The following is a 58,931-nucleotide window of genomic DNA, read 5'->3' as shown; positions in this document are numbered from 1 at the left end:
TCAAATTTTCATTCCCAACAAGCAATAATGCAATAACATGCAAAACATCAAATTGATAAACTCACACACAGAGATAAAGACTAACTTCCCTTACCTATTAAAACTACTCAATAAGCTCTAAGACACCTAAAACATTGTTAACTCTACATGATGCTTTATATATACCTAGGAGCAACACAAAAACGATCCGGACATAGCGTTATAATATCTGGATCAAGACATAACATTATAATCACTAATTAGTAAAGACTTATACGAATGACTAAAAATATGCATGCAAGTGAAAGAAGGCTCATATGCAACAGAAAACAAAAATAGACCAAAAAATGGTTGAAACTCAACGTACACAAATGAAGAGACTGATCATTCCAAATTGAAGAGCTCACAACGAATATTAACATTACGGTCTTATTTCTTCAATCAAATAAGCAACGAGGATGAACTCTTAAAGAGAAGTTCATAAACTCATGAACTATAGAAAAGTAGTTTCTAGAGAGATAATGTGTTTTAAAATAATGAAACTTGTTTATAACAAAACTATTTATACTAAAATCTTTTAATATTAAAATAATTAAGTCTCACTATTTTTAAACTATCATCACTTCTAAAATACAATTTTTCAAGTCTTTACATTTTATACATTTACCCTTTCCACATCTTGATTCATAGGAAAAACTGCACAAGAGAAGGATCACACTCACCACTTTTTAGCACAACTGCTCCAGGAGTTTAGTTGAAGATTGAGTTGAAATGGAGGTTATAATCATGGATAGTAGACCGGTAGGTGTTCTAGGCTCTTTCTTCTTGCACCTCCAAAATTTCTTCTACACCTCCAAAAAACTTTTAAATCCCAAAAATACCCTTTAACCATTTAATTAAAGCCACATGCATCACACCCCCAAAATTACTTTCGGATGTCGACTTCCGGTGAAGAATACTTCCGGAAGTAAAAAAATATCACCGAAAGTCGACTTCTGAAAGTCAAAATATATCACCGGAAGTTGACTTCTGAAAGTTAAAATATATCACCGGAAGTCGACTTCCGAAAGTTAAAATATGTCACCGGAAGTCGACTTCCGAAACTCAAAATATATCATCGGAAGTTGACTTTCGGAAGTCAAAATATATCACCGAAAGTTGACTTTCGGAAGTCAAAATATATAACCGGAAGTCGACTTTCAAAAGTCAAAATATATTACCGGAAGTCGATTTCCGGAAGTCAAAATATATTACCAGAAGTCGACTTTCGGAAGTCAAAATAAAGTCGACTTTCGGAAGTCAAAATAAATTTGACTTCCGGAAGTCAAAATTTATGTTTTTTTCGTTTATATTTTTTTTAATTTAAAGTTTTGTTTTTAAATTTTATTTTTTAGTTTAATTTTTTTAATACATTATATAAAAAATTATATATACATATATATAATTTTATTTTTTAAATATATATATTAAAAATACTTAAGAAATAAATTAAATTAAAAATACTTAAACTTTATATTAAAAAAATATTAATTCTGCTTTAACTATTTTTAATTTTAATTAAAATTTATGTTTTCAAGTTTTAAATGATTTTTAGTTTATTATTTATTATTTTATTTATTTTTTATGTTTTCATATTTCTTAATATAATATTTTCAAATAAATTAAATTAAAAAACATTATTTTTTAATAAAATATTTTAAAAAATTAAAAAAATGGAGTAATATTTTTAAAATATTCTTTAAGAAAATAAAAATTAGAATATTAATATATTATCGGAAGTCAAATTCGAAAGTCAAAATATATTAGCGGAAGTTGACTTCCGGGAGTCAAAATATATTATCAAAAGTTAACTTCCGGAAGTCAAAATATATTATCGGAAATCTAAATATATAATCGGAAGTCGACTTCCGGAAGTCAAAATATGTTATCCAAAATTGATTTCCTGAAGTCCAAATATATTACCGAAAGTTGACTTTCGGAAGTCAAAATATATTATCGAAAATTATTTTTGGGTGTAGATGGTCAAAGTTAAAAGGGTATTTTAGGTAGTTTGGTAAAATTTGAGGATGCTAAAGAAATGGTTGGAGGTGCAGGGAGAAACAACCATGTTCTATAGGCACACATACCCTTTGAGCTTGGGCCTACTATTCAACGCTAGGTAGATAGATTTTTCTTCTTGCACTTCCCTTATTATTAATTGCATTCCATATTAAAATGATTAAAATACCCTCTTAATTGCAGTATGTCATCACTGCTGCCATTGTTGTTTCCGTCGCCACTTCCATCATTGTTGTTGCCGCGCCGTCGTTACTGTACATTTGTTCTGCCGTGCATTCTATTCGAAAGGAAAAAAAAAAAAAAAAATAAGAGTGAGGGTTTGTTTTGAAAAAAAAATCGTTTTGAAAATTTGTTGCAACATGTATGTTTTGAAAAAATTATTTTCGAAAATTTTATTTCAGAAAACTTGAAACACATTTCATTAGTTTTGGAAAGTTGTTTGTTTTCGAAAGTTATTTTTGAAAACATTTCTTATATTTTTAAAAATTTGTTTCGCAAAATTCTGTCTTATAATTTATATTATAGAACTTCTGTCCAAAAATCATATTCTAGATATTTCAAAAAAACGTTTTTAGAAAATTTCCAAAATAATTAATCTATAAATCAGTTACAAAAGTATGAATTTTACGGAGGTGAAGTTGGAAATTATAGAGGTGCAAGGAGAAAAAAGTATAGATGGATTCATTATATTGAATGGGGAGTGAAAAAAACATATTTTGTACGGTTAAACATAATTTTTGACATGTATATAATTTTAAAATTAAATCTTTTTTTTTCTAACTACTGGATTATGATGAAACCTTTTATCTCCATTGGTTTCTAAATTTTGGCAGACAGATAGATTTTTAGAATATCTTCAGTCCAGAAATCATAGGTGAAATATTTAATTTAGGATCTCAATCTTTTAATTTTTTTATTGGATCATGCTAGTATAAAATTGTCAAATTTTAAGAATAAAAAATATTTTTTAATTTAAAATACGAATACAAATTTTAAAAATATATATCTCATATATATTTTGTAAAAAAGTCTTCAAAATAGTATAACGAGACTGAGTTAAAGTAAAATAAGAATTTATTACAGTATTTTATAAAACTCTTATATTAAATATATTTTTAATCCACCATTTAATCATACAAAAGTAAAATGCAATTTGAAAATAGGTATGTTTTATACTTCACATTATTTTAAATCGATCTGATGGATAATATTATTTTATAATTTGTATCTTCATCAGTAATTACGTATTAACAACAATTTTTTTTCATTTAATATATTGTATTATGCTTAAAGTAATACTATATTTATATTAACATATATTATAGTTCTATATTCTAATTCTATATTTAACTATATATAATGCTGAATATTATAATTTTAGTAAAGAACAATAATTTGTTTTCTATTCATAAGTGTCCACTGGTTTTGGATAAATGGGTTCAATCAACATGTTAATGTTGAAATTGTATTCATTGGGTCATCTCTTTTTTAACTTCGAAGTTTTGGGTAATACTTTTTGCACTCCCATGCCTTTCTTTTTCACGGGGTTTGAAAAATGTCTGAAATTAAATTATACAATGTAAAAGTATCTTTTAAATTCATAATATTACAATACAGTTTTAAAATTCTAAATTTTATAAATAAAAAATATATTTCAGATCACATAATTTATATTACACTTTAAATTTCATAATTTAAAAATATATTATGAAGTTTATGATTTAAATTTCATTTTCTTAATTCAGAATACGTTTTTAAATTACATAATATGTAACGTATTTTTAGATTTCAAAAATATATTTCAAAAATTATAATTTTGGACTATATAATTTAAAAGATATTTTAAATTTTAAATTAAACAATATAAAATAAATTTCTAATATTATCCAAAATTTAAACTTCTTAAAAGAAAAAAAAAAGGAAAATATGAAGGGCTAAAAGATGTATCCCAAAGAAACGATAATGTGAAGTGATTAACAAATTTTTGTGTTTGAAATATACAGAAAAACATAAGAGTAGTCAAATCATACAGAAAAATCAATGATTAGTTCTCTGCAAGAAATACCCTATTCACAAAAGTAAAGTATTATAAAAGTCATCATTTTGAAATATATGATTCCAATAAAATTCTACAATAATAGAATATTATATATTATTTAAAAGATGGGAAGTGGAATCTTAAGATATTAATGAAAAAGAAAATGGAAATGTGAATAATAAAATGAGATTTAAGCGTTTGTGAGAGCACAAAAGAAGAAATGAAAGAGAAAACCTTGGGTTTCCATATATACATAGAAACAGTGACAGTGAAAAGTGACGAAACACAAAGCTAAAGAATAGTAATTGAGTTATGAGTGATAGATAGATAGAAGTGCATCTATGTCTAGGCCCCCCTCTCAGGACGATATCATGTGTCATCAAACATTTGTGTTTCCTATTCATTCCTCCACACTGGCTTCATAGGGGTCACAACAAAAATTCATATCCTATCCATCTCCAAAAAATTCTCAGGTAAATTTTGAACGTAAAGTTGAGTTGAAATGGAATGGACAAGTGAATAATGTTCAATAAATAAAATCGAATAAAATAGACAATTTGATCGGATTTGGATAATAGATAAAATTTGTATGAATTTAAATATATTAAATTTTGGTTATATTGGATTGATGAGGTTGGATCAAATTCCATTCAACTTGACCAATGCCAATGCTTTATCCTATTTATAATATCCTCATATAAACTATCAAATTCTATGAACGAGTAGAAAAATATCCTTTTTCTATTTTTTTATATTTTAAATTTAAAGTTAAAGTGAACGTTAAATTTAATTCAATCTTATAAAATTAGTGTTGAGATTTTTAAGACTTTTGAAAATATGAGATATGTAAGATATGTTATATGGAGAAATATATTTTTGTATTTTATTGATATACTCTATATATAGAATAAAATGTAACAGAGTATCATATATTTATAATATCTCACTCTTAATATAAAATAATAAGTAATTTTTAAAACTGAAATATTTTCTAAAAACTAATTTAAATAAAAAAAGATAACATTCCTTCTTGCTTAATATTTGTTTATTTAAATTTTATATCTTCATATATATTTGATTCCCAATCTTTTGATGTTTGATTTTTTCCTTTTTTTTGCTTGTAATTTTTGTTTTTCTCTTTCTTCCATGGCATCACATCTTTCTTCAATTTGATATTTTTCTTTGTATTTCTTCTTTTATCATCATCTTCTTTGTCAATGGTGGATTTCATAGTAGTGGCATTAGACTTTGTAAATATTAGAATGTAGACCTCTATCTACTTTCTTCAATTGGAAGTCTACTTTCTTCCAGAGATATTTATCTTCTTCTGATTTTGATCTTTCTTTCATACTCACTTTATTTGTAGCACATTCCTCCTTCATCACATCCAACGCAAATCTTTTGTCTTTCATGTGAACTTCAAATACTTCTATGTTGTTAGCTTTTTTTTTTATCACAAAAACTTTATTTTCAAAGGAGATCTTATATCCTTTCTCTAACATTTAAGTAACAGCTAACAAATTCTGGGTAATCTCAGGAACATATAAGACATAAAAAATTAATAAATTAATTTGATACCCGAATGAGTTTTAATTGAATAGTTCCACAATCTGAACATCTTCTTAAGAATCTTGGGATTTGCATACCTTTTCCACATGTCCCAATTGACCGCATTTGTGACATTTGACATCTGGCCTCCACCAACACCGGTTGGATTGATGACTTTTTTTCTTGCAATGGGGACAAGATGGAAAAACCTGTGTGTTGTTGTATTTGCTCCTTCTAATTTTTTTGACTACAAGAGCATTTTCTTCTGTGTAATTTAAATCACCTTCAACCACCTCATGATCTTCCCTCATCAATCTTCGACGTTCTTGTGCTTGCAAGGCATGTATAACCTCTGTCAAGGTAATTGTAAATAAATCTTTTGTGTTTTCTAAGGAAGTAATAGATGCCTCATATCTTTTCGGCATTGTCACCAGAATTTTCTCAACGAGTCTAGAATCTGAAAACTCTTTTCCCAACAATTTTATCTTCTTGGCAATATCCAATAATTTGTTTGAGTATTTTTTAATTGTCTCCGACTCTTTCATCCTTTGCATCTCGAATTCCCTTATCAAGTTTAAAACTTTCATGCCTCGAATCTTCTCGTTCCCTTCATATTCTGCTTTCAAGTATTCCCAAATTTCTTTGGGAGACTTTAGAGTCATGATCCTGGTCATAATCATTTGTGAAACACCTTCGAACAAGCATGATTTTGCCTTTGCCTTTCTTGTCTTTTTGTCTTTATGCGCTTTGATTTGAGCCATAGTGGGATTTTCAGGCAAGGGAACATCATCTTCCTCTATGACTTTCCATAGATCTAGCCCCTCTAGATATGTTTGCATCCTTACCACCCATAGATCATAACTTTCACCATCAAAGAGTGGAATAGCGACATGTGACATATTTCCTTCCATTCTACTAACAGTAAAACCAATGGTTCTGTTGGAATTTTTAGGGCTTTTGGAAATATGAGAGATATATGAGATATGTTTTACGGAGGAACATGTTTTTATATTTTATTAATATACCCTATATATAAAGTAAAATGTAATAGAATATCAGTTATAAAATATTTACAATATCTCACTTTTAATATAAAATAATAACTAATTTCAAAAACTGAAACATATCTCTAAAACTGAAATATTTTCTAAAAACTAATTTAAATAAAGAATATTAAGTAATATTCTCAACAATTAGTTCATAAGGTGAGATTTGTATTATTTATAGAGTGTAATTTAATATTTTTTTAGTTGATATCAAATTCCCAACTCATTCTCTTCATGTCAAAGCATATATTTCTTGAGTATGAAATTAGACATTAATAGGTGATATGATATATTATATATTTATTTATATACTATTTACTTATATACTGTAAATTTACTTATTTCTATTTGATGTCAAATCTCTAACACACCCTTCACATGTCAAAAATACACATCCTAAGTGTGAAACTAGATCCCGTAGCGGGTGATACGATGAACCAACAAAGAATTTTTTTTGATAAGATGGACTTTGAATGACTTATCTTAAGAAATATATTTTAAGTCTAACTCAACCTTACAAAATCAACTTGTAAAGTGAGATATGTATATACTTTATATATTGTAAATTCATTTTATTTTCAAGGGTTAAATATTTTTTTAATCCCTAAACTTGAATACAAAATTAGAATTTGTCTACATCACAAACCTTGGTACATTTTGGTTCCAAACTTTACAAATGAATGAATATAATCCTTTTAATTCAATTGTGTTAAAATTTATTAATGTATTAAACACGTTTCAAATTAACATTTGAACTGTTCATCTATTTGATACATTCCAACTCAAATGATTAACAAATCCAAAAAAAATTAATGTCATTGGATTAAAAAGATTATATTCATTCATTTTTAAAGTTTAAAAGTCAAAATATATTAAAATTTAAAATAAAGATAAATTTTAATTTTACGTCCAAATTTAAAAACTAAAAATGTAATTTTAATTGATGTAAAATTTTCAATAAGGTTCTTACCGACCGATAAAAGTGAATTTTATAAAAATCACGGTTTCCAATTATAAAATTCAATTTTTTAACATAAAGTCTTCGCCTAATTTCTCAATAGGATATTATGTATCAAAAAATTAATCTTAAAAAATGTGTCTAACCTTTTGTTTTCTTTTTCTCTTTCTGAAATAAGTGTGCACTTGTCGTGATGTGGCAAGGAACTACGCTATAATAAGATGGAGTCAACATTGTAATGATGTGTAAGATTGATGTGATGCAGAAGAGAAGGGTTAAAAGTACTTTTGATTTCATAGTTTGTGAGTAGTTTATATATATATATTTTTGCTTATAGTGTATTGCATGTAGAGGGCCAGCATCTTGAAGGAAGGAAAAGTTGAATGAAGAGCAATATACGAATATCTCTGAAGATTTCATGATGTACCACATGACCAAAAAGTTGTGAGACAAACAACGACGACGACAACAAAATTTAAGGGGATCAGATATCGAAGCCACCATGTTCTTTTGTCTTCGTTCTCTTGCTTCTGCTAATCAACTTCAGTTGTTCTTTTGTTTGGTTTTGTGTACATCTTTTTACGGGAGATATTTTCAGATAAAGAGTTAATGTTTTTTTTTTTGTTAGGCTTTTGTATTTGTTAACAGATGAGTTAAATTCACAACCTTTTTCATGTTTTATTTTAAATTCACAAGTCTTCTTAGGTTTACAGAGGAAGTTCCATTGAAAAGATACGATGTTAATGAGATCTGAGTCTAATTACATAAGATATTAATACCACTCTCAACTCAAAATCTTAAGACAATGAATTTATGGGGTCTTTATTCTTATATAGTACTATATTTTCTCATTTCTAATTAATGTAAAATTTAAACTCACACTTAGATTCCTAATAAGTCTAACTTTACAAGTTAGCAATATACTATTTATTTTGGAGTGTGAAATTTCATTACAATTTTATCTTTAAAAAATATCTAAGATGAAAGATGAAGATAATAAAAAATATTTAAACTCAGTTTGATATCAACTTTTATAAGCTCTCTACTAAGAAGTGAAGAGAAGAAAAAGGTGAGGCATGCATGTGGGGAAGACAGAAAAAGACAGAGAATAAGAAAAGAGTAACAGTGGTGTGTTGTAGGGCCAATGTTTTGGTCTTTTAGGGTTATAGCTTTTCACTATTTTGGGACATGGGTAAGCATGCATCCTTTTCTCACACTTTTTATTACTTGAAATCTGCAAACCAAGTACACATACACACCTGCTTTCTTTTCATCTTTTTCTTTATTTATTTAATTTCATTTGCAAGGACTATTTAAGTCTATAATCATTTTTATTCACCATACATTAGTTTTGCTAACTCATATTCGATCTTAGAAAAAAAATATTTATAACTTCAAACTTTCTGCATAGAAAAAAAGATGGTTAAGATAACATTTTTCATTCAAAATGGTAAGTTAGGTTCACGATATTCAACATGATTTTTCACTGCATGAATATTTTTTATAAGTGCGTAAAGCTTAGGTTATTATTAATCACATTGATAACTATATCTTAGATTAGGTAATAATTTGACTTAAATATGTTTTTAATTAGATTGGTAAAATGAGTGAGTTAAACAATATTCATACTTTTTTTAGTCCTTTAAATTTGAAAATCACTATTTTTCTTCATCTCTAATATTGTTATATTATTTTCATCATGCATAGTTTTTTTTTTTTTTGTTACATCTGTTTGACTTCTTTGCAAGTACTCTAACTTTCTCTTTTCTGTTGTTTACCAATCATGAATCAACTATGTGGATGGCATGTTGGCAAAAGTCACCTACAAAAAGGAAACAACATGGTAAAGAAAGAATGGATAAGTGCCCAATTTTAATTTATTTTTAAAAAGGAGGTCATGACTCATTACTTCTTTTTTTTTCTAACTTTTCTTCTTTTCCATGGATCAATTTAATAATATTAGGAAAAAGAAAAAAATGATAGGGGAAACTAGGAGTTCCTTCAACATTTTTTAACCTAAATAAAGCTAAAAACAAACACATAAAGTTAAAAACAAACACACAAAACTAAAAATTTATTGTTTGGACTAAAAGTTAGAGAGTGAAATAGATCAAGAAGAAAAAGAGAGAGAAAAAAAGTGAAAAAAAGTAATTATTTGGATTAAGAAAAAACTAAAAGAAACTAAAGTTTATTAGTAATTTAACTAATGTAATAAAATATTTTTTAGGTTAGTCAATTTATAAAATGACAAAAATATCTATTAGTTTCTTTTATTTAAATTGTAACGATGTGATTAAAATTATATATATATATATATATATATATATATATATATATATATATATATATATATATATATATATATATATATATACGAAAATTTGAATAGAGATGTATATAATTGATTATGTCTCTATTTTTTTTATTAATATTTAAGTTTTTATTTATGATTAAATATGTTTGTAATTATTAAACTTGGAAGTAAAATTGGAATTAGTTCATGTTTTAAAAAATTTTGACATTTTAGTCTTCAAACTTTAAAAATAAATATAGTCTTTTTAACTCAATGACATTCAAATTTTTACGTGTTATAAACTATATTCCAAACTAAAATTGAGCTAGAATATCAAGATACAATTTCTAATATAGTGTTAAATAGAATGTGTGAAATAATGTAAACAACTCATTTATTTTTATATTAATATCAATATACAATTTTAATTCATTTATTAAAACATATATTAGAAATTAAGTGGGTAACTAACTTATACGTTTTTTACATTACATATTTTGGACACTTGACTCTATTTCTAGAAGGCTCATAAGTTGAATTAGATTCAAAGATCTCCTCCTGTCAAACTACATTTACTATAAGTTGTCACCAGAACAAAATTACATAATAGAAACTTAGTGTAAGAATATATCTTTGAACAATTTTCTTTGATTTTTTTCCCCTAAATCCCGTAGAAGATAAAATTGGATTTGGGCTGAGGGTTTCCTAAAAAGGCAAGTTGGAATAGTGATTAAACATTCAAATCAAAGTAGTGTAGTAGTCTAATAGAAACATGAGTGATTTTTGAAACTAACAAGGAGGAACATGAGAGTGAACATTGAAGATGTTTAATTGAAATGTTAAGTTTCTAGGCAACACGAGCTTACTAGTTTATTCTTTTCTATCATTCACTTATGGGTGATTGTGTTCATGTACCGTGATGGATGAAAATGCATGTTAGAAATTAGGCTTTGTCCATGGCTTACCTGTTGGAGCAAATTATGTGTATGTAAGGAAAACTAACAAGTCTTGTCATTTGTTTGGATATGATTTTGGTTCATGTTATTATTATGTGGTATAGGGTTGAGTTTGTAATAAAGGAAGGATTTTATGATTTATAACTATGTTAATTTCATGAATGGATGTTAAATATTTTTAGGTGTTGAAGTGAGCTAACAAATATTTATTAGTGATAGGAATGAATTATATTCTCCTTTTTTTAATAGGCAAATAATTATATTAAATGGAGCAAAGATCTCAACAAAGAGAATTACAATTGTTTTGATCTTTAGCTAAAACAATCCATTTCTCTCCACTTTCTTCATCCTTGTATAATTTGGATCCCTTGCATATTCCATCATTTACTCATAATAGCGTGTTACCATTGAGAAAAACACAACTTCATGTCTAGTTCTCAATTTATAAGTTTATTTTCTCTATTGTTGTTCTCGGCATATCAACCTCTGTCTAATATATCTGCACAAGTTTCTAATAAAACATGAACAACATCTCTTTCCTATGGATTTTTATCCATCAAATTATATTTGCAAAAAAGATAGATCTGGACTAAGATGTCTGAGATTAGAAAACATCATTTGAATAAATAAATAAAAAACCATAAAAGTCCCATGCAACCTTGAAAGAACTAACCAAATGACACTCCAAATGCTTTTACATAGATTTGTCTTATTGCTCTCTCATTGATGGTTTAATGCAAACAAAGTTACAACACTCACTTTCTCTCCCCTCTGTCACATAGCTAGGTAGATATAGACTTTAAGCACATAGATGGACAAAAAAACCAATTCGAATAAGAGAATTTAGCTTTTAGGTTTTTTTTTGGTAATCCAAGCCCATGCCTTGATTTGTGCTAAGGTAAATAATCTCCTCAGGATCCAACTTTCCTTTCCCTAACAATATATTATTTCTATGGGTCCATATGTTTCATATGATTGCAAACCACATACATTTCCACGCACAATTTCCTTTATAACTTAAACCAAGAAGAGTAAATAGAAAGAAGTTAGCTTGTGCACTATTTTGGTAAGTTGCACATATACTTGCCCAATTATCACACTAGTTCCAAGTATTTGCAACAATTGTACACGTGAAAAATAAATGACTTAGTACCACACAACATACATGTTTTGTTTTCCACATTAATCAGTCTATTAAGTAAATTGTCTTTTGTAGCGACCTTGTTGAGCAATACTTTTCAAACAAAATGTTGAGTTGATGGTAAAGCTTTTACTTTCTAAAACTGTTTGTACAGATCTTCATCCTCCCTTACTACATTATCTTGTATTCTTGTTTTAATATAATGTATATGTTGCCTGGTTTGCATGTGTTATAAACAATTATTGTTAAACATTTGTTTTATGTGTATGTGAGGTATGGTTGTATGAATGATATGTGTTGCGTGTCTCAGCAAAAAGGTGGGCTTTGTGTGAGTAGCCTTGTATGGGTAATGGTATCTTATAAACTTTGTAAGTCTTTGTGTGAGTATGATTGACTTTGTAAGTCTCTATGTGAGCACGAATTTTAGCTGTGTTAGCGAATGATTGGTAAAATTTGTGTGAGTGGTACAATTGGTAACCTTGTGTGGGTTGAGATATCTTAAGTTGTGTGGGAAAACATGTTTGGGAGCTCCATGTGAGTGAGATAGTGAATAAACTTTGTGTGAGAGAAAGGTTTGAAACTCCATGGGAGTGTTATAGTTAACACTTTCACATGAATAGGATATATGGTAACTTTGTGTGAGTTGGTGGGGGTTCTCTGTGAACCTGTGACTCTGTATAAGTTTGAGACCTTGTATTCATATAATGTTGCAAATGTATATGAGTTACTATAAATGCTAGAAACTATGTAAATTATGTGGATAAATTGTGATGATAAATTATATATTTTAGTTTTAACCTGTAGGATATGTGTTTTTATAATTGACTCTTATGTTTGTTGTGTTTGATTGCGATGATCATAATTTATCATTAGATTAGATGATAGTACACATGTTGAGGATTCACAACATTTAAGAGTGTTATGTGGGTAGTTCTTGGAAAAGTAACTTTTTCCTTAGTTGTTTTTAGTACTTTCAAACAAAAAAAGTTCTTTTCATTTGTAAACATTTCATTAAGATAACAATTTTACATTTTTTGAACAATGAGACATGTATTTCTTTTATTACTGGATGAAGGAATTCATTTTCTATTTTATGTTTAAATTAATAATGGTATCAAAGTTATAAGTGTCATGTTTTTAGTATAAGAGCCACATGAGTTTCAGTAGCATCCTAGTAAGGATGATTCCCTATGACTGACTAGACACAATTTACTTTCCCATCATAGACATAAACATCTTAACATATTATTCCTTCCTAAAACTAACTATGTTCACCACACACCACATGCCATATCACAATCATACCATAATAGATTTTCATTCATAAATATACATTCAACTCAATTTAAATATAAGAAATTATAATTTATTATCCAATATAGGCTAATAATATCCAAATACAATATATTAATAAAATGTAGTAATACAGTTAAAGAAATTAAAAGTATTAACATTTAGAACATTTAGCTTAATATTTCAAAGTTCAGAAATCACTCTCGCTCAACTAGTAGTTGACTCACCTAATGATTTAAGCACATGTTGCAATTAGTCCAACTAGTATTTTTCTCACCCAATTAGAAAGCATTAGTACACCTAGTGAATTTTTGTTGTTGTCGCCCATAACTCAAAATATTTGCCCAACAACTAAACCATTGAGAGTTTTTATTAAAATAACTCATTGAGCAAGAATTTATCACCCAGTGACCAAAACTCTTAGATTTTCAATTAATTAAATTTTGTCCAACGTGAGTTAGCTAGCCCAATGACCAAAGCTCTTAGGTTTTTAATTAATGAAATTTCGGCCAATGAGTTTTGCTCACCTAGCAACTCTCCATAATTTAAAAACCTACAAAATATGACGAGGTCCAATAGGTTCAAATTGAGTTTTTTCTTCATTTGTTATGCCTAACCATAAATATTTTGTTCTAAAATAATAACAAATCTAACCAATTTGACGAAATTGAAATACTATGGCTTTTCATGACTAAAAACACAACAAATCTCTAAGTATTCATCTCAAGATTGAAACAATTTAAATATATTCATAAACACACAATTGTTGCATAAAATCAAAAATTATGACCACTCTACCTTCACTTTCAGGCCATCTACCCTAATGAAATATCATAACTTAGCTTCCTTTACCTATCAAAGTTCGTTTGCTCAATCTTAAGTTCAATACCAACTCTACTACTCTCACAAGTAAGCTAAACCTACACATAGAAAACCCATATGACCTTAAAATAACAAAGATTCATCTTTGCCATACACGAACCACATGCAATGCTTCCAACCCCAATACATGCAAAACTTTCCAAAACTAATCTCAAGAAAAGGCAAAGAGTAACTTACTTTAAAAGCAATTTTGATTAGGTAGACTTGCTCTGTTCTTCACCGGAATCTCTATTGTAGACTCTGATCTAAGAAGGGATGGATAAATTCATCAGAACTCTATAGAGGAGTTAGAGAAGGTAAAAATAATCTATTTGTAAAGGGATGATGGTTTTTTGAATGAAGTTTAAATAGTTATTTTTTCCTATTTATAAATTTTGTAGTCAAATAATAAAATATTCATACTTCATAAGAGTTATATCATTTTCATTCTTAAACAATTTTCCATGTCCTTATGGGAGGATAATATTTTAATTATATCGTGTAAACTTGAACAAATATTTTCTCCATAGGATTATTTGATCTTCAAAACAAAAAGTTAACAAAAAGACTTACATTGGAAGACTTAATTTGTCAAGTTTAAGATTTAGTGGTAGATAATAAATATGCTGACACATGGACCATATTTGAATATTTTATTCATGATAAAAGTTATTTGCAACACAAAATTGCAAAGGAGGCTAGAAGCAACATAGTTTTATAAGTCTAGAGAGAAGGAATATGACTTTGCATGAGTAGTTCTTGGCACTTTAACAAGATGTTTCAAGATTACAAAAAGAATTAAGTAGAATCTTAGAGCTGCATTGGAAATAGGTTTGAGTATTTCTCCAATACAACTTTCCAATTCACGTAGCAAGTCAAGATTAAGTTGTAGATATCTTTACGAAATTGTTACAGACAAATATTTTTTAACAATGGAAAGAAGTGGGATGGAGGATGGAATAAACATTTATGTTTACAAAGAAGTTTTGTTGAATAAACTTAAATGAGAGTAAATGTTGAATAAACTTAAATGAGAGTTAACATGTTAGCAATTTTAGAATGAAAAAGTCCGGAGTGTGTCTTAATTTGTAATAATTTGCAGACTTTAGAGCTTAGAATTGGAAAGACAAATCCAAGTCTATTATAAGTTCACAATATTCTTTGATTTATATGAATGAAAAGTGAATCAAAATATTCACACAAGAACAAGACTTGTTATCTATAAAATGAAGAAATATTGACATTTGTTTCATATTATTAACATTATGATATTCTACCAAGAAGAAAAAGAGTGCTAAGAAATAATGATAAAGGGCCATGTTCTTTTGTGAATTATCTTGGTCACCCTTTTTAAAATATTTATCATTTTTTACATTAAAAATTTATCATTTCTACATTGAATGAAATAAGAAAGTTGCGTATTTGTATGTTCTTTTAAGTTGTCGTGGGGTAGTACCTTACTTGAAGGAAGTATATCGCTATATAATTACCGACTTATACTTGTTATTGGAATGAAATTTTTGTCAATGATTGATCTAAGAAACTTTAGTTATTAAAAAGGTTAAATATATTTTTTGTCCTTTAATTTTAGTGAAAATTGAAATTAGTCCTTTTTGAAAACTTTGGTCCAATTTAATCCTTAAACTTTAGAAAAACGTAAATTTAGTCATTTTAACCCAATTTTATTAAGTTTATTTGACGTTTCAAACACGTTTCATGATAATATTTGAGTTTGTTTATACCGTTTAACACATTTATGCTTCAATGTTAGTTGAGGAACGTGTTTGAAATGTCAAATAAACTTAAAAAGAAAATTTATTTAAATAAGTAAATCCATGCATTTAAAAAGATTAAGAACTAAATTCACACATTTAAAATGATCAGGAACTAAATTAGTTTAAAATTTTCAAAAAGAACTAATTTTAATTTTTACTAAATGAAGTACTAAAAATATATTTAACCTCCAATAAAATAATGAGTATTGTAGCTTTTTAAGGAGTTTGGCTTCGGATTCTATTATACATGTTTGGAAGTGACCTAATTATGCTATTAATGGATACACATTTTTCACAAAAATCTTAAAATGAATGGATAAGTACAACAAATTACCATGTTTGTGTCAAAGAAGAACAATGAATACAGAGGCGGAGCCTCATAGGAGCAGGGAGGGGCCTAGGCCCCCCAAATATTTTTTATTTTTTTTTTCAAAATTATATATCCATTTTTTTAATTTTTAAAATTTTTGAAAATTTTAAAATTATAAATAGTATATTTTAAAAATTGATGATAATTAAATTGTGTCTCTTTATTTATTTTATAAAATACAATATTTAATGTTAATAAATAATAAAAAATAAAAAAATATTTAGGTTTAATTAGTCTTCTAGTATCTGTTTTCGTCTAAAAATATCAAATTGCCACTAAATTGAAAGTAAAAGAATGGGAAGATCAACTTACATTTTTGGAAACAATAACCAAAAGAGTAATTAAATCAAACATTTATTAAAATAATTTTATTTTCTTTTGTCATTGCCTTTTAAAATTTTGACAAAATTGTACTCATCTCTCACTATCATATGTTTTTTTGAAGAAAAATGAAGTTAGACACGTACTCATTATGTTTGTTCTCATTTCTCATCTGTTTCCTTCATTTATTGAAGAAAGAAAATGTAACTATCTCTTGTCTTACTTGATGATGAAATATTACTTTAATAGTTATTAAAATTATTTTTTATCTCATGAGCCTTTTGTATACTTACTTTTTATGATAATAGAAGAAAACAAAACATGTATTTATATGTTTTTTATAACCGATTTTTAATTGTGACTTGATTATAATATATTTTTCTTCTAATACTTATGTCTCTCAATATTTTATTAGATTATGATAAATTATTTTTTAGTATATTTAAAAAAAAACATATCGATGAAGAATAAAATAATGAATTTATTTTGTAGGAGTAGTAAAAGGGAAGCTACACGTGAAGATGAAAATCAGTTAAATTATATTTCTTCACATCTTTTAAAGTATTTAAAACATTATACTAATAATCCAATTTAACGATCCAATTGTTTTATAGAAGAATCATTTTTTAAAGTGTTATACTAATGATCCAATCAAATAATAAAAAAATTATATTATTCTAGTCCCTCCAAAATTTTTGGTCAAGATCCGCCGTGAATTCACAAGAAAATCCTAATTGATATTGTTGAATTGGAATGCATACAAAAATGGTTTAATTTAAATTTGAGCGTCTGATTCTACTACTAATAAGACAAGAATAAATAACTGCGACAAGAATAAAAAGGACGTGAGATATCATAATTATTTGCTCTTTTATATTACTGAGTAAGCACAGCAAATGTAATTTACACTGATTATAACTGTTTTCAATAAAATCAATTATAATTTCAGTATAAGAACACAACTTCAGGATTGAAAAAGAAAAAAACTCAAAGTTAATATTTTTAAATATAATCTATTTATCTAATATCATTTTCAATATAACTATGTTTAATCTAATTATACTTCGAATCTGATAATGAAACGATATTAATGTTACATAGTATAATCATATCATATACATACAAATCACCCATAATAAATTATGTATCAAAAAGTGAGGATGATGATTGCATGTTAATTTTTTTTTTCGATAGGTTCCATCCAAATTAATTTTTTTTTATCAGTATTAAACGAGTTAAAATCGTACATTTTCTCCCTTTTTCCTTTCATTTATCTATTTTTGGCATATCTGTAAACAGGTGTTAGTAAAAAATTTAAACTTAATTTGATTAAATTAACAAAAGTAAGAAAGTGGGTTTAAGTTGATATATTAATTTGATCTGACAGGTAGAAGGTGAATTAGGGCAACCCAGAAAGCTGCATGTGAGTAATTTCAATCAATCACGATCAGAATCAAATTATGACATGAAAACAATAATAATCCATCAGTCATAATGTAAAAGTAATCTAATTATAGCACTTCTTTCCCTGCTACCAGCTTTATCACATTTCAAATCAAACAACAAGAACACCAGCACTTGTTCAAAACACTTGTTTGTGATGAATTAGGGTTTTGTAATCTAAGTTTATTAACAAGAATACTTGTCAAATTGTTTAACTGATAAGACTCTTGGTGAGAGGGGTGAAAAAGTGAGAATAATCTGAGAGAAGGAAAAGAAGGAAACAAGACACAGCAACAGCATGTGACATTTTACTATATCTGGTCTTGTCTCTCCATAAATAAATTACTAATAACTTACTGTTCATAACCATTCAAGAAAGTAATGGTAAGATAATAACAGTAACAAATATAAACTCTAGTGTTAATATATTTTCTGTACTTCAGAATTTTCACCAACCAAATACCAGCAACATTTTAAACCAATTTTAATTTAGTTGAAAAAAACATGAAATCATTTGTTTATATATATATATATATATATATATATATATATTAATAAAATTAACAAAGGGATATTGAAAACAATTCGTAAATATTGCACGAGTGCAAAATATAATTATAGATTTGTTTTTAATAATTCATGATATTTGAACTACTTAATATAATACAAGCAAAACAATTAAGAAGTTTTTGTTTTTAGTTCAACTAATGAATGATAATATCACATGTGGTTCGCTAAAATAATAATAAGTACGGTTGTAATTTACTAAATAAATAAAGCTGCGGAAAAAAATTAATGAATATTAGTATACAAAATTATAATAATGGGCTAAGTTGATTTCTAAATCTAATGAGGTAGTAAAATAGTTTTTGGAACGTCAATTATCATTAAATTTAATTTTGATTAATCAAATCAGTTTTTAAAATGAAAATATAATTATATAGTTATATATCATTGATTAATTTAGTCTTCCCTTTATTAGTTTATGTCATTTGACTCCCGTGAAAATATTAAATTGAGTATCAGTATCACTCAAGTAACTATCAATTAGACACACATATATAATTATCATAAAATTCATCAAAATATGAATAGAATAATAATGTTTTTTTTTATTATATATCTTTGTTGTCGCCCGTCCATTACTTTGACATTAATTTCTCGAATAATCTTTTGATTTTTCTTTCGAAATTGTAAGAGAAGTGATATAGATGTTAAAATAATAAATTTTATAGTAATAGTAAGACAAAGAATTCACGCACCAATTGACAAGAGCTATATTATTACAACATTCTTTACATTTCTAAACTAAAAAATATCTTATTAGTGACTAATTTTGAGGACAAAAAAATTAATTATTATAGTGATCAATTTAAATAACTTATAAACTAAAAATTATTAATAACTAAAAATAATTTTTAAATTGATTTCTAAATTAGTTATTATAATAAATTAGTTTCTAAATTGGTCATTAGTTACTAAAAATTTTGATTTTTAAATTTGTTTCATTAATGACCAATTTAGAACTAATTTTTTTGTAGTTAAACTTTAATAGCTAATGTTAGTCACTAATTTAGAGACAAATTTACTATAATGACTAATTTAAAAACTATTTTAGTTTTAATAATTTTTAATGTATAAATTTATAACTAAATTAATCACTATAGTGACTAAAATATTTTCTTAGTCATTGATAACTTTTAAGGGAAATATTGTAAAAATAAATTATCTTATTATGTATGAGAGTTTATTATTGAAAGTCAGCGTATTTAAATTAAATTCAAAGATAAAGATAAGTCTCAACAAAATATAATATTTTCAAATTTAGAATAAGCGAACAAGTAATAAAACATCAACATGAACTTCAATAATCGGTTATTGTGCAGTTAATTAGGGTCTATATAACCAAAATTTTTAAAAATATATGTTATTCAAAGCGATAAGGATAATGTTAACATGTAAATTAATTTTAAAATATGGAAATTTAATATACATTATTTATTTAAACTATAAAATATGAGAAATGAATCCTTGTCCCATTTTAACGTGGTAGGGAAACAAGAGTGATTTGGTGGTTGTATGAATGTAGGGTGGAGCATTTTATGATGTGACAACTTATTTTGTATCGGTTGTAGTTGAAAATGAAAGTGTAGGAAGAGTATTTTATATACATGTTACTTGATGTTACTTGATGGTGATTATGTTTTAGAGATAGGGTGCAAGATGAGACAATGGTTGTTTGTATTGTTTTTGTTGTTTTGTTTTGGAGGAAAAGTGTTGAATATTTGGTGTCTAGGGTTTCTTACAATGAAAGTATGAGAGTGACTATATATAAGTATTTTTGAAAGGTTTGTTATGAAACTATTTTCTTTATCTAGTGGTGGATTGATGCAAAAGTGAAATTATTAAAAATGGGTATGTTTGCAAAAAACTACTATTGTAATAAATCATAAAATGGTAGGTTGGTTTAGAATAGATGAAATAAAATATGTTATCTTAAGAAATTTGAAGGATTTAAGAGAAAATCCTAAACCATGATAAGTTCAATGGTACTCTTCTTACATATACCACATGTACATTTTCTTTTGATGTTGCATTTGACAAATTACATTACATAAAGTGAATTAATGTCCACTTATTCACACTAACATTCCTAAGTGAAAAATTATTTTCTATAACCATTCATTACTAAAAGAAAATATTATGATGAAAAACATTTGTCATAAAACAATGAAAATTAGTAATATTATTTTTTCACTATTGTAGTATAATATTTTTTTTTGTGAAACCTTTTATCTTAAAAAATATAAGAATAGGTATCTCACATAAATTATAATGAGAAGATGTGTGATAAGTGCCAAAATTTAGTAAAGATTCATAACAAACTCTGGCACTTATACTTTAAATTTGTGTTCATTTCATATTGATTCTCCCTAAATCTAAGTTTCAATCACATGCTTCCAAGTTTTGATTTAAAGAAATCATTTGATCCTATTTTGTGTGTTTTTCAGGAAAGATTAAAGAGAACTCAAGAAGAGTGGAGGAGAAAGTAAGAAATAGAGAAAATAGGGAAGGAATGCTGTTAACTTCGCTTAAAACCAAAGCATTCTCGCCTAAGCCAAAGCCACTACCGCCATTCTCGCTTAAGCGACGCAGAATCTCGCTTAAGTGAGAGTTCGTACAGTGGAGACCCTCTCTTGCCGCCATACTCGCCCAAGCGAGCTCAGATGCTGCCAATCTCGCCTAAGCGAGATCCTTTCTTCAGCTTGAAGTACTCTTGCTCGCTTAAGCGAGATGTTGGCTTCAGCACATCTCGCCCAAGCGAGAGGCTTTCTTTAGGATGAAGAATGCTGTCTCGCTCAAGCGAGACTTTGGTAGCTTGAGCGAGACTTCGTGGATATATATTCTGAGTGCATCAGAAAGAGAAATCAGCTTGGAATGGTGGGGAGAAAAACTGCAGAATTGCTGGAGCTGTGACCACGAGCTACAGAGTTCACATTTTCTTCTTCTTCTTCTTTAGCTCTTAGGATTTTGATAGCTACCATGAGTGGCTAATCTCTTTCCGTGGGATTGAATGTAATCTACTCGAACTTGGATGTAATCTGGTGATATTTATATATAGCATTTCTGTTTTACTCAGTATTGGTATTATTGTTCTACTATTAATGCTTACTTCTATCTGATCAATAGATGTTTTGATTTTGATTTTTAGATCTGTCTGGAAAGTATTTCTGAAAATCTGATTTGAACAATGATACTTGATATACTGTGATGCTAGGAATAGATCTCAATATATCAATTGCTTTTAACACTCGATCGTAATGCTGGATAATTTGTTGAATATGTGAGGAATCAATATTCAGGAAACTAATCTTATGAATTTTATACGCGAGGGATCGGTATAAATGATTTTTGAGTGTGCATCAATATTGGTATTTTCAGATGTTATATATATTATATTCATCCAGATTACAGACAAGGGAGATAGATGAAATTCAATCCCAGTTTCTTTTACTGTATTTTTCTAAACTTTTCCGCTTTTACTGTATTAATTTTATGCAAAAGTCAATGTCAAATCAAATTTAAAATCTTTGTATATATATGCTGATTGAGATAATTAATTATTTTAACTGAATCCGTTCCTCGTGGGTTCGACACTCTTACTTCAAATCATTATACTACAGTTGACTTTTGGTACGCTTGCCAAGAGACTCAACAAGTATTTTTGGCGCCGTTGCCGGGGAACGGTGTTCTTTTGAAATTTCTAGTTATCTCATCCAGCTTTGTGTATATTTTTCTTTATTAGATAGCTTATTAAATTTTCCCTTTGTACTAATCCTTGCTTGAGCTGTTTGATTTATGCTCTTAAGAGGTCAGGTTCCTGAAGATCGATTAGCATTTGACCCGGAGATAGAAAAGACAGCTAGAAGGAACAGAGGCAAAAGCAAAAAGAAGCAAGGAAAGACAAGGGAAGAATCTTCCAGTACTTCCATCACACCTCAATCAGAAAACATGGAGAATCAGAGACCAGCTCCAGCCAGGAAGACACTTGGAGACTATGCTATGCAACAAGGGCCGAGATATTTTTCTAGCATAGCAATACCATCCACCACTAAAACTCTGGAGATGAAGCCAGCTTTCCTCAGCTTGATCAGTTCTCATCAATTCACTGGAATGGATAATGAAGATCCATACACTCATCTCTCTACATTCTACGAATTGATAGGAACCATGGGCTTTCAAGAAGGAGATCTTGAGCATGTATACATGCGGTTGTTTCCTTTTTCTTTGGCTGGTAAAGCAAAGGAATGGCTTAAGTCACATCCAAATCAGAGTTTGAATAGTTGGAAGGATGTTAAGGAGAAATTTTTGAACAGATTCTTTCCACCATCTCGCTACATCAAAGCCAAAGCTGATATTTCAACGTTTAAGCAAGGACCAGATGAACCATTCTGTGAAGCTTGGGAGCGGTTCAATTCCTTATTGAGGAAATGCCCAAATCACGGATTTGAGGATATTGCTCAGTTGAACATATTCTGTAATGGTTTGAGGCCTGACACCAAGATGATATTAGATGCAGCAGCAGGTGGAACAATGATGAGTGTAGATGCAGAGCAAGCAACAAGGATCATTGAGGCATTAGCATCCACAGATCATCAAGCTCAGCATAATAGGCAGACTGTTCAGAGGAAGGGAGTGCTTGATCTTAGTACTACAGATGCGATCTTAGCTCAGAATAAGATTCTGACTCAACAGATTGAAGCACTGACGAAGCAAATGTCTAAATTACCAGAGCAGTTGCAAGTTGTGCAATCTTCTCCTAGTCAACAACCCATGAGATGTGACTTCTGTGGAGGAGATCATCCAAATGGTCATTGTTCTTATCAGAGTAGCTCACAAGGAGAGGTTCAATATGTGAGCAACCAAGGAAGACCAGGAAATTTCTCCAACAATAACAACTTTTCACAGGGGTGGAGAAACAATCCAAATCAGAACTTTGGATGGAAGCAAGAAGCTGGTCCTTCAAACAGACAACCTCCTTATCAACAACAGCAACAACATTATCCTTCGGTGCATGACAGAACATCTAAACTGGAGGATACTTTAGAAAAGTTTATGCAAGCTTCTTTGACTAATCAGAAAAATACAGAAGCTTCAATTAGAAATCTCGAAACACAGGTTGGATAGTTGGCGAAACAATTATCAGATCAGCAGACAAGTCAATTTTCAGCCAACACACAGACTAATCCCAAGGAGCATTGTAAATCTATTACCACCCGAAGTGGTAAAGTTGTGGGAAGAGGGATTGGAGACAACCTGGGTGTAGAGGAGGAGGTGTTGGAGGAAAAAGAGAGAGAGAATGAAAAAAATGAGTGTGAGGGAGAGGAAGAACAAAATAAAAGAGAGTTTGTAAATAAGAGAGAAGAAAAGGAAGAAAAAAATAAAAGTGAGGAGAAAAAGAGGGAGAAGGGTGAGAAACAGGTGCCTCAGTTGAAGAGCCTACCATACCCTCAAAATCCCTCCAAAAAAGACAAGGAAAGGCAGTTTGCAAGATTCATGGACATTTTCAAGCGACTGCAGATTAACATCCCTTTTGTGGAAGCTATGGAGCAGATGCCGACATATGCAAAATTCATGAAAGAGCTCCTAACAAAAAAGAGAAGATTCTCTGAAGAGACAGTGGAGCTTGAAGCAGGGTGTAGTGCTATAATTCAGAAATCATTACCTCAGAAATCTAAAGACCCTGGGAGCTTCACTATTCCAGTTACAATCGGGACATTACCAGTGGGAAAGGCATTGCTTGATCTGGGTGCCAGTATAAATCTGATGCCTTTGTCTATGCTAAAGAGAATAGGAGATCTGGAAGTGAGGCCTACACGGATGACATTACAGCTAGCTGACAGATCCATGAAGTATCCCTATGGTGTGGCAGAGGATGTCTTGGTTAAGGTTGACAAATTCATGTTCCCAGTTGATTTTGTAGTAATGGATATTGAGGAAGACACTGAAGTTCCTCTAATACTGGGAAGACCTTTCATGAAGACGGCCAAGGTCATTATTGATGTTGATGATGGCAAATTAAAGGTCAGGGTGCAAGATGATGAAGTCAACTTTAATGTATTTGAAGCAATGCAGCACCCGAAGGACAAGCAACAATGCTTCAGGATGGATGTGATAGATGAACTTTTTCTAACATCCAGGAAGCAATTAGCAAAGGCAAGCCCATTGGAAAAAGCTTTGATTGGTGCTTGTGATGATCTGGAGGAAGATGAAGAAAAGGAAGTTGATGAATACATGACACATCTAAATTCAGCAAAAGAAATTGAATCAAATGATATACAACCTGAGAAATTGCAGCAAGAAAATAGAACTGAAAGTCAGAAGCTGGAGCTAAAGGTATTACCTCCTCATTTAAAATATGTTTTTCTTGTAGATGGAGGTAACAAACCAGTGGTGATCAGTAGTGCTTTAACGGCTTCTGAAGAACAAAAATTGATTTCAGTTCTTAAAGCCAATGGGGGTGCAATAGGTTGGACTTTATCTGATCTAAAAGGAATTAGTCCATCCTACTGTATGCACAGAATTCATATGGAGCAAGACTACAAGCCTGTAGCACAGCCTCAGCGGCGATTGAATCCAACCATGAAAGAGGTGGTCAAGAAAGAAGTAATGAAGTTACTTGATGCAGGTATGATCTATCCAATCTCCGACAGTGCCTGGGTCAGCCCGGTCCAGGTAGTTCCAAAAAAGGGAGGTATGACTGTTATTTGTAATGATAAAAATGAATTAATTCCTACTAGAACAGTCACAGGTTGGAGAATGTGTATAGATTATAGAAAATTAAATCAGGCCACTAGGAAAGATCATTTTCCTTTACCTTTCATGGATCAAATGCTAGAAAGGTTAGCAGGGCAAGCTTTCTATTGTTTTCTGGATGGATATTCTGGTTATAATCAAATTGCAGTGGATCCAGAAGACCAAGAAAAAACTGCTTTTACTTGTCCTTTTGGTGTGTTTGCTTACAGGAAAATGCCATTTGGATTGTGTAACGCACCAGCAACCTTTCAACGATGCATGCTTGCAATTTTCTCGGACTTGGTGGAAAAATGCATAGAAGTCTTTATGGACGACTTCTCTGTATTTGGGGCTTCATTTGATCAATGCCTGGAAAACTTAAACACCGTACTGAAGCGGTGTGTTGATACTAATCTGGTTTTGAATTGGGAAAAGTGCCATTTTATGGTAACTGAAGGTGTGGTGCTGGGCCAAAAAATCTCTGCTAAAGGTATTGAAGTTGATAAAGCTAAAGTGAAGATCATTGAAAAGCTGCCACCACCCAAAAATGTAAAGGGTATCAGGAGTTTTTTAGGTCATGCTGGGTTCTACAGACGATTCATCAAAGATTTCTCCAGAATTGCCAAACCACTCAGCAATATGCTCAACAAGGATACACCTTTTAATTTTGATGTTGAATGTTTGCATGCATTTGAATTGTTAAAACAGAAATTGGTTTCAGCTCCTGTGATAATTGCTCCTGATTGGAATTTAGGCTTTAAGTTAATGTGTGATGCAAGTGACTATGCCATAGGAGCAGTTTTAGGACAGAGGAAATCCAAAGTTTTTCATGCTATACACTATGCTAGCAAAGTCCTTAATGAAGCTCAAATTAATTATGCAACAACTGAAAAGGAATTGCTAGCTATCGTTTATGCATTGGAAAAATTTAGAGCATATTTGATTGGTTCATCTGTCACTGTATATACTGATCATGCTGCAATTAAATATTTGTTAACCAAATCTGATTCAAAACCAAGACTAATTAGATGGATCTTATTGTTGCAGGAATTTGATTTGGTGATCAAGGACAAAAAGGGAAGTGAAAACTTTGTAGCTGATCATTTGTCTAGATTGGTGAATACTGAGGTGACCAACACTCAATCAGAGGTGCAGGAGGAGTTTCCTGATGAAAAATTGATGATGGTGCAAGAAAGGCCATGGTTTGCTGACATGGCCAATTTCAAAGCTGCAGGGGTCATACCTGAAGATTTTAATTGGCACCAGAAGAGGAAATTCCTGAAAGATGCACACCAATATGTGTGGGATGATCCTCATTTGTTCAAAATTGGAGCTGATCAATTGTTGAGAAGGTGTGTATCCGATGATGAGGCAAAAAGCATTATGTGGCACTGTCATAGTTCCCCATATGGAGGGCATTTTAATGGAGAGAGGACAGCTGCAAAAGTCCTCCAGTCTGGATTTTATTGGCCCACCTTATTCAATGACGCACACAAATATGTGCAACACTACAACAGCTGTCAGAGAATAGGGGGAATCTCAAAAAGACATGAAATGCCACTGAATATCATTTTAGAGGTTGAGGCTTTTGATTGTTGGGGAATTGACTTTGTGGGACCACTGCCATCTTCTTTCACAAATGAATACATTTTGGTGGCAGTTGATTATGTGACAAAGTGGGTTGAAGCAGTAGCAGCTCCTAAGGCCGATGCCAAAACTATAATCAAATTTCTCAAGCGGAACATCTTTTGCAGGTTTGGTACTCCAAGAGTGTTGATTAGTGATGGTGGCTCACACTTTTGCAATGCTCAACTTCAGAAATGTTTGGAACATTATGGAGTGCGACATAAAATTGCATCACCTTATCATCCACAGACCAATGGACAAGCAGAGGTGTCAAACAGGGAAATCAAGCGTATTCTAGAGAAGACTGTGGCATCTTCCAGAAAAGATTGGTCAATGAAGTTGGATGATGCACTCTGGGCCTACAGAACTGCTTATAAATCTCCCACAGGTTTATCCCCATTCCAGCTGGTATATGGTAAGTCATGTCACTTACCGGTTGAACTGGAGCACAAGGCATTCTGGGCCTTGAAATTCTTGAATTTTGATCCAAAGGCAGCAGGAGAAAAGAGAAAATTACAGCTGCAAGAATTGGAAGAAATGAGACTCAGCGCTTATGAGTCCTCTAAGCTCTACAAGGAAAAGATGAAAGCGTATCATGACAAGAAAATTCTCAAAAGAGAATTTTATCCTGGTCAATCAGTGTTATTGTTCAATTCCAGGTTGAGGCTATTCCCTGGAAAGCTAAAATCAAAATGGTCAGGACCATTTCTTGTCAAGAATGTGAGACCTTATGGAGCCATTGAACTAGAGGATCCTGAATCTAAAAAGAGCTGGGTTGTAAACGGGCAAAGGTTGAAGCCCTATCTTGGTGGTGAGATTGATAGGCTCGCCACAATCATTCAACTTGATGAACCTTAAATGAAACAGGCGTCAGGCTCGTGACGTTAAACAAGCGCTTCCTGGAAGGCAACCCAGTGTTTTAATTATGTTTTTGCACTTTAATTTCATCTTGTGTGATTAAATGTGTTTGTGTATGTAAGTATGTGTTTGTGTTTAAAGTTCTATGTTTGTGTGTAAAAAGGTGAATTTTAGCATCCAATCATCTCAATAAGGCAAACCATGCAATTTTGGTTGTTTTCAAACAAAACTGGAATTTTAAGCATGGGAATGAGTTTTGGTGCCAGAATTGAGATCATCAAATGCTAAAAATTACCTTGTTTTGGCCAAATTGTGAAATTTGAGTTTGGTAGCTTGATTTTTAGTTTATTGATGTGAAACCTTTTGGAAATGATAGATAATTGATTGAAGCATAGTTTGGTGTGTGATTCTGAGTTATTTGAACTCAAAGGATCATGAATTGAGTGTGTGAAAGTTGAACCAAAAACTGAAAAGTGGCAAAATCAGTATGTGTCAAAACTGCACGAAAATCTCGCCCAAGCTAAACATGTCTCGCCTGGGCGAGATATGCAGAACCTGAGCCAACCAATTTTGCTGATATACTCGCTTAAGCGAGTAGTGGCTCGCCTGGGCGAGAATGCCCTGCACCAGGGGTGATTTGGGCGACACAGCCTCGCCTGCGCGAGACTTTTTAATTTTTCCTCTCACGCTCATCTAGCTTAAGCGAGAATGGCTCGCTTAAGCGAGAATTCGCGTTTAAGTGGGGGACAGTGGCAGATTTGCTCACTTTCTCTCTTCTCTCCAAACCCTCGCTCACCTTCTCTTCTCTTCAATTTTGAGCGCGCCTTCACTCATTCAATTCTCTGCATTTTAACTCACAAATTTTGTCTCCTTTTGCTAATTTCACTTCAAGGTAAGTTCTTCTTCCTCATTTTCTTCATTTCCATCAAGCATAGTCATGTTTTTGTGCTCTTGCAAACCCTAGGTAGTATCCATGCTATAATTTGATGCGTTTTGTGTTTATACTGTGGGGTTTAGTTTGAATTGATGCTGAAATTGGAAAATGTGGGTTGCTTATGGTTGACTTGTTTCAAAATTTTTTACCATTTGAAAATGCACTCCATGTGTTTGATAAAATGCCATGTTGAAATTGTTCTTGTTTGTGATTGGTTAGTGAATTAAGCTGAATTGGTCATGTTTTTGGTGGGTTAATTCTCATATTTGCAGGTCAATGGCTAGAACGAAGACAACAACTAAACATCCCGTTATTGAAACCAATAAAGGGAAAAGGAGAAGACGTGCAAGCAGCTCTTCTCCTGAAAGGCCAATTACCAACCGTTTTAGAGACCCCGAAAGAGAAGAACGTTATGAAAAGATAAAGAACTGGGTCTTTATCAAAGAAAGAAAGGTGGTTCTACTTCCAGATGAATATGATCCTTTCTTGAATGGCCTTATCAGGAGGAACTGGATGAAGTTGGCTGACCCGCTTCCCAAATTTGACCCAGAAATTGTCAGGGAATTCTATGCAAATGCTTATTCTGAGGACAATCCTGGTGAAAAGAGATCTAAAGTTAGGGGAAGGTGGGTAAATTATGATCGAGCTGCTATCAGTGAGTTCCTTGGTAATCCACTACCTCTACAACTAGGGCAACGCTGTGACTTCACAACAAGAAGGAGGAGTCATGAACCTTATGATGAAAATGAAGTAGCACTCCTTATATGCGCTGCCAACCGATCTTATCAAGTCGGACCCACTGGAAATCCCCTCAGAATTCTAAGAGGAGATATGAAAACCTTAGCCCAAGTCTGGACCACATTCTTACTTGCAAACATAGTGCCCATTGGCCACGTGTCAGACTTGAACGTCCCTAGATGTCATCTCCTTTATTGCATAATGAGAGAGGATCTGACTGTTGACGTCGCCACAATTATCTCTGAAGAAATCCACAAATTTATGAGATACGAAGTCAACAGTAGGAATGACAAGGCAAAAGGTGCTTTGGGTTTTCCGGCTTTGATCACAGCTCTTTGCCAAGAACAAGGGGTGGAGGTAGAACTAACTGAAAAGATACGACCTTCAATTACCAAGAAATTCATTGAACACTTTTGTACCCACCCAGAGGACTTGGAGCAGCTAGAAGAGCCCCAGCTGGATCAACAAGCTGAAGACCAACCAGCTGAAGACCAACCAGCAATGGAAGAACAACAAACAGGGCCCACACAGCAACCTCAACTCAACATGAATAATGAGTTGCTTGAGCAGATGAGATATATGAGGTTGCAGATGGAGCACACTCACCAGCAAAATGCTTCCATTCATAGAGGACAACTCCACCTTCAGGAGTACCTCTATCAGAATGTCCGCGGACCATACCCAGGCATGACTCCACCAGAATTCTTCACTTATCTACAGTGGCCTGGGGACAATCCTATTTTCCCAGGGGGAGGTGGACCTGGTGCAGGTGAGGGACCATCAGGAGCTGCTGACGCAGATGGAGCAGACATTGAGGATGAGATTGATTTTGGAGGAGATTGATCCACATCACCATTCCACCCTTCAAACTCTATAAATACGGTTTCATTGTTCTTTTTCTTTTAGTATTTTGTAGTATTTATGTAATTACTACTATTTTGCTTTAGTTGTTTTGGCTAGAATGTTATATTTTCTAGTTGATTAACTGTTTAACTTTACTTTTTGGCTTAGTATTTTGTGCATAATACTTAGAGACAGCTAAATTTTTTTTTGGGAATCACTTTGAAAATCTTTCTTGAGAAAATTGGTTAAAAAGAAATCTGATTTCAGTAAGTATCCTGAGTCTTGAACAACTGAGTGAACTGAACACAGAGGTGAAAAAGGGAAATTTTGGTTGAATTCATAATTAAACAGAATTAGGATATTAGTGCTGCATAGTTAGTCAAGATAATCAGTTGTAACAACAAGTGAGATACCAAGGAAATAAACCAGAAAACCTAGTGAGTGTGTGAATCCTTAAACAGTTTGAGTGTTTCCACTGTTTGTTGACAAATTGATATTGCTTGAGTTTTCATTTGATAACATCACATTTAAAGCATGGAAATGATTAAGGCAATTTTGTTGAATTTATAACTCAGTGCCAAATAGCCAACCTGTAAATAATCATCCTTTGTTGATAGCCCATTTGAGCCTAATTGTTTGAATTATGCACCTTAACCTTAACTTGAATTATTATCCTTTCCCTTTGCACACTTAGGGATAGAGAGCATAGGTGTATTTTTCAACTGTAAGGGTAATTGGTTGGTAGAATTGCACTTAAGGAAGAAAAGGGTTGAGTATCATAATTCACTCTCTAGTATTGTGTAGGAATGTATATATTTAAAAAAAAAACAAAAAAAAGAACAAAAAGAGATAAGAGTGAATTATGAATGAAAGAGAAACTTGGTGTATTGAGGTCTGAATTATGAGGAATGGAGAGTAGAATTGGGTTTGAATTGTAGTTATGCTCTCTTTTCTAAGTTGTGCTTTTTGTGATCTTGAAAAACCATTATTCTTGAAAGCCTAGCCTCATTACAACATTGAAAAGACCTTAAGATCCATGCTGATTGTGTGTTCGTGGTTGGATTGAAAATGACTAGCAATTTTGATTTGTTGAAATTCAGTGGAAAATGAGAGAGACACATGCCTGTGAGACTTAAGAGAGAATTTCCTTGGTTATAATCACTTGTTCTTACAATTAGTTTTCCTGAAAAATTGGCTGCACTCTTATCCTACTGCTGTTTGATAATTGGACTCACCATTTGCTTCTGATTTTGAATCTGTGGTTTGGAATGCAAAAGTTGTCTGGACAGGAACTGTGAAAATGATTTCTCAATAACCAATTTCAGATTTAGTTTTGAATGGCTGTTGATTTTGTTACTTTGCTTGAGGACAAGCAAGATGCTAGGTTGGGGGGAGTTGATAAGTGCCAAAATTTAGTAAAGATTCATAACAAACTCTGGCACTTATACTTTAAATTTGTGTTCATTTCATATTGATTCTCCCTAAATCTAAGTTTCAATCACATGCTTCCAAGTTTTGATTTAAAGAAATCATTTGATCCTATTTTGTGTGTTTTTCAGGAAAGATTAAAGAGAACTCAAGAAGAGTGAAGGAGAAAGTAAGAAATAGAGAAAATAGGGAAGGAATGCTGTTAACTTCGCTCAAAACCAAAGCATTCTCGCCTAAGCCAAAGCCACTACCGCCATTCTCGCTTAAGCGACGCAGAATCTCGCTTAAGCGAGAGTTCGTGCAGTGGAGACCCTCTCTTGCCGCCATACTCGCCCAAGCGAGCTCAAATGCTGCCAATCTCGCCTAAGCGAGATCCTTTCTTCAGCTTGAAGTACTCTTGCTCGCTTAAGCGAGATGTTGGCTTCAGCACATCTCGCCCAAGCGAGAGGCTTTCTTTAGGATGAAGAATGCTGTCTCGCTCAAGCGAGACTTTGGTAGCTTGAGCGAGACTTCGTGGATATATATTCTGAGTGCATCAGAAAGAGAAATCAGCTTGGAATGGTGGGGAGAAAAACTGCAGAATTGCTGGAGCTGTGACCACGAGCTATAGAATTCACATTTTCTTCTTCTTCTTCTTTAGCTCTTAGGATTTTGATAGCTACCATGAGTGGCTAATCTCTTTCCGTGGGATTGAATTAATTTACTCGAACTTGGGTGTAATCTGGTGATATTTATATATAGCATTTCTGTTTTACTCAGTATTGGTATTATTGTTCTACTCTTAATGCTTACTTCTATCTGATCAATAGATGTTTTGATTTTTATTTTTAGATCTGACTGGAAAGTATTTCTGAAAATCTGATTTGAACAATGATACTTGATATACTGTGATGCTAGGAATAGATCTCAATATATCAATTGCTTTTAACACTCGATCGTAATGCTGGATAATTTGTTGAATATGTGAGGAATCAATATTCAGGAAACTAATCTTATGAATTTTATACACGAGGGATCGGTATAAATGATTTTTGAGTGTGCATCAATATTGGTATTTTCAGATGTTATATATATTATATTCATCCAGATTACAGACAAGGGAGATAGATGAAATTCAATCCCAGTTTCTTTTACTGTATTTTTCTAAACTTTTCCGCTTTTACTGTATTAATTTTATGCAAAAGTCAATGTCAAATCAAATTTAAAATCTTTGTATATATATATGCTGATTGAGATAATTAATTATTTTAACTGAATCCGTTCCTCGTGGGTTCGACACTCTTACTTCACAAAATTGTTGAGTTGTTTAAGAGAGTGTATACCGTCTTAAATGAGCTTTGTTTAGATGAAAATGTATGACTTAAAGCATGTCAAAAGAATTGTAAGAGAAGAAAATAAAAATTCGTCACTATACCATTTTTTACTTTAGATAATGATAAACTAGACCACAGGTACATAAGTGTTGTCTAAATATAGTAAAGACAATAATTTATACGTGTTAAGGAACTACCAAAACTCTCATTGATAGTGTTGATATTTTATGCCACATTTATCTAAGTGGTGTATTTAGAATGTCTAGGCTAAACATTTAAAAAATGGCCTAAAGTAAGGTAAGAAAAATCCAAATTATCCTTTAAGGATTTATGGGAAAACAATTTTTCCTTCCATTTTTGAAAAAGTTTGGCTTTGCATCTCTTGTTCTGTCTTCTTACTTCATCTCCCTCTAACTTTGAATATCTCATTGTCGTCTACCTTCTCACTTCCATCATCGCCCTTAGTTCCACCTTTTCACTATCATCGGACTGAACTTTGATAGGTTTATCGTTCATCTCTCTTGCTTTACCACTTTTGATTGTCAGTCATGACTTGCTCTAATAGGAACTGCTCTATTGTTTTCTAAACACCACATTGCTCCATTCATCTCAACAGAGGTGTGGTTCTTGTACGATGAATAAAGGTTAGTATGTTACATGATTTCATCTACATAATTTAGGGTTTCACTTAATTTGTTTTGAATTTGGTTTTATTATTTGATTTCACCACTTTTCCATTTTGTATATAATCTAGGATTTGAATTTTATTTTGGTCCCCAACTAAGATTTCTTGTATTGGTATACAATTTGTGGTAGATAAAGTGTAAACTTTCATGCAATTAGAATAGTTGCGATTTCGGAAAAGTGCAACCAATTTCGTGTGTTCCAATTTTCCATTGGTTCCTACTATATCCTTTGTACTACCAAACAGATTTTGTACGCTGAATAATTATTATGGCCTTTGTATAGTGAATGACAACTATGAAGTGAAACTTTATTTTGTTGAGATAAGATTCTATCATGACAATTCATTTACGAAATGTGAATTTGATGTTTTAATCCAAGGTTTTAAATATTTGAAAATTTTTAAACATTATGAAAGAAACTAGTTGAGATGCTAGGAGTGGGATATGAGTGCTTCCACAACACATGCTTGACATATCCTAATAACCATTCGTTGACAAATTCATACTCAAACAGTATTTTGAACCCCTTAACTCGTCCTAGTGTGATCTTTATGTATTTGTAGATGTTAGCATAAGTGACCTTGGCGCATGGATTTGATGAAGTAAGTGCATGAGATCATGTGTGGTTGATGAAGAATTAATGAGATTCGTTGATGATCAAGCTTGTGGTCTGTTGCATCTGGAGTTACCATGAAGATCTCAAAGCTTGAACTTTGAATTGTACTTATAGACTATATGACAAAGTGTTGATGTTGTTTTATCTTGTGTGTGCCATTTTTAATCTATTAGAAAGGTTTTTAACAGGTTAAAAGGTTTGTTGCATATAGTTATGGTATGAATGTATTCAATCAGTTAAATTGTTATTCAATTGATTGATTTCACTTAAGTCAAGTGAAGTCAACAGATTGTACATACAAATCAATCTGTTGAGTTCATTTATGACCAAGCTATATTAGCTAGTTGTTTAAAGATTGGAGTAACACTTGTGATTTCTATGCGTGAAAAATAGTGAAACGAATTTGGAAAACTCTCTTTCTTTGATTACACAATGTGCAACTTGTGATTAAAGATATTTGAATCTTGGAGCAAAGTTTTGCTTGTGTTGAAGCTTGATGAAAACGTTATTGGTTGGCTAGAGAGAGCCACCATTGAGGTTTGGTTATTCTTGTACTTCTTAGTGTTCCCTGGTGTGGTTCCAAGTCTGCAAGAGGGGTCTTGCAGTGTAAGGGTTAAGGTTCTTGTGGGATTTAAGAATCTTTATGTTTTGCTTAATTCAAAAGTGTAATCTTTGAAGGGTTTTTTAATTCTTTTGATATAGTGCATGATTAGGTTCAGGTTGTCCTAATAAACTGGATGTAACTCAGATATTTTGGGAACCAATATAAAAATCAGTGTGTGATCTTCTTTCCCTTATCTTGTTCTTCATTTAAATCTCAAGAAAACATACTAAACCAATCTTTGTAAGGTTTACACATGCATTTATGTAATTTGGTGTTATAACTAAGGCTGATATATCAATTGAAATCAATCTTGTATGATAAAGCATGATGTTTGATTGAGTTTGGTGGTTTTCTTGTTTCTGCATAATTTTCCAAATAATTAGTTGGTTAATTTTATATTTCAATCTGTTGAATCATACTGCATAAACAAATTAATTTGTTGTTTCTACTTTTCAGTTGACTAGAATGTGTGGTCATGCAACAATACAATTCCGAGTCCAGGTATTCTCAACATTATCTTTTCCATAAAAATAAGGTAAGTCAAACTTAGTTTCTTTAGGGGTGTGCTCTTTTCTTTGTCTTCTAATTGTAGAATATTGTTGGTAATGCTTCCCCAATCTCATTACCTCGTCTTGATCATAAGGTGACTCCCCACTCATACTTCCTTTTGAATGAATTCTCTTTTTCTTTGATGTTTTTCTTCCTTAAGGAGTTTAATATCATCCTCTAAGAGAGCAAGTTGAAGTTCATTGTCAATTTTATCGTTTTTTCTTTATTGAACTTCTTGTTGTCTCCATAACTTGAGTTCTCTAAGTTCTTTAGAAGTTTCTTTTAATGTATGAATATATCCCTCATAGACACTCCCACTATGGTAAGAATGATGTCTAGATATCTTTTAATTTTAAAAGTTTTCTTAGATAAATATTTAGAAGTTTTCACAAGTTCACTCCCAAGTAAGAGAGGCGAGTCACTAGGATTGTTTAAGTACCAAGTCTTACTTAGCCAGAGTTTACCTCACTACTTATTCCACCATTTTTTCATAAAAAGATGTGCTTTTAAACATAGAAGATATGACTCACAAACAAACAAATACACAACCAAATTAAACTAAGACACCTAAATACTAAAATGGACTTCTAAGTAGCAAGGCTTAGAATTTGAGATCTTTTGCCAAGCTACACCTACATGTGAAATGTAGAAACAACTAGATGAAACCTATGGTAAGACTTGGTAGCTTTGGCTTCTGAGACACACTTACCGACTACACCAAGCTATTATAAGAAGTGCATAATGGTAAGAGATGAAAAAACACCAAAGGCTCTTCGAAGACACTTAGCTTAAGAGCTTTACAACAATTGAAATCAAAACAAGTTACAACAACACAATGTGCAAATCCGAGCCACAATTCTTTCCTCTCCCTTTGATTTAATAAAATATAAAGACTTATTGGTTATTATTATGGGAAGTGATAATAAACTAAAATAAAGATAAAGATAAAATAAAAACCAACTTGATGGACGTTGGTTTATAAAAGGAATTGGGGTTCTATCTCTGGCCATAAGGTTCTTTTCACAGTAACCCATCAAGAACGTGTGAGAAGAGAAAGAAAGGCAAAAAGATAGATTGGAAAACGGTGATTGAAGAGCATACAAGATTACAAATTTGAAGAACGCATATTTATAGGATCTCCCATGGATCAAGGTTAGTGCTCTATTATATTTTATCGAGTGAGAATCATAACTCGTAAAGATCCTTAATTAGTTTTACATGTGGTATGAGAGCCTATGTTGTAGGATTTATGATTCTCCTTTTATGATGTTTGTTTCCAATTTTTTTTTATGAACCCTAATTAAAGTTTGAATGGTTATTTAAGTTTTCCGCTACTTTAAAATTGAATGTGAATGCCATGGTTGGAAACGAGAATTGATTCTCGCTGCTTGGAATTGTATGTGATGGTGTTTTTATTTTTTTGGCATTGAATAAAAGAAAAGAAAAAAATTGTTGCATGAACGTGAATAATGTGTGAATGGCATAAAACCACTACCGTGAACGTGTGCTGTTACTGTGTGAACGTGAATTTCAGTTTTCCAATTTTGGTTTTCTCCTGACGCAATTAAATTCATTGAGATATAATGGAACATTGATAATTACGAAATTAAATAATTGATCACGTAATTGTGGTTTATTAAAATTAAAGTTTAAATGTTTTATTGGTTTACGTTACCAATAAAATTAATATTAATTATTTTATTTATATAAATAATTAATAATTTTATTTTAATTTGTAATAATATTTATGTTTGTTATTGTTAAATTAAAATTAACGAGGATGCTATATAAAGTTTATAGCAATTAAATGTATGTGTATTTATTTATTTGAAATTAAGTATGATAAATTTTGTTAGTCACTAAAGTGGCCAAAATTTTAAAATTTGTGATTTCAAATTATTAATGTTTTTTATTTTAATTACCTATAGTATGGATGCTAAATTATGAATAATTAAATTTATGGGCTAATTAAAATTCATTAATTATAAGGCATTTAAGGATCGCCCAAAGGTTGATTAATTGTTCTCATAATTAATGAACATGATTGTAGATAATTTTGTATGCGTCACTAGTTTTATTTATATACCCAAAGGTAGTGGGTGATTCTAGTTTATGCAGATTTTAATTATCAATAATGTTATAATATGATTAGCATCATTATGTTTATGTTTGTATATTATTGGATCTCCCAAAGGAGAACATTAATATGCATAGAATGATTGTTTATATCTGAATCTGTTTTTACGTTTAGTTTTATGACTCAAAGCATTGATGTTAGGCATGTGTTATTTGCAGTCTCTATTCCGGTATCTTTACACTCGCATGCTTCGTCTGTTCCAGTCTTTAATGGGTTGAATTTCCCTAACTGGAGTGAGCAAGTCCAATTTCACTTAGGTGTGTTGGATCTTGATCTAGCTTTTCAAGTTGAAAAGCCGGCTTCTATCACGAATGCTAGTAGCAATGAAGAGAAAGCCCATTACAAAGCTTGGGCAAGATCAAACAGACTTAGCTTAATGTTTATGAGAATGAGCATAGCAAGCAATATAAAGTCAGCTCTTCCCAAAACTGATGACGCAAAAGAATTTATGAAATTTGTGGAAGAGCGCTCCCAAACTGCTGACAAGTCTCTCGCTGGGACACTGATGAGTACATTGACCACTATGAAGTTTGAAGGTTCGCGTACTATGCACGAGCATGTGATCTAGATGACAAATATCACAGCAAGACTTAAGTCTTTAGGAATGACAATGGATGAAGGTTTTCTCGTGCAGTTCATTCTGAACTCATTACCGTCTAAGTATGGTCCGTTCCAGATGAACTACAACACCATGAAAGACAAGTGGAATGTGCATGAATTGCACAGTATGCTAGTTCAGGAGGAGACCTGACTGAAGAACTTAGGAAGCCACTTTATTCAGTATGTGAAGAATCCAGGAGCTGTTGGAAAGAAAGTTGCTAAGAAACATGGAAAGGGTAAAGGACCACTAAAAATTGACGAGTCATCAACCAAAATCCAGAAGAAAAATGACAAATGTCATTTCTGCGGGAAGTCTGGACAGTTCCAGAAGGACTGCATAAAGCGTAGAGCTTGGTTCGAAAAGAAAGGTGAGCATAATGCTTATGTATGTTTTGAATCAAACTTAACTGAAGTTTCCCATAATACGTGGTGGATTGATTCTGGATGTACGACTCATGTTTCTAATGTGATGCAAGGATTTCTTACAACCCGAACCATAAACCCAAATGAGAAGTTTGTCTTCATGGGCAATAAAGAGAAAGTTCCAGTGGAAGCGGGCGAGACTTATCGTTTAATCCTCGACACTAGATATCACTTAGACCTTATGGATACTTTTTATGTACCTAGTATCACTAGGAATTTAATTTCTTTGTCTAAGCTTGATATTGCTGGATATTCTTTTAAGTTTGGAAATGATTGTTTCAGTTTGTTTAAGCATACTTTTATGATTGGATCTGGTACACTTTATGATGGTTTATATAAATTGAATTTGGATAATTTATATGCTGAAACTCTTATGACTTTGCATCACAATGTTGGCAGTAAACGTAGTTTAGTGGATGAACGATCTGCTTACTTGTGGCATAAACGTTTAGGACATATTTCCAAAGAAAGAATGCAAAGATTAGTAAAGAATGAAATCCTTCCGAATTTAGATTTTACTGATCTGAATGTGTGTGTGGATTGTATTAAAGGCAAACAAACTAAACACACAAAGAAAGGAGCCACGAGAAGCACTCAGCTTCTTGAAATCATACACACTGATATATGTGGTCCATTTGATGTAAATTATTTCAATAAAGAGAAGTACTTCATCACCTTTATTGATGATTTTTCACGTTATGGACATGTCTATCTACTGCATGAGAAATCTCAGTCAGTAAATGCCTTAGAAGTTTATATAAATGAAGTGGAAAGGCAATTAGACAGAAAGGTGAAAATCGTAAGGTCTGATAGAGGTGGTGAGTATTATGGAAGATATGATGAAAGTGGACAACACCTTGGTCCGTTCGCTAAGTTCCTTGAGAAACGTGGTATTTGTGCTCAATACACAATGTCAGGCACACCACAACAAAATGGTGTATCAGAAAGGCGTAATCGAACCTTAATGGATATGGTTAGGAGTATGTTAAGTAATTCATGTTTACCTGTATCATTGTGGATGTATGCTTTAAAAACTGCCATGTATTTGTTGAACATGGTTCCTAGTAAAGTTGTTCAAAAGACTCCTTTTGAGTTATGGACAAATAGGAAACCCAGTTTGAGACACCTGCATGTTTGGGGTTGTCAGGCAGAAATAAGAATATACAATCCGCAAGAAAAGAAACTGGATGAAAGAACAATTAGTGGATTTTTCATTGGTTATCCAGAAAAATCAAAAAGGTATATGTTTTACTGTCCTACCCATAGTACAAGAATCATTGAAACTGGAAATGCTCGGTTCATTGAAAATGGTGAAACCAGTGGGAGTGAAGCTTCATGAAATGTGGAGATTAAGGAAGTTAGAGTACAAGTTCCTATAACTAGTACTTCTTTATCAAGAGTTGTTGTTCCACATGTTGTAGAAACTCACAACAATCAAGAAGAACAACAAATTAATGATCTCGAGGTTAATAATGAACCGATAATAGAACAACCACAAGAAATAGTATTAAGAAGATCTCACAGAGATAGAAAGTCTGCTATTTCGAATGACTATATGGTTTATCTACAAGAGTCAGAAAATGACTTAAGTATTGATAATGATCCAATTTATTTTTCAGAAGCCATTAATGGTGATAATTCTGATAAGTGGTTAGATGCCATGAAAGATGAGCTTAAATCAATGGCACATAATGACGTATGGGACCTTGTGGAATTGCTAGAAGGATGTAAGAGAGTTGGGTGTAAATGGGTCTTTAAGACTAAGAGTGACTCTCAAGGCAATATTGAACGTTACAAAGCCTGTCTTGTTGCCAAAGGTTTTACTCAGAAGGATGGCATTGACTATAAGGAAACATTTTTGCCTGTTTCTAAGAAAGATTCTTTTAGAATTATCATGGCATTAGTAGCTCATTATGATCTTGAGTTGCATCAAATGGATGTTAAAACTGCTTTTCTGAATGGGGATTTAGAAGAGGATGTCTATATGGACCAACCGGTGGGGTTCGCTGAAGAAGGAAAGGAGCACATGGTGTGTAAACTTAAGAGATCGATATATGGACTTAAACAAGCTTCTCGGCAATGGTATCTTAAGTTTAATGATACTATTGTGTCCTTCGGATTTAAGGAAAACACCGTTGATCGGTGTATATATCTGAAGGTCAGTGGGAGTAAGTTTATATTTCTGATTCTGTATGTTGATGATATCTTGCTTGCGACTAATGATCTTGGTCTATTAAGTGAGACTAAGAGGTTTCTCTCTAATAACTTTGAAATGAAAGATATGGGTGAGACATACTATGTGATAGGAATAGAAATATTTCGTGACAGATCACAAGGACTGTTAGGTTTGTCTCAAAATGCATATATTAATAAAGTTTTAGAGAGATTCAGAATGGATAAATGTTCAGCATCTCCCATTCCAATACAGAAAGGAGTCAAGTTTAGTCTCATGCAATGTCCAAAGAATGATTTGGAACGGAAACAGATGGAAAATATCCCTTATGCATATGTTGTTGGGAGTTTGATGTATGCTCAAACCTGTATGAGGCCAAATATTAGCTTTGCAGTTGGTATGCTTGGTAGATACCAAAGTAATCCAGGTCTAGAGCATTGGAAAACTGCAAAGAAAGTTTTAAGATACCTACAAGGAACAAAGAATCACATGCTTACTTATAGAAAATTTGATCACCTTGAGGTGATAGGTTATACAGATTCAGACTTTGCCGGCTGTGTGGATACAAGAAAGTCTACATTTGGTTATGTGTATCTTTTAGCCGGAGGAGCGATTTCATGGAAAAGTGCGAAGCAGTCTGTCATTGCTGCATCCACCATGGAAGCTGAATTTGTGGCATGCTTTGAGGCCACAGTTCAGGCTAATTGGTTGTGAAACTTTATTTCAATACTTGGAGTAGTCGATAGTATTTCCAAGCCGCTGAAAATTTATTGTGATAATTCCGCAGCAGTCTTCTTTTCTAAAAATGACAAGTATTCTAAAGGTGCTAAGCATATGGAGTTGAAATACTTTGTCGTTAAAGAAGAAGTTCAGAAACGTAAAGTGTCAATAGAACATATTAGCACAGATCTTATGATTGCTGACCCTTTAACAAAAGGGTTACCGCCCAAATTGTATGTTGGTCATGTAAAGAATATGGGCATTATGTCTACTAGTGAATGTTAAATGTTAATGTTTTTAATGTTTATGTGACACTCTGAGCTCCCTAATGTATAAATTTTTGAAATCTGTGTTTTCTTCTTTATGTTTATGCATGCAAATTATGATGAAGAAAAAAAATTATGTTATGTTCACTAGTGCAGATTTGATATTTTATCTCGCCTTATAGGCCTCGGTTATGGCGGAACCGAAGCCTATAAGGAGGCGGTGGCAATTTTGCAATTTCATCAACCTATATTGCTTCGGTTCTACAAACAACCGGTGCCGTAAGCAGTTTTAGGCCTCGGTTCACAAAGAACCGAAGCCTATTAGGCAGCCCAGAAATGAAAATTTCAAAATTGCCACTAGCATCAACACATTTGGCCTCGGGTGCTTATGGACCGAGACAATATTGGGTTGTTTTAGGCCTCGGTTAAAATAGAACCGAAGCCTATAACCCTGCCCTGCCCAGAAACCCTAATTTAATAATTTCATCAACGCCGCCCCCTTTGGCTTCGGGTCCCCTTTCACCGAGGCCATTAAGCCACTTTAGGTCTCGATTCTTTGAATAACCGAGGCCATAAAGCTTGTTAAAAATCCCCAATTCGTGAACTCCGATCACTATTCATCTTCTTCCCCAGTTCTCTCTGCACGAACGTCGCGCCGCCCTCTGCCACCACCAGTTCCGACGCTGTCGCCGACCAGCTGTCATCGTCATCCGTGGGTTTTCATCGCCTCCATCTCCTCATCCATTGCTGCTGATTGAATCTTCATCTCTCGCTCTTAGTGAGTTCAAGGCGTGTGTTATCCAAACGTGCACGAACCTGGATGAACCCCTTGCAGAATCCAACGGTGTACTCTATTTGCACGTGTGCCTCAAGTTGGTGGTGTGCGAGAGCGTAACGGGGAATGGACTCCTTAGCGTCGATGCCGCAAAATTGACTTTTTTGAGCGTTGCTTCGCACCAGTTTCATATTCATCACTAGGGAGTAACCCTTTAGGATCCAGAGACCGCGAGCCTCCGTCGCGTAAGAGAATCTGGGAGAAGGCACAAGCGTTTTTAAACCTAACCCTACGCTCAGTTCTTTTATCATGTGTAGTTTTGTTGTGATGTAACCGAGGGTGCGCATGAAGCAAAGTTTGGTGTCGACGCCGACGGTGATGAAGAAGGTGCGGAGGACAGAGGCGAGTTTGGACGACACTGATTCGAGGGTGGGAGTGAGGAGACCTAAGGCAGAAAAGAGCCTTTATGGCTTCGGTCCCTCTGTAACCGGGGCAGAAAAGAGCCTTTATGGCCTCAGGTGATAACCGAGGCCAAAAATGGGTGTCTTTTGGCCTCGCCCCAATATGCTTCGGTTCTAAAACCGAGGCAGAATCAAGAAAGTAACCGGGGCCAAAAGCCCTAACTGCACTGGTGGTTATTGCTTGTAAAATGACATTATGTTTGAACCCATTATGGATTTCTCGTTTTTAAGATCATATTAAGGAGAAAGGGATGATATAGTAGTACATGGAAGGGATCATGTCGACCAAATGATGTGTGACCGCCATGACTCTTATTATTTCTGTATCTTTAATTATGAATAACGATGGAACCAATTTATGCAAGGTCTTTTATTGCGCATTATGTTTATGTATTAAATCACATAATGTTATGACATCATATGAGTCAAGTGGGAGAATGATAGAATTAATTGACGAATTAATTCTATTAGTGACTCATTTGAAATATTAGGATGAGCCCAATTGTGATTTAATAAAATATAAAGACTTATTGGTTATTATTATGGGAAGTGATAATAAACTAAAATAAAGATAAAGATAAAATAAAAACCAACTTGATGGACGTTGATTTATAAAAGGAATTGGGGTTCTATCTCTGGCCATAAGATTTTGTTCACAATAACCCATCAAGAACGTGTGAGAAGAGAAAGAAAGGCAAAGAGATAGATTGGGAAACGGTGATTGAAGAGCATACAAGATTACAAATTTGAAGAACGCCTATTCATAGGATCTCCCATGGATCAAGGTTAGTGCTCTATTATGTTTTATCGAGTGAGAATCATAACTCTTAAAGATCCTTAATTAGTTTTACATTTAATGCTTATTGAAATATCTCCTTTGCTTTGATCTTAGTTTTAATCTTCACTCCCTAAGATGATACCTCTAGCACTCAGTTCACCTTTGGAGAAATTTCCTACACCACAAAGTTCACCAAAACTGAGATAGCCAAAGGAACAAAGTAAGAAAATTCTATGACCAATAAGTGTTAAACTCAAAGGGGACTGTATTGAATCAAGAGGAATGGAATATCAATAAATCCAAACAAGAAAATAATGGTGAATGAATCAAGATAACGCTCTAATTGGAAGCCTAGGAATAACACCAGAATGGATTCAAAAAGGTGTACTACTAAGAACCGATTAGCTTATACAATTTATATGCTCACTAGGGAAGTAAGGCATTAATGGGATAGTATGAGGATGATGCTACAAGAGAAAAGAGAAGAGTTGACCTGAGATGTATTCAAGAAGTGCTTCCTTGTAGAGTACTTCCTAGACAATATCGATTTACTAAGGAAGTCGAATTCCTACAACTAGTGCAAGGGAACTTGTTTATGGTTGAATATGCTAAAAGATTTAACATTTGGGTGTTTCCACACCATATTTGGAGATGAGGAGTGGGCCAACAGAAAGTTTGAGAATGGCTTGAAAGGAGATATCAAGTTGTAGATGACACATTTCTCATTAAGGTTTTTACTGCCTTAGTAGAGAAGGCAAAAGTGATGGAGAACCTGAAGGTTGAAGTGGAGGCTCAACAGGTGCAACAACAGAGAGTGGGGAACCATCTAGGTCCAAGCCAAGACAAGAAAAGAGGAAGAAACCATATTATAGGCCTTAGTCTCAAGGGACTAGAGGGTTTTCTTCTCAGTAGCGATTTCAACAATTTCGGACCTAATGTTTTTAGTGCGGAGGACCACATAAGAAGAGTGCATGCCTATAGTTGGTTGATTCGCGGAAGTGTCATGGTTGTTGGAGGAAATACATTTCATCAAGGTTTGTCCTTCTGTCAGGAGCATAATAGCAAGACCTCAATCTCAACCCCAATAAAAGAAGGGAGGTGATAGAGCTCAAGCTTCAGGGAGATTTTATGCTATGACAGGAACAAAGGTAACATGTTTAAGTAATCTCATAGTTGGGTGTTGTGTGATAGTGGGTATTGTAACATCTTGGTCGGATATTATTAATTTAAATAAAATTAAATAATAATTCAAATAACTTGGCATTAAATATTCTTCCCAAAATGCGAGAAATGTTAAAAATTGTTTAACACGCAAAATAAAAATTCATAATCCGAAATAACTGTGTCACAAGTCTCAAGTTCCAAAAAACATAGAAAGCTGAATACAAAACAACATATGAATGTTCTTTAAAACATCTCTCAACTAGCCCCGCTCCAACACTATGCATCATCAGCACCACCTAAAACATCATCTACTCCCGTGCCATAAGTTACACGATCATCACTAAAAATAGGATGGTATCAATAGCTCCATATCGTGTGACTCCAATAGAGTTGGCAGAGTTGAAGAAACAAATTGAAGAGTTGTTGGAAAAGAAGTTTATCTGACCAAGGTGTGTCACCGCGGGGAGTACCGATCTTGTTGGTGAAGAAGAAGGATGATAGTTTCAGGTTGTGTATGGACTATAGACAGTTGAACAAGTTGACCATCAAGAACAAGTACCCCTTGTCGAGGATAAATGATATGTTAGATCAATTGTATGGTGTAGTGGTGTTTTCAAAGATAGATATGAGATCAGGGTACCATTAGATTCTGGTTAAGGCTGATGATGTACAGAAGATAACTTTTAGTTCCAAGTATAGGCACTATGAGTATGTATTTATGTTGTTTAGTGTGACTAATGCTTCTGGCATATTCATGGACGTTCATAGATATGTTTGTCGTAATCTTCATAGACGACATCCTTATCTATTACAAAACTTATGAGGATCATGTTGAGCATCTTAAGACAATGTTTGACATTTTGAGAGAGAAAAAGTAGTACGCCAAACTATCTAACTTCGAGTTCTGGATGAAGGAGGTGCAATTTTTGGGACATGTGATATGATCTCAAGGTATAGTAGTGGATCCATCCAAAGTGGAAGTAGTATTGCAGAGGGAGCGACCTAAGTTTGTGTCGGAGATAAAGAGTTTTGTGAATTTAGTTGGCTGCTATAGGAGATTCATAGAAGGATTCTCTAAAATAGTTACGTCTTTGACACAACTAACTCGCAAGGATTAGTCGTTTGGTTGGACAAATCGACGTGAGAAAACTTTTCATGAGTTGAAGTGTAGGTTGATAAATGCTCTAGTGTTGGTAATCCCTAACACAAATAAATCCTTTGAGCTTTATTGTCACGCTTCTCATCCGAGATTAGGTTGTGTGCTCATGTAAGAAAGGAGGGTTGTGCCATATGTTTCAAGGAAATTAAAGATTGATGAGAAGAACTATTCTACTCATAATTTGGAATTGGCAGTTGTGGTATATGCTTTAAAGATATGGAGACACTATCTATATGGGGCACAAATTCAAGTTTTCTGTGATCACAAGAGTTTGAAGTATCTATTTAATCATAAGGAGCTAAATATGAGACAAGTGGCGATGGATAAAGTTCTTGAAAGTTTATGACTTCGAACTACTATATCACCCGAAAAAAACAAATGTAATGTTACACATACTACTGATGTAAGTTTACAATTATTTAGAAATACTTATAAATCTATTTTTTAACCATTGACATTTGATTTTTATTTTATTAAATTAAACTTTAAGGTTCCATTCAAAAATCAAATGAATTTATAGAACAAATATTTCAATCACCGTTTTAAAAAGAAAAACTTGGGAGAATGCATTTGTTATTGAAAGATTATGACAGCATGAACAATTAAGAAAAAGAAATTACACTAAACGCATGTATTATTTTCTATTACACTAAACTCATGTATTATTTTCTTAATTAATTATTTAAATATATAGTCATTAAATTCAATTGAAAACTTTTTACATGAACTTGTATGTAACCAACGTAAAAAAACTTGTAAAATACTTTAAGTTTAGCATTGTATTTCTTGTTATATTAGTTACTGAGAAACATATCTAAAATAATACTATAGAATACGCTTTTTGTAACAATAATTTATTTAGCTAATTAAATGATAGAAATACAACTTTACAACTATATTATATAATGAAGTGGAAACCTCGTTATTTAAAGTGGTTTTCCAAGTATATTTCACCAAACAAGTATGTTAGGATCATTAATTTCTCCCATGAGATGCCACTAATGGAAATTTCATATTTAAGTTGTGTTTTAAGAAACTTCACCAAACATGGTGGTGGAAAGAGTGAAGGCGGAATATTAAAATGAATTATATATATATATATATATATATATATATATATATATATATATATATATATATATATATATATATAAATATAAAAGAAAGTGGATTAGGTTTAGGGTTCTATGGCTTTCACCAACACCCTTTGGTAGCATATATATTCATAAATCATATAGTGTAGGGCCCTCTTGTTTCTTTTCCTAGTGGAAAGGTTGTCATTTTCAGTGACCACATGCATTTATGTTAATTTAAAGTTTGAGGACTACCTCTCAAATTATTGTTCATCCAAACCACATATTTTCATAACATCCATTAGGATGCTTTCATTATCAAACTATTCTACTAAAAATTTTATATTACATAGAAAATTTTCTTGCAAATTTGTTAAAAAAATTTGTAAAAAAATACTTTTTTCTATTATTTTTTCTAAAAATTTTAATTGACAAGTAATTCTTTTGTGAGTAATTATTTTCTGCAAAATTATAAAATTTGCAAGTATTTCCTACAAAATTTGTTGCGAAAAGTGTTTTATACAAAATATTTTACAAAAAAATTGACAACAATTTCTTGCAAATTTTTTTTATAACAAAATTTATAAGTATTTCCTACAAAAAAATTCAAAACAAAATTTGCAGAAAATATGAGTTTTTTTAGTAGTGCTAGATGTCTAACTACATTTTAATTAGTATTTTATGAAATTATTATTATTCATTCTATTGTTTTCTCTATCTAAAGGTGAATAGACTTGAGTTGGAAATTAACAAGTTTCTTCTCTTTTTCTTTTTTTATTTGTTTTTCACATTTTTTCAGTTAATTTTTATATATGACTTTATTTTCTTCTTATTCTTCTTCTACACGTGATAGAAGAAATGAGGGTATTTCTTCCTGAAAACACATGCATGTTACGCCTAATTATTATGTTTTGGAAGTACTAAAATATTTTTTTTACACAATTTTTTTATTAATACTTCATGTGATCTATGTCTTCTTCTTCTTTATCTCTTACACACTCTCTTTGTCATTGTAGATAAGTTGTAGAAGAAAAGGTCTTTTTCCTCATAACATATTTTTGATGCATATCACCATTATTCTTAATAACACTCTTTTTGTAGTTGTAGACAAATGGTTAGAGTGAAGATCTTCTTTTTAGAACATTCATCGGTCGTGTTTTACAATTATTCGTTGGAAGTACTAAATTAAGTTTCTTCACATATTATAATATAATATCAAATATCAATATTGAAACTGTAGTAATTAAGAATAAATCTTTAATGTTTTCTTTATTTCAATATATTTATTTTTAAATGTTTTTTACGTCTCAAAATTATTTTCAAGCAAAAGTAATTAAATATTCACTCAACATATTCATTTTCACTTCAACATACAATTTATTTTGAAATTCCTTGTGCACATTTATGAAATAAATATTTGCATTTTTTTTAACAAAAACATGTAAAATATTGTGAAGAAGTGTTCAAATACACAAATACACAAGAGAAGATTGAATTATATATTAAAATTGTTTTTAATAAATGGTAAGAGTAGCATTTGACATAGACAAGATGAAGTTTTCCTCAACAGCTTCACCTAATGTTTAAACCCTAAACCCTAAACCCTAAACAAGATACTACATATCTTGTTTAAACACCAACACTAGATACAAATTTATGTGCACAATGTTTTGGCGTCAGAGATTATCAAACTAAACACAACTATGTCTCACAATACTTCGTTGTAAAAATACGTAAATATAAAATATAATATTAATCATGACATATGATATATTGATTTTTCAATTTAGGTCACATATATGTGTACGATACTTTACTAATATTTATCAGTGAAAATTTAGTCTATAAAACAATAATATTTTTATGATGATAATAATTTATAAATTTTTTTAAGTTGACAACTTTAATACATATGGTTTTAATTTGGATTTATACACTAACAATAAAACATTTATGACATTTTTAAAAATTATTGCACATTTTTCAATAGACATCTATCATGTATCGTATCATATTATTTTTAAAACAAATGTATCGACGTATCAAATATGTGTCGTATTTGATACACGTATTATATTTGTGTATCATAAATTATGACTATTGAAAATATAAAGGTTAAGAGTAACTTTATAATATTTCTTTTCAGCATATTAATTTTAAAAATTTTCATTGGTCTCTCGAGACTACTTTTAAAATAAAGTAATGAAATATTCATTCAATATATTCATTTTTCGCTTTAGAAAATAACTCAGTTCGAACTTCTTTTTAACATATTTTATGAAATTAAGATGTATATTTCTTAAATAGTGATAAATGTAAAATATTGTCAAAAACAACTCAAATACACAAGAGTGTTAAATTATATAAGCTTAAATATTTTTTTGTCCCTATTTACGCTGTATTTACTCAAATTGGTCCTTATTTTTGTTTTGTGTTCAATTAGGTTCTAATATGTACTTGTCAGTTCCGGGTTTGTTTGATTTTTTTTAATTTTTCTTTAAAGTTTTTAATTCTTTAAAATTTGAAATTTTTTTAAAATTTTTGAAAAATTGTCCACGTGTCAAGTTAGCATCATATACCACATGTCAATGTCAATGCCACATATCAGTCTGTGGTTGTGTTATTTCTTTGGTTTAATTACTCGAATGGTATTCGTTTTGGTAGAGGTGTGTCAATCTGGTTTCCACTTTTAAAAAAGTGTCAATTGCATCCCAACTTTTGAAATAAATGCTTCAATTAGGTCCCTTTTAGATAGAGATGACTAACACCATTAACGGTGTGCCACAGGTCAGTTTGTGTTTTTTTTTTAACTTTTTTAATTTTTTTTTGCAAAATAAAAATGCCACATGTCAGGTCCCTGATATAACACATGACATTGTAAATGTCACGTGGCAATGCAATGCCACGTGTTAGTGTCACTATCAAATGTTTATCTCGATTTAAATTTAGTCTTCATATATGTCTCAATGATTCAATTTAGTCCCTATTCATGTCACAAATCCAATTTTGACCCAATGTTTTTTAATAATTAAAATCCATTTTTTATAAGATTAAAACTAATTAAGTATAAATATTTTTACAAAAACTTAAGTATATATATATATATATATATATATTAAAATTTAGTGATAAAAGTCATTTTATTAAGTCATTTTTAATAAAAAAATATTAGTATAATATTCATACAAATAAAAATTTTGGTTTAAAATTAGTGAGAGATAATATTTTTCTATTTTTTTTTAAAAAAGTAATAATTAACAAAATATTAGTACTTAATAAAAAGTAATAATAAAGTACTATGTTAAAAAGTCATTTTTAATAAAAAATATTAGTATAATATTTATACAAATAATAAATTTGGTCTGAAATTGGAGAGAAACTAATATAAATATTAGTACTTAATTTTGTAAAAATATTTATACTTAATTAGTTTTAATTTTATAAAAATATGGATTAAAATAATATTTTCATTATTAAAAAAAATTGGGACAAAATTAAATCAGATACACATATGTAAGTACCAATATTAGGACCACATTGAAAAAAAAAATCAACAGTGGGACCACATTGAAAAAAAAAACTGAACGAAAAGTAGGACCAAACTATTATTTAAACCTAAGTACTAAATTGAATCAAGAAGACATTGAAATCAACACAGTAATATTTGATAGTGACACTGACACGTGGCATTGCATTGTCACGTGGCACTAACAATGTCACATCTCACAATAGGGACCTAACACATGACATTTTTTTTGCAAAAAAAAAAATAAAAAAATAAAAAAATAATGAAAAAAACACTGACTGACATGTGACACGTCGTTAACGACGTTAATAATTTATGTCTGGAAAGGACATAATTGAAGCACTTTTTCAAAAGTTGAGATGCAATGGACACTTTTTTAAGAGCGGATACCAGATTGACATACCTATACCAAAGTGAGTATCATCTGAGTAATTAAACTTATTTCTTTTTGTTCAATTTAGTTACTATATATTTATTTTGTTCAATTCAATTTCTATATTCATTATTTTTGTTCAATTTAGTCTCAATTTTGGTTAAAATAAAAAAAATTTATCGTTTCTAAATTAAGACCAAATTTACTTTTCCTATAAATATTATAAAAATATTTTTTTCTAAAATTGACCCTTTTATTAATTATTTTTGAAATTTAATTATAAACTATTATATTTAATAATAAATTGAATATAATTCTTAGATTCAATGGTTAAATAGAATATAAATTTAAAATATTATTATAATATAATTATTAGATGTTTTTTCTAATAATTATATTCTAAATAAATATAAATATTCTTAAAATTGAAATTTAAAAATATTAAAAATATTTTAGAAAACGATACTAATATTTCTAAAATTGACATTTAAATATAAAACATTTTAGGTTTTAATATCTAAAATACAATAAAAAATATTAAATGTTTTAGATTTAGATGTCACTTTTTTAGTATATTTTTCTAAATCATTTAATGATTGTATTATAATATATTTTAAATAATTATATTTTATTTAATAATTGATATAAGAATTATATTATATTCAATTTATTATTAAATATAAAAAATTATAATTAAATTTCCAAAATAATTTATAAAAGGGTCAATTTTAGAAAAAAAATTGTATAATATTTATAAAAAAAATGGCCTTAATTTAAAAACGATGAAATTGTTTTATTTTAACAAAAATTTAGACTAAATTGAACAAAAATAATAAATTTAGAAACTCAATTGAACAAAATTAAATATATAGAAATTAAATTGAAAAAAAAAACAATCACAATTACAACACGACCCGGATAGGCTAAGTCGTGTTGGCCTTAAGGATATAAATTTTAAAAAATTCAATTTAAATTTTTTTCAAAAAAAATGGATTTTGGATTTCAAATTTGATTAAAATATTTGGACTGAATTTAAATCTTGATTTGAGTCAAAAATCCAATTCAATTTTTTGAATCTAAAATAAATGTGAATTGAATCATTAAAATGTATAATTAATATGTAACACAATCCTAATGAAGTTTTTATTCACAAATTCACTTTATGCGAAAAAACTATATATCTTATAGTTCTATAAGCATCAAATCTTTAAAGCAAACAACCGCGTCTCATGAGGGGGCTTATAATATATCAATGTAAAAACATGCATATGTAAAATATAATATAATAACAAATATGGTGATTGAAACTATAAGGATTAAGAATAAATTTTTATTATTTATTATTTATTTTGAAATTATTCATTTGGTCTTTCGAAATAATTTTCAAACTAAAGTAATTAAACATGCATTTAATATATTTATTTTCACTTTAGCATACAATTTATTTTGAAATTTCTTGGTGGACATATTTTATGAAATTGATATTTATATTTTTGAAATAATGATAAATGTAAGATAATGTGAAAATTACGAAGAAATAGTTGATTATGTATTAAAATTGTTTTCAATAAACGGCAAGAGTTGCGTTTGAATAGGTCATAGAAAGTTTTCATCGACAAACTCACCCTTAAAGATTACATATTTTATAGTTTATTTAAGCACCAACGTATCAAACACAATATATATATATATATATATATATATATATATATATATATATATATATATATATATATATATATATATATATATATATATATATATATATATATATATATATATATATGTCAAATGAAATTTTCCTTGAGAGACTCATTATAAGGTGGAAGACTATATAGTTTATAATATTTATCTTACAACACCATTTGCTCTCATCTAATACAATCATTTTAGTCATAAACAATAAAAAAATATGGCCAAATTATAGTTTTGAAAACTTTCGTACATGTGTATCTATATGACGGGGGTTCCAATTGGTTCAAATTGAGATGATTTTATTTCTCAAAATAACAATTTAAATTAATTTGAGTCAATCCAAATATTTTAATTTTTCACTACTAAAATACATAACATATTATCAACATTCATCTTGATATTCAAATAAAACACAATATTCTTGCAGAAAATCAAATATTATGATCACGTCACCTTAATGTCTAAATCATCTATCCTAATGCTTGTTTAAAGAAACTTAAGCTCTCAACTCTTTTACTTTAACAAGAAAGTTAAACATATATATAGAAAATTTTGATTAATGATCTAAACATTCTCTTATAATTTTGTATTCAAAAGATTGATCTTTATCTTAAAAAAACCACATGCAAAAACACTTATTTTCTATGCATGTAAAACCTTCCAGAACTAACTTGAAAACATGGAGCAAAGAGAAACTTTCTCTAAAACAAAAATCTTATCAGACATTAATGATGCTCATAATGTGTTACGAAGAAGATTGACTTTTATCTTGCAACAAATATCTTAGAATTATTTGAGACGCAATTAATAATCAAGATAAATCTGTTTTAGGAAACATAAGTATACTATTAATATTGTTAAAATATTATTGAGGGAGAACATGGAACTTGGAGTACAAGAAAATGCTTTATTAGTAATCAATTTTAGTAATTAAAAAGTTGTTTGTTATTATAATGATTAATTTAAATGTCAATTTAAAAAATAAAAATTATTGGTTACTAAAATAGTCATTATTATAAATAAAAAATTATAATTGGTTATCAATTATTTGGAGACCAATTTAAGAACTAAGTCATTTTGGTAGTCAAAAACTAGGTAACTAATTTTTAGTGACCAATTTCTTTTGGTAGCCAAAACCATGGTAACTAATTTTAAAGACCAATTTAGTGACTAATTATAATTTTTTATTTATAATAGTAATTATTTTAGTAACCAATAATTTTTTATTTTATAAATTGATATCTAAATTGATCATTATAGTGACTAACAATTTTTAGTCACTAAAATTGGTTACTAATGGAGCATTTTCTTGTAATGTGTTGGTTTTGCCAATGGTAATTGATGTTATAAAATAATAACTAAAAATAAAACAAGATAGAGATATGGATAAAAATAGATAATCCAGTTCTTATAACAAATAATAACACAATATAAGATAATATAAATGAGGAAAGGATAGAAAAATCCTAGGTTGAGACACACATAGCGCTATCTTTAGAGAAAAAACAAAAAATGTAGAGCACATAACAATACACAATATTATTTGCTCATCTCCCAAGATGCAACAACTCGTCATATCGATCGAATAATTTCTAAACCTTATGAACACCACTGTTTTACTAGATAATATAGAGAATAAAGAAGAACATTTTTTTAGAGGACTCTACTGTTTGCTGTGTATTTTTTTTCATACATCTGAATGGTATTTATAAGTAGAAAGGAGAGACAAATTTTGATTTAAACAAGAATAATTTTTAATCAATAAAAAAATTGTTTATACATAGTATTTTACTCGATTAAAACATTAGTAACAGGCCTATTTTCTTTTAATTTTTTTTAAATTATACTAGAATTTCTAACCATTGAAACCATGAAATTATGTCGGAGTCTAACCTTGATTTTATTTTTGGTATTCTCTCCCTCTTGTCATGTATTAATCACGTCAATGTATTTTGAAGGTTTTTTTTTTTTTTTCTAATATATGTAAGAATCCATATTTGTTAAACACATTTCTATAAAGTTGGAAGTTAAATCCTTGAATCATGCGTCACGTCATTTAGACAACCAACATATCATTTGAGCAACGTGTAAGATTATTTTCCATTTACTTCAAAGTCTACTATTAAAATATTTAAAATTTAAGCAAATTCAAATAATAAAATATTCAAATAATTGAAAAAAAATAAAACAATAATTAAAAGATCCATAAATGAGAATTAAATGTGAGTAAAATATTGTTATGGATAAATGATGATCATCAAACTATTTTGATTCATAATTTAGTTATCTTGATTTTTATCTGCTTTTATTTTAATATATATATATATATATATATATATATATATATATTTATATATATATATAAATAAGTGACGGATGTTTGATGAGGCGGGAGGAAGTCATGGCTCCCGATTTTTTTTTTTAAATTTTTTTTTTGAAATTTTTAAAATTTTTTTAAAAATTTTAAATTATATATGATTGAAAATTAATAAAAATTAAATTAGATATATTTATATTTTATGATATTATTTAATGTTGATAAATAATAAAATATAAAATAAAATATAAAAAGAATACAAATATTTATTAAGATTTTTTTTCATTATTTTTGGAGTTTTTCATATATTATATTTGTCTCTTATCTCCACCTTTTCTCTCTTTTTGTTTTTTTTTAAAAAGATAAAGTTAAATATAAATTCATTATTTTTGCTCTAATTTCTTATGTTTCTTTTCATTCTTGAAAACAAAACTTTTTTTCTTTTATTTCAGTTAAAAGTGAAATATTAGTTTAATAGTTAAAACTATGAATATTGAAGAAAAAGTAATGTTCTATATGTTTTTATAACCAATGTTTAATTCATGGATAAAAAATCCCATATTTTCTATCAATCTTGTTTTGAATTTTTTTTTTTAGAAAATACTTCCAAATTTTGTTATGAAAAAACAAATTGCAAGAAATTGGTACTAACTTTTTGCAAAATATTTTGTATAAAACACTTTTTACCAAAAAAATTGTAGAAAATACTTGCAAAATTTATAATTTTGTAGAAAACAATCATCCACAAAGAATTTATCTGCCAATTAAAATTCTTAGAAAAAATAGAAAAAAAAGTCTTTTGTTGCAATTTTTTTAACAAATTTGCAAAAAAAATCTCATGTAATATGAAAAATTATAGTAGTTATTGTGGCTTGATTATGATATAATTTCCTTTTAGTAATTATGTCTTTGAATTTTTTATTAAATCATGATAAATTATTTTTGAATTTTAAACTTAAAAGAAAAATAGTTAGATTAATAAAGAATAGATTTATTTTTAAAAATAGGTTTTAACCACCGACTATTATACCACTTGTTAGGTTTACAGGTTTACTAGAGAGACACAAACACTAATAAGACCTGAATCCAACCATATAAGGCATTGACATCACTCTCAACCCAAAACCTTGAGGTTATGAGTCTTTATTCTTATATACTGTTTTACTTTCTCATTTCTAGTCAATGTAAGACTTAGACTCACACTTGAATTTATAACAATATTATACAAGTGATACAAAAATATGTCCTTAAATATAAGAATATCTATTGAAAAAAGATAAAATCAGAAAAGTTTATTTAAAATGATATTAATCTCATATACAACTTTATAAATTTTAAATGTATTATTTTGCTCCCAAAATTATTGGTCATATCCGCTGCCACCGAATATATGGTCTTCACAAAATGTTTAGTTTGATTTTTAGAATTTCGAATTCACATTATTGATGTGAAAATAAAAAAGTAGTACCATTAATATCACGGTACATAAATAAGTACATGTATTATTGTGTAGTAGATAGTAAATTCTTCACTTTTATCCTAATGCTATCGTCATGTATCTTTTTTAACGAGGCAGATAGAATCTGAAAATTTATTAACGACACCATTCTTCCCAAGATAACATTTAAAGTTCCAACACCATTGATTACGTTGAAATTCATTCATAAAGTTGCTTGTTTTCGCACAATAATATGAACAACATGTCCTCATACATCTCAATAAAAAAGTTTTGGAATGATTCTTTCAATTAAGAACAAATTAAAGTTGGAAGAATTAAAAACTATTTTACTTTGGAAGTGTAGAATATATTATTGGGATTATAATTTGAAATAGATTTTTTCAAACTTTTGTAATATATAATTCACCTATTCACAAAGCTTTCAATTCTCGGGTTAGTTATTAGAATTAATAAATTAAATTAATTTATTTTAATGTCAATTTAGTATAATTTCCTTGTATTTTTTTGGTTCATTAAAAAATATGGACTAGCTATATGACCTACTAATTTTGTAGTTTATTCTATTAATTTACTTTGGGATTTAAAATCACATGTTTATATATTAATTTATTATCAAATATAATAAAGCACGTAAGAATTTTGGGTCTCGATTGTTTTTGTTATTCTCGCTCGATTTTAAAACCGAGGCATATTGAGATAGCAAAAGAGGATGACTTTTGGTTTTGGGTGGCAACCGAAACTATAGAGACACTTTTCTACCTCGATTCTAGAGAGACCAAAGTCATATAGATGCTTTTTTGCCTCAGGTCTTGTCTGAATCGAAACCATAGGTTCACAAAATTTTTAATTAATTTAAAAATTCGAAGAACATTTGGCCTCAGTTATGGTAAGAACCGAGGCCATAGACCATATATTTTTGCTTCGGTTATGGTTACAATCGATGCCATATACCACATTTTTGCTTCGGTTATGGTAAGAACTGATGCCTAATATACTATTTTTTTTAAAATACATTTTCTGTTTTATTGTTATTCCCACATTTAAACCTGCATATTTTTTTTTCAAAAACAACAGAGACCAGAACAAAATATTTTATGAAACATTCACAATCCAAATACATTTAAAAGACAATTAGAATATCCACAATCGAAATACATATCCTAATAAATATATTGTACATTTGAATTATAATTTTTGCACATGCTATCTTACCAAAATTTATGGGCTTCGCGGGAATTGACACGGGACTCTTGAATGTCTGCAAAATAAGACATTAACTGAAGTTAGTATATAGAAAGACAATATTGCAAAGTATTCGTTTTAATTCAAATATATATTACCGTTTTCCAATTAGTTGTAATGCGAGCACACATAATGGTTGTCATCCATTGCATTATATAGTAACCGCACTCGTATGAGCTAGTTTGTCTATTACACTACATTATATCAACAACATTACAATTAATTAAGGAAGAAAATCAAATCAAACAATTATGGATAGAAATATCAAACCTTAGAAGGAACACCATGCAAGACATTTTGCCTTAGCCATTGATCTCCCTAATAACATGTTATGTCTAATAATTGAACTATGATAAAGGGAATAAGTTAGGATACTTTTATATAAATTATTAGTATTGTATCCCCTTATATTAATTTAAAAAAATGTAGCTTCTTCAAAATGAAAACTCGAGGTTAATACATAATTTTCATATTGAATCTCAAACGGGAAACTAAGGCTAACTCACACTATAAGAAAATCAAACAACATATTTAAACAAATAATTAACCACATATATAAAATATAGAACTAATACATAACAAACTACAAAATCATAGGAGAATATTAGAATTAGGAACTTGGGAGTGTAAAAAGCGAATGACAATGGAAGATGATGCAATGCAACACTTACCACATTTTCAAGAGCAACAAGAGACAATAAAAAAACACAAGAGAAGATCATAAATAACAGAAAAAACCAAAAACAACTAAAAACCTTAACAAAATATATTACCTATTGAATTGTAGTGTTGTTACAATGCTATTAAATTAAAACTCAATGCTATAAAATTCAAACCCAATTCTCTTACAAAACTACTCAAAACACCCCCACACAATTTCAAACCTAATGCAAATAAATTCTCGTGACTCAACAAAAATTGAAATTGAAAATAAATATATACAAAACGAAAAACAAAAGGAAAACGTGTGGGAAACTTACCTTGGAGGAATGGCGGCGTGACAGTGGCCGGAAAACGAA

The 58,931-nt window shown here is 30.5% G+C and overlaps 1 protein-coding gene and 1 non-coding gene across 2 annotated transcripts; one reads left to right on the top strand and one right to left on the bottom strand.

The window, feature by feature from the left end:
• Nucleotides 1-22,439: 22,439 nt before the first annotated feature.
• LOC114188464 lies at nt 22,440-23,768 on the top strand. The gene has a single exon (XM_028077037.1). It carries the CDS (start codon nt 22,440-22,442, stop codon nt 23,766-23,768), a length of 1,329 nt encoding a protein of 442 aa, XP_027932838.1.
• On the bottom strand, nt 22,983-23,089 carry LOC114189296. The gene has a single exon (XR_003605602.1). It is a non-coding gene; the product is annotated as a small nucleolar RNA R71 (small nucleolar RNA).
• Nucleotides 23,769-58,931: the final 35,163 nt, after the last annotated feature.

The sequence above is a fragment of the Vigna unguiculata genome, chromosome 6, assembly GCF_004118075.2.
Source record: "Vigna unguiculata cultivar IT97K-499-35 chromosome 6, ASM411807v1, whole genome shotgun sequence".
In the NCBI taxonomy this organism is placed as follows: Eukaryota; Viridiplantae; Streptophyta; class Magnoliopsida; order Fabales; family Fabaceae; genus Vigna; species Vigna unguiculata.
The sequence above is the reverse complement of the archived record's forward strand: the minus strand, read 5'-3'. Positions and strand labels throughout refer to the sequence as shown.

Bases quoted from the DNA above. Each gene is read 5' to 3' on its own strand.
- LOC114188464 (XM_028077037.1), top strand. From the start codon at position 22,440: ATGCTCTTAAGAGGTCAGGTTCCTGAAGATCGATTAGCATTTGACCCG.